Genomic DNA, 71148 nt, shown 5'->3' on the forward strand with positions numbered 1-71148 from the left:
ATTACCACCCCTTTATAAACTATAAACTGCAAAAAAAAAGATAAAGTATTTAAGAGGCTAGGGGTAGGAAAGTTAACCCTAAAACTGATTTTAAACTGACATGGCAGAGCGGTGCAGGTTCCAGGTTAAACTCTCACAGCCCAGGCCCTGCCACCCCCTGGCTGGCCAAGCGGGGGCCTCGGGAAATACCGAGACAGACATGTGAGGGAGGCCTGGGGACTGCAGTCTGTTGTTACCTCAATATGAACTGACAAGGATGAGCAACGACTTAAAAAGGGAAAATCTCAATAATAAATACAGGTGACGTCTAGTGATGCTATTATGCCACGTCAGGTCCACCTCCTGTGCCGGCTCCGATCGGTCCATTAGGGCGGCCGGGCCGTGCAGTGCTGAACACCGCGAGGCTCCCCGCGGCTTCGGCTAGAAGGGAAACAGGGGTGAGTGGGCAGTGCGGGTCGCAGGTGGAGAGGAGGAGCCCCGAGCGCACAGGGCACTGCCGCGGGGGCCTGGGGGCCGGCTCTCCGGAGAAAAGCCGGGTCTCCCCAGTCCAGCCAGGTTCCCAACGGCATAAGCTCGACGGCCCGCAGCAGGCAGGCAGGTACCACGAATGGTCAAAGGCAGTACGGGCCTGTGCCCCCCCGGACATAGAAAATATTTTCACGGGCAAAGAAGACAGAAGCCAAAGCCAACTAGCGTGAAGAACATGGAGGTGGATTGCTGCGCCCGGAGAGGCTTTGAGAGGCAGGGTGCTCCAGGGAAGGTTCTAGCTCCCATCCTCACTCCTCCCGTGGCGTTCCCTCCTCTGTGTGGATGCCGATCACAGTCACGGGATCTCCCCTGCCCCTGACCCGGTTAGGATCCCAGGCTGACCCCATCCGTCAGTCGCTGCCACTCCCAGGGCCGGTCCAGCGGTGGTCACGTGGTCCAACTGGCCCAATCAGACTGCGGGGAACGCCTTCTTTCATCCTTGACGGACAGGCTTCTTCTCCTTCCCGTGGATGTGAACTAGGAAGTCTCCAGTTGGGTCACTGCTGATCATCACCTTGCGACCAGGAGGGAAAGTCAGCAGGGGGATACTTCCACTGTTAGAGGAGGGAAACGTTGAGAGAAGAGTGGGAACAGAGCCAGAACCCTCACGGAGGTCACACACTACCTTGCTTCTCAAAGTCTGACATGGGTCACACCGGGCTCTAGAGGAGAACCCATTCTCTTTCCTCTTCCAGCTCCTAGAGATCCTCCTGCATTCCTCGGCCGGTGGCCCCTTCCGTCTCCATCCTCAAAACCAGTCATGTCTCCTCTCTCCGCCCGGTCTTCCCACAGTCACGCCTCCTTCTGACTATATCCGGGGAAGTGTTTCTGCCTTCAAAGACCCATGTGGTTCTCTTGGACCCAGGCCAATAATGGGTCAGCTCCACGTCTTAACTGAATCACACCTGCTAAGTCCCCCTTTTGCCATGTAAGATGATAAAGTCACGGATTCCGGGACAGCTTTGGGAGGACCTTGTTCTGCCTACCACACTGCCTGGTAACTTTTTCAGGCCCAGAGTCACACTTGGTGGTTGTATATTTCCAAACGGTAGACAGTAGTCAAAAAACTGTCAGGGGGAAAAAAAGAAAGTTTTTTCCAGCAATAAAAAGAAAAAATTAAATGGATACTGCATTGAGCTCTATGTGATGAGAAACAATCTCTCCCTGGATTAAATGACAGACTATTCAAAAGGGTCTACAGGTTCACTTTAACCCAAGGAAGGCTGAGCAAAGCCCAAATTAAACTGTGTACGTTCCAGGAAGTCTTTGGAGAGCTTGCCATGTGAAAGGGAGGTCACAGGTGAGATTATATTTCTTATAACCCCAAGGACACCATCACTTTTATGTCAAGCTGGAAATGAAATAAAATGCTGGCTTCTGAAAATTGTCAGATCAAGGGGAACATCTTGACTGAGCAATGAAAAAATATATAACTCTTCAGTCACCTCCTTGATCCTTTTAACTCCGGGGATGGCGGTACAAAAGCTAACCGGGTCATGGAAATTAATGTACCCAGTCAAAAGGAACGCGTCCGCCCGGGGACGAACAGTGCAGACGCTGGCTACAATTAAAAGCTCTATTCTCTTAGCTTGGCTACTCATAGAGAAGGGGGAAGGGGGAATGGGGAAGGGGGAAGACATCACCCAGAAGAAGCAGTGAGGAATCTTTCTGGCTACATTTAAAAATTACATATATATATATATATATATATATATATAAAATATACACACACACACACACATATATATATACATATATACGGCAACCTGCACAGGGGATTGGACACGGAGCTGGCTCATCATACGGGCATTGCAGCCCCTGCTGGACCAGTTAACCAGTGGTTCAGATTTTGCTCAATGGCTCTAACTTTTTAGGGACCATCCCTCATGCAATTTTTTTTTTAATTCTAAAAGGATTTATGGGCATCTTATTTTAAAAATGCGTTAAAGAGAAAATAATACTACTTCCACTCCATGAACACACACACACCACACACACACACACACACACTCACACACACTCACTCACATACATCCCTCCTCTGATGCTATCTCCCAAGGGTCAGTGGCCTAATCGGGTCCCTCCCAAACCTTGCATCTTGCTTGTGTGCAAACAGATATTCCTACATAGAGAGTTTTCATTTTTCCCTCCTACAAAAACTTTATATACTATGTTCAAAACTCCACAATTTCTTTTTCTTTTTCACTCCAGTCACCCGTCCTTTAGAGCACTTTACATAGATCTAATTCATTCATTTATACTTACTTAAATTGAAATTATGAATATGCCAAATTCTATTTACAGCAAAATAGTGGATGGACACTCAGGTGTGCCTCACTTAGGTTTTGTTTTGCCACTGAAAGATATGTCCCAAGCGTCCTTCATTATTTATTTTTCAGCTCTAACACTTTTCATATCTAAAGGCTATACTCTAACAAATGAGATTTGAGACAAAAATATTTTTTATTTTAAAATACATTGCTCTATTACCAGCCCTGGCCGGTTGGCTCAGCGGTAGAGCGTCGGCCTGGCGTGCGGGGGACCCGGGTTCGATTCCCGGCCAGGGCACACAGGAGAAGCGCCCATTTTCTTCTCCACCCCCCCCCCCTCCTTCCTCTCTGTCTCTCTCTTCCCCTCCCGCAGCCAAGGCTCCATTGGAGCAAAAGATGGCCCGGGCGCTGGGGATGGCTCCTTGGCCTCTGCCCCAGGCGCTAGAGTGGCTCTAGTCGCGGCAGAGCGATGCCCTGGAGGGGCAGAGCATCACCCACTGGTGGTCAGAGCGTCGCCCCTGGTGGGCGTGCCGGGTGGATCCCGGTCAGGCACATGCGGAAGTCTGTCTGTCTTTCCCCGTTTCCAGCTTCGGAAAAATACAAAAAAATAAAATAAAATAAAATACATTGCTCTATTACCTTCCAAAGACAGTAATAATTTATATTCCTACACAACAGATGTGGGCACCTGTTGTCACACTGCCCACTGCACTGTCTGTTACAGCGTTGTTAATTTTTGTCACTTGATGAGAAAATGGTACTTCCCAGTGTTTCACTTGCATTTCTGAGCACTGGTCAGATGACTGATCTCACTGTTAGTTAGTAACTAGGTCAGACTTTCATTCGCAGAGACACTGCGCTCATGGGAAAAAAATGGAGGAGTTGGACTAAGTCGTTAGCAGGAAAACATACAACCACTGCCTGGAACACCATTTCCGCCTGAAGCCAATCAGTGCCTGACACGAATCCACTCTTCGGCCATCGTGTCATGCTTGGCCATTGTGGAAGGACCCCTCAGCCCCAGTTTTAAAGAAGACTCTCAAGAAACTTTCCAAGACATCTAAATTGCAAACAACGGCCACCACCACAGAGGCAGGAGAGATCAATGTCAAGTTCAACACACACTTGTTTTGGACACCTAGGCATTGCCAAACCTGAACAGAGGCCAAGCAGGCAGTGGTGAGTGCCTCCAGCACTGGATGGAGAGGCGTTCTCGGGCTAATCACAACTTAATGTAAAAGAGAGGCTGGGTTGCACTGTGTACCGTGGGCACGAGAATCTAAAGGGACAGACAGCATCCCAGATGGGAACCCTGAGAGTGTCCCTAAGAAGGAAGAGGATAGGACGGGTCCCTGGGGTTCAAAAGTGCAGGAACTCTTGATCTGGGTAGGAAAGATATGACCTCGTCACTCACACCCCTTGTCCCCCGTCCTCGCTGAGGCTGTGGGAACCAGGGATCCAGGAATGGGAATAACGGTCCCCCGCCCCCAATAACCCCAGCCTGTTCTCATCTTCTCCAGAATTCACCCGAATAAAAACGTTGTGGGGAAATAGAGAGGACATTGTGATTTTCCGCACCCTAAATCCACTAGAAATGGCCACGCGGGACTAGTAAGAGAGAATTAAATGATGTTTGAAAATGTGCTGAGAAGAGAAACTGCAGGCGACACGACAGGCATAAAATCTATGGCTCTCTTCAGAGAATTAGCTTTCGAGCCAGAAGGAAAACAAAAAAAAAACAAAAAACACTTTTTATTGCTAAAGCTCAGAATACCTACGCTTCGGCCCCCTGCGGGAACGGTTACATATTTCTCTCCCCGAAAGGAAGCGCAGCTTGGCGGAGGCGCTCGTCACCCCTCCTTTCTCAGGACATCGCCTGACCCCTAGTGGTCACAGGGCCGTCAGCACTTCTTGTATCTGACAGCTTGTCTGGGTTCTCACTTGTTAAAAGCAGCATTTCCTTTGAAAAAAACTGACGTTTGCCAATGACTACAGGAATGGGTCTCCGACTTTTAAGAAAGTCTTAAAAACAAGTAAACTTCAGCGAAATTACCAGAGAGGCCTAAACATCAAAGCACACAAGTAGTCCATTGTCATGTGACAGTGCCACATGCAATTTCTCCTGATTGGAGTTCCTCCCGGGACTGTACACTCAGGTTCCGAAACCCTGAGGCCTGTCCTTGAGAAGGGAGTAAAGAATCGCATCCAAGGTAACCGGGTGTCCACAGGTCCGCACATCCATCCGCGCCCACGTTGCTTGAGGCTTTGTGAGATAGGAGAGCCTGGGAACCAGGATGTTCTCACAGCCCTACAAAGCTCGGTGTCTTTCTGCAGCTGGTGCTGCCTAACTGAGTTTGCAATGCTGGGGAAAGGCAAGGGGAGTTTGCAGCACTGTGAAGCATTTTCGTGCCTCATGTGTTTCATGAAGCATTCGGCAAGGGGTGAGAAGAAGCAGAAAGCCGAGCAGTGGTTTCTGTCTGAACCGCACATGCGTGCACTCTGGAGTCGGCGCCAAACCCCAGCCAGTGCGGTCAGAGCCGGCTCAGGCGGGGCGGGCTGAGACTCCAGCAGGGTCTCAGAAACCGCAGCTGAAGACGTCTAGGGTGGGCAGGGGTTCCGAGTCTACACGCACGCGCGCGTGCACGCCCCCCCCCCCCACACACACACCCTGGCCTCAAGTCCCAGACTGCTCTCAAAAGCAGAATGACCCCATTTCAAAAAGGGCAAAAAGATTTGAACAGACACCCAAACCAAGCAAAATATACAGAGGGCAAATAAGTAAATGAAAGGATATTCAATATTGTTTGTCATTAAGGAATTGAAACACAATAAAATAAAGTACCATTGAACTGTAACCCCAAGTATAAAATATCATAAATAACCATGAGTCCAGACTGATATAAATAAATGATTAAATAAATTAATGGAAAAGAATAGACACATCTCCATGATGAAGAATTTGAAGTAATTGATGTCAATACTCCCTGATTAAGGCAGTAGAGCCCAACCTCCCACTCCCTAAGTTTGGGCGGCACCCCAGGGACAGGAAGGAGAAGGGACGGGTGTCACACAGTGGAGAAACCTGACTGCCGAAAGCAGGTGACTAAGGTCAGGGTCAGCAGACCACATTGAGTGCGTGTACCGTGGGCATGACATGATGAGAACGGCTCTTCACCTCCCCGAAACCCATAAGCCCAGTCTAATCATGAGGAAAACATCAAACAAATCCTGACGGAGGGCCATTCTACCAAACAGCTGACCAGTACTACTCAAATTTGTCAAAGTCATCAAAAACAAGGAAAGCTTACGGGACTGCCGCAGCCAGGGGGCCCCAAAGGGGGGTGACAGCTGAGCTTTATACGGTGTCCTGGATGGAATCCTGGAACAGAAAAAGGACATTAGTCAAAAACTAAGGAAATCTGAATAAAATGCGGACTTTAGTGAATAATGTGACCCATGTTTCATACTAATTTAAGATATTCACAGGAGGGAAAACTGGGTTCAGGGTATATGAGAACTCTCTGTTCTATTTTTTCAATTTTTTAAAAATCCAAAACTATTCTATAATAAAAAGTTCATTCAAAAAAAAAGAAAGAAAAAAAGTCAGATGAGCAACTCATCCTGGTTTGCCAGTACATTGCTAGTCTCAGTACCGAAAGTCTGCCATCCCTGGAAACAGCTCAGTCAGAGCAAAACCAGAAGGCGGGTGGCCCTGTGACACTGGAGCCCAGCACACAGACTCCTGGGAGTACCAGAATGCACTCTGAGGCTACAGCTTTCCCTTTCGGAGGTTTCGGTTATTTGTTGCCTAATTTTCCCGTAACTAACCTAAAAAGAGCAAGGCACAAGACAGTGAACATAGTACTTCTGGGGAACTATCCACAGCGAGGAAAGAAAACTCAGACATCATCAGGGTAACACCTTGACGTTTCTCACACTGAACACCCCGCCCCACGGCGTGACAAACCATGAGTAATTCACAGAAGCAGGACTGTGGAAGCTCCCGGGGGCTCGCACAGCACGCGATCTACATGGTTTCAGCAAGGAATCGCCTACACACACACACACAAGAAGTCAGGTCTGCTATTTGACACTCTGTGAGAAACTGAGGCACGGGTGTCGGGGACCGAAAGCCAACAGGGTCTTTGCCATTTAGATTTTGGGGGCACAGAGGTGTGGGCAACTGGCAGTAAGCTGACAGTCTGCTCAACTCCCCGCCTCACTTGTTCTGTGAAGTTGCTAAAGGCTATTTTTTTCCACACCTTCATGTTAGCTGTGGTGCTGGATTGTTTATACACATCCTATCCCCCGTGTCCCTCCGAAAGACTGGAGGCAATCCTTTGTTTCATGAAGTTAAGATGTTATACATGGTGGGGGCGGCTCTCGGTAGAATTCTTGAGCTGCCTTGGAAATGTGATAAAAAATCTCTTTAATTTACTAATAGTTTCACTTTGCCCTATAAATATAGCAGGTGGGGAGGGGGGGTAAAGAGGGCACTCTGTTCTTGCCATCAGCATTGCAGAGGTCTCCCAATCCCATCCTTTTTCTCTTTAAGCCTATTTTCTAATTGCCACTCAGGACCTGGAATTACTAGTTGCATTGGTTCATGGCACACCGGGTAGCCAGAGATGGCCTGGGACGGTTCACTCGGACAGCTGGCCAGGACACTGCTCTATTGTGCTACAGCATCACAAAAACACTGAAATATCACTGGAAATGTAGCAAAGTAGAGGGAAAAACCGGCATTCCTCAGAACTTCTTTTAGGGCGGTCGCTGTACACAGCTGGAAGGAATGCGAATGCTACTACTCGCTCCTAGATCTTTCTAGATAAACAGAAGCAAAGCTCTTTGTCAGAGGATAGTTGCCCCACTGATGGTATGGTGACAGCTTGTCTAATAAATGTCTGGGGCTGACCTGTGGTGGCGCAGTGGATAAAGCATCGACCTGGAATGCTGAGGTCGCTGGTTGGAAACCCTGGGCTTGCCTGGTCAGGGCACATATGGGAGTTGATGCTTCCTGCTCCCCCCTTCTCTCTCTCTCTCTCTCTCTCTCTCCCTCTCCCTCTCTCTCAAAGTGAATAAATAAAATCTAAATAAAAATAAAAACAAAATAAATGTCTTCTTGGTAGACTTACACACAAATGGATTTAGGGCCTACCTTTCAAACTTACACCATTTATAAATAAAGCAGCTTCGGGAAGCTGATAAACCCTCAGGTTGGAGGATGCAGAAGCAGCCCAATTTCCTCCTACCTTCACAACCCACCCCTGAACCCCCACCCCCCAAGCGGGCATCAAATTCTAGCGGTGACCCTGGGGACTGCCTCCTGTAGGGCGGGTCCCGGAACCTGAGACATCCGGCTGTAGGGAGGCGACTGCGTGTGTGGGACCACTGGGTCCTTCTTTCCTGTCCGTCCCAGGCACAGAACTCCACCCTCCTCCAGTGAAGCCAGAGCGAGTTTCAGCTTTATTTAGGTTGGCGGGGCGGACAATTAGCCTGAGGAAGCATCCACTAGCAGGAGCCAGTCCAGGCCGGGGAGGACCATGGGGTACGGCACAGGGCCCCAGCCGGAAGGATTCTGGGTTTAAATCCTGCTTGAGGCACTTACAAATGATCTCACTTTCAGCAAAATCTTAACCACTGGACCCCCTCCTTGCTCATCTATAAAATAAGGATAATTTTATCCATCAGCTTATTTTCAAGGGCATTTGTAAAACACAGTGGTGTGGCTCCTCGTGGGGGTCTGCATTTTCTCCAAAGCTTGTCAGTGAGACTGTCTCCACACTCCTCACACCTGTGCTAGAATGTCAGCCCACCGATTTCCACTACGGTCCACAGACGGCCTCCCCTTCCTGTGGGAAGGCAAGGAAGCGGCCAGAAGGCAGCACCGTCCGCCCCCTCGTCCGCACGGGGTCTTTGCCTGCCCTGCTCGAGGCCCATCTCCCCACCACAATGGTGGAGCCCCCGACTCTAGCTTTAAAGACTGGACTCTACTGATTTCATCTCCTCTCCCGTGAACAGTGAGCCAGCCCTTACTCATTGGCATTTATTTGTTTATTTATTTATTTACTTACTTATTTTTAGGTGAGAGGAGGGAAGATAGTAAGCAGACTCCTGCATGTGCCCCAACCAGGATCCACCTGGCAACTCCATCTGGGGCTGATTTTCAAGTACCAAGCTATTTTTAGCACCTGAGGCTGATGTTCGAACCAACCGAGCTCTCCTCGGGGCCCAGGGCCACGCTCAAACCAGCTGAGCCACTGGCTGCTGGAAGGGAAGAGGGAGAAAAGGGGGAGACGGAGGGGAAAGAGAAACAGATGGTCACTTTCCTTGTGTGCCCTGACCAGGGATCAAATCCAGGATGTCCATACACTGGGCTGACGCTCTATCCACTAAGACACGGGCCAGGGCACTAATCGGCTTTTAAGCTTGCTTAAATGTCTCCTGTTCAAAAAAAAAGATTCTTCCCCAGCCCCACTCCAGGTTCCACTCTGAATGTCAGACTTCCCCACCACAAACCTCTTGTAAGCTGTGTCCATCCCCCCGCGTCCAGCTGCTCACATTCCACTCCTCTGTCCAGCAGTCTGGCTTCCCTCCCAGCACTCCCCTGAAAGTGCTCTCCAAGCGCTCCGGTCACTCGCCCCGGCCTCCCAGCCTGACCCCTCGGTCACCCCCTTCCCTGCGCGGTGGTGGCCTGGGGTCTAGATCTGCCCGCCCCTCTGAGTGACAGCCTCGGCCTCCTCTCTCTCTCCCCACGCACCGGGCGTGACCCCTCCTCTCGCGGCGGCAGTTCCCTCTGCATGCTGAGGATGCTAAGGCTCTATGGTGAGCCCCACCCCCACCCGGTGGACCCCTCTAGTCAACCCCGCGCGATGTCTCCACTGAGAGAGAATTAGCCGGCGGGGGAGCTCAGCGGTTAACTTGTCCACGGCGCTGTGCTCGTTTCCGGGGGCTGCCTTAGGGAGACGCCGCAGGCGGAGTGGCTGACTTACTGCCCCGCGGGGCTAGAGGCGGACAGCCCACGACGGTCACGGTCTCAGCCTCAGCGGGTCGGGCTTCCTCTGAATCCTCTCTCATTGGCTCACAGAGAGCCACACCGTCATCCCCCTGCGTGTGCACGTCCCTCGCTTTTCTTCGTGTGTCCAAATTTCCTCCTCTTACGAGGACACCAGGCGGAGTAGATTAAGGCCCACCGTAACAGCCTCACTTAACTTCATCATCTCTTTAAATGCCCCATCTCCAAATACAGTCACATTGGGGGGTCCTGGGGGTTAGTACTTCGACACACAGAGTTGGGGAGAGCACAATTCAGCCCGTAACTGGCATCTATTTGGTATGTCAGCTGGAGATGTGTGTGTGAGCCCAAAAGGCTACTTTCGGCATCAGCCTGACCATCGTCTCCATCCTCACACTTGGCCCTGATATTCTGCCTCGGGGCCCTCCCGGGATGCGGGCCTGCCAGGGTCAGCCCACCGCAGGCATACCTCCAAGGTCTGCTCATGCCTCTCCACCCCTCTGCGACGAAGCTGGGCCCAAGCCACCGTCTTCTCACGTCTGGATTATCACTGGGCCTCCTAATCCGTCTCTCCTCCCCAGTCTTGCCCACCACCAGCCCCTTCTCCGTGTGGTGTTAGAGCGAGCCTTGCCTGGCCCCCTCTAAATTTCTTTCGGTTCTTCAAATGCTTTGCTCTCTTCTGTCTGGGGGCCTCTGCATGCACTCTGTTTTTCCTGAGACACCCTCCACCTTTCCCCTGGCAAACTCTTACTTGCTCATGAGTTTTTAGTTCAAACATCACTTCCTCCAGGAAGTTCTCCCTGATCTCCCCCACCAAAGGGGTTGGGGGGGGCCGCCCTTGTATTACACTACGTGATGAATCAGGTATCGCCCCCATAGAGATCGTGAGATCATACTCTTATCGTCTCTAGTGGAGGAGAGACCTAACCCAGGGAACGTGTCTGCTGCTTTTCCCCCAAATGCCAACCACTGTATCTAAAATAGATACTCAAAAAATAGTAAATTTTTTTTAAAAAATGAGTGAATGCAAGCATAGAACATGGCAAAAGTAATGAATCTACTCAGAGAAGAGCTCGGGCCTCGTGTCAGCTCTACCTCTAACCAGCAACCGTGTCTGTAAGGCCAAAATGAAAATAAGGCCGGGCGGGAAGCTCATCTCTCAACGTCACTCTTGATTTGAAACAACTACGATTCTTCATCTGTGATCACAGGTAGAATATATGGAGCTGCACAGCCAAGAAAGAGACCTTTGCGTGTTATGGATTCAGACAGGATGTCAATAGCTTGATGGAAATATAAGAGGCCCAGGGAAGGCCCGCAGAAGACAGAAGTAATAAAAAAGAGTGCTCGCTGACACTAAAAGTCTTCTAAATCAAGCAGACTAAATAAATCACTCCTGACAGCGACCCAAAGAGAAGCCAGGGACTCCTAATGCAGCGTCTCTGGCCTCCCTCTCTGCCATGTGGTTCTCTCCCTGCCTACTACGCGAACCCAGAGACTCTCGGTCTTAGTGTGTGGTGGGGGAGGGGAGGCCCTTAAAACTGAGATGATTAGGGATCAAGTCCCCAGATTTTCTCATAGCTTGAGGAGGTTTCTGTTTCCAACAAGGAAAACACAGTTTCAGTAAAGAAAACTCCTTCCTGGTTTTCAAGAACCAGGAGAGGGGAGAGGCAGGTAAAAAAAATTTAATTAAGAAGTCTCCTCTAGTCCTGACCAGGTGGTGGCGCAGTGGATAGAGCATCAGACTGGGACACTGAAAACCCAGGTTCGAAACCCCGAGGTCGCCAGCTTGAGTGTGGGCTCATCCGGCCTGACCGTGGGGTCGCTGGCTTGAACCTCAAGGTCGCTGGCTTGAAGCCCAAGGTCACTAGCTTGAGCAAGCCCAAGAGTCACTTGCTCTGCTGTAGCCCCCCCACTCCTTGATCAAGGCACATATGAGAAAGCAATCAATGAACAACTAAGGTGCCACAATGAAGAATTGATGCTTTTCATCTCTCTCCCTTCCTGCCTGTCTGTCCCTGTTTCTCTCTCTCACTGGAAAAAAAAAAAAAATTTTAAAAATAGAATTACCATATGACCCAGCAATTCTATTTCTGAATATATACCAAACAGTACTGAAAGCAGGGTCACCCATGTTCATAGCAGCATTATTCAACATAGCCAAAAGGTGGAAGTCACCCAAGTGTCCATGGACAATGAATGAGTGGATAAATAAAATACGGCATAAAAATATAAGGAAATATTATTGGGTCTTAAAAAGAAAGGAAATTCTGACACATGATACAACATGGATGAACCTTCAGGACTAAGTGAGATAAACCAGTGGAGTCACAAAAAGAAATACAGTGTGACTCCACTTACAGGAGTCGTCAGATTGCCAGAGGCAGCGAGCAGCACGGCGGCTGGCAGGGGCCCAGGGGAGTGACGTGGAATTACTGTTTCGTGGCTACAGAGTTTCAGTTTCACAGGACGAAGAGTTCTGTGCGTGGATGGTGATGACGGTAGCACGACACTGAATGTGCTCTATGCCACTGCCGTGCCCACTTAGAAACCGTTAAGACGGTAAACCTGATGTTATATGTGTTTCACCACAATTTATGAATAAGTAAATAAAATATCAATTTTTAGAAATGAACATGCCTGGGTCCCATGTCTGGGGAGTCTGATTGAATTGGGCCAGAGTGCCCCGTAGGCGTGGGGATTTCTGATACCTCCCGGGAGAGTCTAACGTGCAGCCTAGCTTGAGAAGCACTCCTACGGACTGTAGAAACCACTGGTCTGCAGAGAGAGAACGAACCCGAGGCCATAATACCTGCTTCTCATCATTTAAAGTTATGTGAGTGCTGTAAACCTTGCAGAGCCTCATTTTACTGCTTTATGTATAAATTTACATGACAAACCCACTCCATGGTGTGTTGTAAGGATTCACTTAAGTTAGACTATGTGAAAGGATTTATTTTTAATTTTTCCATTGATTTGAAAGAGAGAGGAAGATAGAGAGAGAAGCATCAACTCCTTGTTTTAGTTAGCCGTTCCATCTAGCTATGTACTCATCCATTGCTTCTCATATGTCCCCTAACCAGGGATCAAACCCACGACCTCGGCATGCCAGGATAATGCTTCATCCACTGAGCCACCCAGCCAGGGCCTGGGAAAGGATTTTATGCTTTTATAATCATAAGACATAATTAGGTGACAGAAACTAACAAGCACAAAGATCATTTGCTTTTCTCGCTGACATCTAGAGCCCTTTATTCAACTCCCAAAGTGGAATGAACCCCTCCTCCCCTCCCTCAAAAGTCTCATAAAACCTTGTTAGCACGTTTTGGGTAGCTCCAATCCTGTATCTAAGTGCCCTGTGCTTCTGTCTGACTTTGCGGACCATGGCCCCCAAAGGCAGGCCACGACTGGTCATCGGCACGGGCCTCACGGAGCCCAGCACCCAGTGGGCGCTCAGTCAACACTTGCTGAATTGGGTCGAACTGCATACTTCACAGCGTGTAAACCTCAGGTGTTTGGTGCATTTCAAACAATATGCCCCGGTCACCAGCAGATCCATTACTGCAGACAAGCTTTATTTCCATAAATAATGAGTTGAACACGCACAGAGCAAGAATGGTGGCCCGGGAAACAGAGATGTGGGATACATATCTAGGGTCACAAAGGTCCTACTGTTCCCAACATTGGAGCCACTCAGCCACATTCTTCCACTTTGGTGCAAATATTGGTACTGTTATTATAAATGAGAAGGGTTAGCCGGTGTGAGCCCAGAATAACCCCACATTTTTATAGAATGCAAAGGCATTTTTCTTTGGAGTTTTAAGAGATATTAAAGCAATGAGATGGGCCAGCACTCCCAACACACAAGACCATCCGCCTACCACTGAACTGTGAAAAGGGAGAGACAGGACTCCCGGCCCCTGCCCATCACTGTCACCCCACTCCTAAGCAGGGAGAGACAGGACTCCCGGCCCCTGCCCATCACTGTCACCCCACTCCTAAGCAGGGAGAGACAGGACTCCCTGCCCCTGCCCATCACTGTCACCCCACTCCTAAGCAGGGAGAGACAGGACTCCCTGCCCCTGCCCATCACTGTCACCCCACTCCTAAGCAGGGCACCGGTCCCAAAATACAGGCAGCTCAAAAAGGGTAACCTTGACATACAATACACAAAGGTGTTGTGTAATTTCATTTGGCCTTCCATAAACTCCAGCCAGGAATATTAATTTGGGAAGAGATAAGGGTAAAGAAAACTTACTGGGGTTTTTGTTTGTTTGTTTGTTTGAATGCAGGTCCTTTATTTTCTTATTTACATTCCCACAACAACTTTATCAGAGGGTACTATGTTCATTTACAAATAACATAGGAGAACCACTGACTTCAAGTGACTTCAGCCACTAGGATTTCTTTCTCTCCCATACAAACCCCTGGAGGCAGGAGTTGCCTCACGGGCTCTGGGACCCTCTTGTCCATTCCTTTCTGTCTATTGCAGGGGTCGGGGCCCTATGGATCACGAGCCAGATGTGGCTCTTTTGATGGCTGCATCTGGCTCTCAGACAAATCTTTAATAAAAAAATAATAACCTTAAAAATATAAAACATTCTCATGTATTACAGTCCATTCATTTCCTACCGCTCATGTTCATGGTTGCAGGTGGCTGGAACCAATCACAGCTGTCCTCCAGGAGAACACCAAATTTTTATTGGATAATGCGTAACATACACAGGTTGTTGTGAGGTCAGGAAGTAAACTTCCCTCCTTTTCATCAAGTAGTCAGCTAGCTAATTGCAGAAACTCTTTTGAGGAAGAAGATGGCTAAAAGAAAAAAAGAATAGGAGTATCATACTTTTCAGCAGGAATGGACAGAGGAATTTACCTTTGTAGAGAGAGCAGGTTCTGCAGTGTGTCTAATATGCAAGGATAAAATTGCATTGATGAAATGGTCAAATATAAAGTGGCACTTCGACACACACCATACTACATTTGCATCAAAATATCCAGCGGGGGACAGCAGGAAGAAAGCATGTCAAGAGCTACTGGCTACTGTGCAGAGTGCAAGCTAGTCAGCAGCAACTCCATGTTTGGACCCAACAAGGTGACTGGAATTCAGCTAGCTTTGCTGGTGCTTTAGCAATTGTGAGAAACGGAAAGCCATTCACAGATGGGGAGTATGCCAAAACATTCATGCTTGATGTTGCCAGTGAACTTTTTTTTTTTTTTTTTTAGACAAATGTTCTTTTTTTTTTATTTTATTTTATTTTATTTATTTTTTTTTTATTTATTCATTTTAGAGAGGAGAGGGAGAGACAGAGAGAGAGAGAGAGAGAGAGAGAGGAGAGAGGGAGAGAGAGAAGGGGGGAGGAGCTGGAAGCATCAACTCCCATATGTGCCTTGACCAGGCAAGCCCAGGGTTTTGAACCAGCGACCTCAGCATTTCCAGGTCGACGCTTTATCCACTGCGCCACCACAGGTCGCCAGTGAACTTTTTGACAACTTTTCAGATAAAGACAAGATAATCAAACAAATAAAGACATGCCTCTGTTAGCAAGAACTGTTCACGATCGTACCATCATGATGGCAAATCAAATTGAGGCAACACAAATGAAGGACATAAATGCAGCACCATTCTTTTCTCTTGCTTTGGATGAGTCAACAGACATAAGCCATTTATCCCAGTTCAGCGTGATTGCAAGGTATGCTGTCGGTGACACACTACGTGAGGAAAGTCTTGCTGTTTTGCCTATGAAAGAGACAACAAGAGGGGAGGATTTATTCAAGTCTTTCACTGAGTTCGCTAAAGAAAAAAATCTACTGATGGATAAATTTATTTCGGTGTGCACTGATGGTGCTCTGTGCATGGTGGGGAAAAACAGAGGATTCATAGCGCTTCTTCATAAACATGAAAAGAGACCCATCCTAAGTTTTCACTGCATCCTATATCAGGAGGCGCTTTGTGCTCAGATGTGTGGTGAACCTGATGTCACTGGTCATTCGGGTGGGTAACTTTATTGTTGCCCGAGTTTTAAATGATTGCCAGTTGAAAACACTGCTGGATGAAGTTGGGAATAATTATCCTGTTTCTGATAGCAATATGTGTTGGTTGTCAAGAGAGAAGGTGCTCAGCCGTTTCACGGCTTGTTTGAGTGAAATCCGGACTTTTCTTGAAATGAAAAACGTCAAGCATCCTGAGTTAGCTAACACTGAGTGGCTCCTGAAGTTCTATTATCTCAGGGACATGACTGAACATCTGAACCAGCTCAATGTGAAAGTGCAAGCCATTGGAAATACAGTCTTATCCCTTCAACAAGCAGTGTTTGCATTTGAAAACAAGCTGGAACTCTTCATAGCCGACATTGAAACAGGTCGTTGACTACACTTTGAAAAACTGGGAGAGTTTAAAGATGCATGCGCAGCAAGTGACCCTGCTCAACATCTTGATCTCCAGCAGCTAGCGGGCTTCACATCTAATCTCCTGCAGTCATTCAAAGTGCGCTTTGGAGAATTTCATGAGCGCACTTGTCTTTTTAAGCTCATCACCCATCCACACGAGTGTGCAGTGGACAGTGCCGACCTGAGTTACATCCCCGGTGTCTCCATCAGAGATTTTGAGCTACAAGCTGCTGACCTGAAGGCCTCAGACATGTGGGTGAATAAGTTCAAGTCACTGAATGAAGATTTGGAAAGACTTGCACAACAGCAAGCAGAGTTGGCGAGCAAACAAGTGGGGAGAAATGAAAAACTTCAACCTACAGACCAGCTGATTGTCAAAACTTAGAACGTGCTTCCCATCACATACCACACACTGCAGCGTGTGAGTATTGCTGTACTGACAATGTTTGGCTCTACGTATGCGTGTGAGCAGTCTTTCTCACATCTAAAGAACGTTTAGAGTTAGACCAACCTCCGATCACGTTTAATGGATGGAAGTCTCAACACCTGCATGAAGCTTAACCTCACCACATATCAACTAGACTACAAAGCCATCAGCAAAACCATGCAGAACCAGAAGCCACATTAATAATAAGAAGTACTTTATTCATCATTGGTTAGCAACAGCATAACAACGTTATTAAGAAGAATTCAGAGACTTATTATACTCTAAAAGTGTTGGTCTTACATAAAATGCACACATTTACTTGTATTTAGTGTTAAACATATTGTATGGCTCTCACAGAATTACATTTTAAAATATGTGGCGTTCATGGCTCTCTCAGCCAAAAAGTTTCCCGACCCCTGGTCTATTGCTTCTCGGCCACAGGATGGAGGCTCTATCCCCAGACATCATGGCGGGGGAGGTCCAGGCCAAGAAGAAGGGGGAGGGGCCATGCCTACTGCATGTTCCCCTTCTTTCAATCGAAAAAACAGCAAATGTTTTCCTGGAAGGGCACTCCCACGGACTTCCCACTTAGGGCCAGGAGAGGCCTGGCTCTCGTGCCAGTGACTTAGAGGGAGGTTTTCAGGAAAACTTTGAAGGAAGCACAGAAAGCAGAGGGCTTCGGAGAAAGGAAGCGAGGCACAGGTGTGGGCTCCACCTCAACCCCCCTAGAGCCATCCCGTGCTGACAAGAGAGGCTCTGGCTGCCGAGTCCCTGTGTCAGTCGGTGGTGGCGGGCTGCTTAGCATGCGGGGCATCACCTCTGAGCCCCTTCACTAGAAGGCTGCTCCTTGGGCTGAAAGCAACGCACAGCAGCTGGGGCACCATGACGTCACCCCAGTAGAGGAGAGCCCGACAGCCCACTGACAGCATCTTCTACCATCTTATGGTCCCAAGCTGGGTTGCAGGTTGTCTCTTAGTATAATGGATGTTTGGACAGTAAATATTTGTGTGTGTGTGTGTGTGTGTGTGTGTGTGATTCGACCTTTTAGTGAGATGTAAATAACTGTCGGTAGCCAGTCAACGGCGTCTTCTAGAACAACCCCTGAGACAGGCTTCTGACTTGTTAAAGCAGGGGTCCCCAAACTTTTTACACAGGGGGCCAGTTCACTGTGCCTCAGACCGTTGGAGGGTCAGACTATAAAAAAAACTATGAACAAATCCCTATGCACACTGCACATATCTTATTTTAAAGTAAAAAAACAAAAACGGGAACAAATACAATATTTAAAATAAAGAACAAGTAAATTTAAATCAACCAACTGACCAGTATTTCAATGGGAACTATGCTCCCCTCACTGACCACCAATGAAAGAGGTGCCCCTTCTGGAAGTGCGGTGGGGGCCGGATAAACGGCCTCAGGGGGCTGCATGCAGCCCACAGGCCGTAGTTTGGGGACCCCTGTGTTAAAGAGAGAAATCTTTATTACCCCCCCCATTCTTGATGCCTCCTTCAATGTGAAAAGAATCCCACTGGTGCAAACTGTAGTACTCAAACTTCTTGGTCTCAGGGCCCCTTTAAATTCTTAAAAATTATTGAGGATTGCAAGAGCTTTTGTTTATCTGTGTGATATGTATGGCTATGTACCGCATTAGAAGTTAAAAATGATACATTTAAAAATATGTATGTATTAATTTACTTAAAATAACAATAGATCCAGTAACTACTAACATACATAACTTATTTTTATCCAAAAAATATTGTATTTTCCAAAATTTTTAACAAGTAAGAGTTTAATTGGTATATAGTCTTACAACCTCAACCTCTGGCCTAACAGAAGACTGCTGGATTCTCAGCGCTGCTTCTGCATTCAGTTTGTTTGCAATCATTGTTTTAGTTGAAGAATATTAAGAAAATCCAGCCCTGGTCAGTTGGTTCAGTGGATAGAGCATCAGCCCAGTGTATGGATGTCCCCAGTCAGGGCACACAGGAAAAGTACCATCTATTTCTCTTTCCCTCCCTCTTCTCCTTCTCACCCTCTTCCCCTCCTGCAGCCAGTAGCTCAATTGGTTTGAGTATTGGCCTCAGGCACTGAGGATAGCTCAGTTGGCCCCAACGCATCAGCCTCGGGTGCTAAAATTAGCTCAATTGATTCAAGCATCGGCCCCAGATGGGGGTTGCCAGGTGGGTCCCAGGTAGGGCACATGTGGTAGTCTGTCTCACTATTTTCCCTCCTCTCTAAGGAGAGGAGAGGAGAGGGGACAGGAGGGGAAGGGAGGGGAGGGGAGGGGAAGGGGGAAAAGAGAAAGGGGGAAGGGAAAGGAGGAAGGGAGAAGGGAAGAGGAAAGGGAGAAGGGAAGAGAAGGAAAGGGAAGAGAAGGGAAGGGAAGGGAGGGAAGAGAAGAGAAGGGAAGGGAAGAGAAGGGAAGGGAAGGGACAAAAAGGGAAGAAAAGGGAGAAGGGAAAGGGAAGGGAGAAGGGAAGGGGAAGGGGAAAGGAAAGGAATCCAGCCACAGAACTATATGATTGGAAAAGGGAGAAGTATTTTAATATTTTCAGATAATTGCGGATATTCTGTTTTGATACCACACCAAAACTCAACAAGTGGCACGTCCTACAGGTTAATTGCAATGTGGAATATAAAATGATATCAGTGACCTTTTCAAACTCTGTTACATTAAACTCTCTGACCTATCTTGAAGCTTGAACGGCTCTTTGTAACACCATGCCTTGAACACTTATGAAGTTTTGGTTCACTGGGTCAAGCAGATCTTCTAAATGTTGCCTCGCTTCATTATATCCAAAACCACATTCATTAATATCACCATCAGCATCATCAGAAACACCTTCCCGTTTTTGGAAAGCTCTCAAGCTTAGGGTGGTGGATACAAGTTTTCTAAAATTCCAACTTTTTGCTTGTAAAGGCAGATTTTATCATCAGCGACAAACACTGTCAGTTACCTGGGAGTGACAGCCCCTTTGTTAGAGAGCCTGTTTGCCGGACGTCCAGGTCTGAATAACTGCGGTTGGTTGGTCAGTCGTGACCAGCAAGTAAAATGGTGCTCTGGTGGGAAAACCCAGTTCCGCTCGCAGCTCCCACAGCAGCCCGCGCGCTCTTCCTCTGGACGCCGCTGGGCGCCAGGACGCGGCCGCAGTGCACTCAACGGTCGGCAGAATACAATTAACAACGCTCATCAAAGACATTCTAAAATGAAACTCTGGGTTTTCTTCCTTTTTTTTATTTTTCCTGAGTGTGTGGCAGAAAAGAATACAACACTTGCTGGTACCGTTTTTTGTGTTTCTGCCCTGATTCATGCTAAGGCACAAGCAGTTCCACGCCTCTTCGTCTTGGTACTCTCAAATGCAAAATGTTGACACAGGGAGAAAGGCAAACTGTCATCTCAGCATTGTTGTGAAAGTCCGTGTGACCCTGCTGAGCCCCGGAGCGGTCCGGAGTGTTCTGAGGACTGTGCTTTGAGGACCTCTGTGCCAGAAGGCACTGCCACACTCCCTTGGGCTCCCTGCCTGCCAAAGCGCTTACAGAGGCCCTGCGTGCTCACCTGCTTCTCAGTCTCAACCATCAGAATTCATTCCAGAGGCCCTGCGTGCTCACCTGCTTCTCAGTCTCAACCATCAGAATTCATTCCAGAGGCCCTGCGTGCTCACCTGCTTCTCAGTCTCAACCATCAGAATTCATTCCAGAGGCCCTGCGTGCTCACCTGCTTCTCAGTCTCAACCATCAGAATTCATTCCAGAGGCCCTGCGTGCTCACCTGCTTCTCAGTCTCAACCATCAGAATTCATTCTTCCCTCCCAGGGAGTGGACTAGGGTTTCCGCCAGTACTGAAAACCTTCCCGTTGATTACTATTTACAAAAACCTTGTTCAGAGCCTTTCTGTCACTCAGTTTGCCTCTGTAGGTAACAAGCTGCTTACAGCAGTGACCCTGGACCAAAAGGAGACATCTGAGCCAACCTTAAACAACCAAAGGCTCTTCCCTGGGAAAGTGACACAGGTCTCATTAAATCCTGTCCCCTAAACAGTAGATATTTGCCTTAGACTTGCTCAACCTACTGGACTACTTGGCATTATGCCCCCGTGTTCTGGACTCAGCATCAGAATTTGGCTTTGACCGTCCAGCCCCGTGACCAGCAGTCATGGCAGAACTGCTGGCCAAAGTGCACTGCCTCCCAGGCCGGAGTGAAAGACCTGTTAGAAAATCAAACGTTCTTCCCTCAAATCCAAACCTTGAGCTGAGCGGCTCTGAGGCTGGACATGATCACTTATCCAAAGACACTGTCTGGTAGCCCCTGCCACCTGCTTCCTAGTTCTAGCGGAGACCACCTTTCACCCATTTTTATCCTGTTCTCCGAGCTGACTCATATCCTACCAATACAGCCCCTTTTGCTAAAATCAGCCAGTCTGTTTCTGCTGCTTGTACCCAATGACTCTAATGGATGTAGCCCCCAACGACTAATTGCAAACTCTACTCTAGGAAGCATAAAGTGCTTACAACGGCTCAAGTTGCAATTTTGCAGGCTTGAAAGTGTCAGGATCCATCAGGCACTCGTTCTGTGTGATTGAGGCCCAGGCTGGGACTCGTGCATCTTTTCATGGCTGCAGCATTCATTTCCACACTGCCTACTGTCTGTCAAGCCTCGGCGGGGGCTCTTGCCACAGCCATTTCCTAGGGAAGCCACAATATTTCCCGAGCCCCTAAGATATAATCTTTCAATTATTATTTGATAGAGGAAAAACTGTTTGTTGGATTTTTGTATCATGCTTTTAGCACCGGATATGCTTGGACACATTTGTGCTTTAGTGCCATGGTTGACTGAAGCCACATAAATCCACTAGGTTATTTAAATAACACAGGAAGTTTTCCAAGATGGCTATAAAGTAGGTGGAAACTTACGTTTACCTCCTCCTAGCACCGAACCAGATTTACAGCTAAATAATAGAGCTCTCAGCCTGAGTGGCGAACTGAAGGCTAGCTGAACAGGAGTATGATACCCAAGGGTTTGTACAATAGAAGCCACACCGAGACCGGTAAGAAGGGCGGAGACGCCGAGAGGGCTGGCGCAGGCACCCAGGTGCAGCAGCTGAGAAGTTGGAGGGATATCTCTCAACTGCAAAAGCGCCCCTAAGGAGTGTGGGGCTGGGACCCACACTCTCAACTCCAGGCTGGAACCCCAAAGTCAGAGCACCAGAGCCGGAAAGAGCAGCCTGCACAGCAGCTGGCAGTTTAAATCAGTAGGGACTCGGTCCACCGGGAAGAGGAGGGAGTCTGCTAGAATCCCAGGTGCTCTGCTGACCAGGGGTGGGGGGTGGGGTGGGGGGGGCCGCAACACACAGAAGCACGCTCTCGTCAGCATGCCGCACCGCCTCAGGCACCATCTTCCAGGGCTGGGCACGCCTATTCTTACAGCACCAGCCTGGGAGTGCACTAACCCAGACTAACCCAGTCCTCCAAACATGGTGACACCACCCTGCCAGGCTGGAGGCAGAAAGGACCGTTGGCTGCCCCCAACAGCGACCTTTGGTGTGCTCCTCTGCAGAAACTCCAGGCAGACAGACAGACACTGGGCTGTGAGGTTTTGGAATGGGGGCCACTCTTGCCCCCACCTGCAGGCCCAACCAGCACCACCCACACGGAGGCTGTTTTGTTCCACCTTCCCGGGTCCCGGTGCCTCCCCGGCTGGGCTCAGCCCTGTGGAGGAAGGGGCCGCTGCGCAGGGCTGGGACCACTGGAGCGTGTCTCCCTCCGCGGCTCCGGGACAGGGCTCGAGTGGGCAGAGGGGGGCGCAGGACTCGCTCTCCTCCCGCAGGCTCAGCGGGCGCCACCCCGACGGGGAGACCGTCTTGGTCACTCTTCCTAAGTCCCGGTGGCCCCAGCCTGCCGAGCCGGCTCCTGCAGAGGGGATGGCGGGCCGCACCTGCCTGAGCCTGCGCGGCACTTTTTCTGCGGGAGCTGCAGTTGGGGACCCTGGCAGAGACTGAGTGGTGCGGCTCTGGAGGAGGGGCCACATTCTCCCCAGTGAGTGCCTGACCATGCTGCCCCCAAGTAGGGGACCCACGAGCCTCATCAGCCCCCCGACCCCAGTCACCCCCGCTTACTGAGCTGGGGCCGCGTGGAAGGGGCGGTGCGGCATGGCCAGCGTGGGCATACTCTACAGTCCTTCTTCAAAAGGCTCTGGAGGAGCCCTGGCCGGTTGGCTCAGCGGTAGAGCGTCAGCCTGGCGTGCCGGGGACCCGGGTTCAACTCCCAGCCAGGGCACATAGGAGAAGTGCCCATTTGCTTCTCCACCCCCCCCCTTCCTCTCTGTCTCTCTCTTCCCCCTCCCGCAGCCAAGGCTCCATTGGAGCAAAGATGGCCCGGGCGCTGGGGATGGCTCCTTGGCCTCTGCCCCAGGCGCTAGAGTGGCTCCGCTCTCGGCAGAGCGACGCTCCGGAGGGGCAGAGCATCGCCCCCTGGTGGCAGAGCACCCCCCCCTGGTGGGCGTGCCGGGTGGATCCTGTTCGGGCGCATGCGGGAGTCTGTCTGTCTCTCCCCGTTTCCAGCTTCAGAAAAATATTTACAAAAAAAAAAAAAAAAAAAAAGCTCTGGAGGAAGTCCAGACAAGCTCAGGTGGGTGGAGGAGTCGCCGACAGGTGGGTGCAAACCTCAGAAAGTCCTGGCCCTTTTACGGTCTGCCCCCATCTCAGAGCTGCCAGAGGCCACACCTTGTACACAGCTTGGCCCCTCCCATGCACACCAGGCCCATTCAAGACTCAACGGCAAGGGGGGGGCGGGGGCACATAAACCACACAAGAAACATTTCTGAAGCACCTCAGTCAGGTGACCCAGAAGACTGCACTACTAAAACCCACAAGGCACCTACTTCAGAAAGCCCTCCCTCGTTACAAGCTTGGGAGTCACAGCAGATCTACCTAATACAAAGAGTCAAACACAAAAAGGCAGACAAAATGGACAGACAAATGAATCTGCCCCAAATGAAAGAAGAAGAGAAAGCCCCAGAAAAAGAATTAAGTGAAATGGAAGCAACCAAAATACCAGATGCAGAACATAAAACAGTGGTTCTAAGGATGCTCAAGGACCTTAGGGGAAGAATGGGTGATCTCGGTGAGAACTTGAAGAGCAAGTAAGCACTAAGAAGGACATAGAAACAATGAAAAAAGAACTAGTCAGAAATGAAGAATCCAGTATCTGAAATGAAGAATGCATTAGAAAGAATCAACAGCAGGTTAGTTAATGCAGAGGATCAAATCAGTGATTGAGAGGACAAGATTACAGTAAGCACCTCAGCAGAGCAACAAAAAGAAAAGAGAATTTAAACAAATGAGGAAAGTCTGAGGGACCCCTGGGGACGACATCAAGCATGACAGTATCTGCATCGTGGGGGTACCAGAAAGAGAAAAAAGTGGGCAAGGGATTGAGAACATGTTTGAAGAAAATAATGGCTGAAAACTTTCCTAACCTGATGAAGAAAAAAGGCACACAAGTTCAGGAAGCACAGAGAGTCCCAATCAAGATGAACCCAAAAAGGCCCACACCAAGAAACATCATAATTAAATGGCAAAGGTTAAAAACAGAGACTCTCAAAATCAGCAAGAGAAAGACAGTTACTTACCTACAAGGGAGCTCCCATAGTCTGTCAGCTGATTGCTTAATAAAAATACTTCAAGCCAGAAGAGATTGGCCTGAAATAATCAAAGTGATGAAAAACAAAAAAAACTACAATCCAGACTAATTTATGCACCAAGTTTCTTTAAAATTGAAGGTGAAATAAAGATCTTCCCAGAAGCTCCCCCCACCAAAAAAAAAAAAACAACGCTAAAAGAGTTCATTACCACCAAACCAGTATTGCAAGCAATGGTCAAGGCCTTCTTTAAGAGCAGGAAGAAGAAAAATAGAGAGAACAATACAGTTATAAAGAATAGAACGGCAATAAATAAGTACCTATTCATAATCACTTTAAATATGAATGCTCCAATCTAAAGACATTGGGTGCGTGAATGGATAAGAAAATATGACCCAAATATAGCTGTCTACAAGACACCCTCTTCAGAAGAAAAGATACACACAGGCTGAATGGGAAGGGACAAAAAAATATGTATTTATATATTCCATGGAAGTGGAAATGGAAAAAAGAAAAGCTGGGGTAACAATACTTTATATCCAACAAAATAGACCTCAAAACAAAGCTCATGACAAGAAACAAAGAAGAGCCTGACCTGTGGTGGCGCAGTAGATAAAGCGTCGACCTGGAAATGCTGAGGTCGCCGGTTCAAAACCCTGGGCTTGCCTGGTCAAGGCACATATGGGAGTTGATGCTTCCTGCTCCTCCCTACCTTCTCTCTCTCTGTCTCTCTCTCTCTTCTATCTCTCTCCTTTCTAAAAATGAATAAATAAAATTAAAAAAAAAAACAAAGGAGGACATAACAATACTAAAGGGATTGAGCCAACAAGAGGATCTGACCTTTGTGAACATATATGCACCTGAATATGTGAACATATATGCACCTGAATATGTGAACATATATGCACCTGAATATGTAAAGATAATGTTGGACATTAAGGGAGAGATTGATAGCAATACGGTCAGAGTTGCGGATTGTAACACCCCAGTGTAATCAATAGATATATCTTCCAGACTAAAGATCAACAAGGCAACAGTGACCTTAAATGACTCACTGAACCAGGTGGATTTAATTGATATTTATAGAAATTCATCCCAAAGCAGCAGGATATACACTCTCTTCAAGTCCACATGGAACACTCTCTAAAATAGACCACATGCTAAGACACAAGAAAAGCCTTAAATAATTCAAGAAGATGGAAATCATATCAACTATCTTCTCTGACCACAATGACATAAAACTAGAAATCAATTACAATAATAATTTTAAAAATCCTCAAAAACACTCAGACACATGGAGGCTGACTAACATGTTATTAAACATGAATTCCTAAGATTGTGGGAACTGTTCTTTCTCCCACTTACTAATAACATGTGTTTATTAAATCAATGTCTATATCTGCGTAAGAATTTGGCTGAAGACTTGCTTTGAATATAAACTAGTTAACAGTGAAATTGTCAAGAACTATCCATTGCCACTTACCTCTGAGATTGGGGGCTACTGACACGTACCAGAAAGAATCCGCTTGTGAATGACTATTATGTGTTGAACTGCGTCCTTGAAAATGTTGTGTATTGAAGTCCTAACCCCTAGGACCTCAGAATGGGACCTGATTTTGAAATAGGATCTTCACAAAGGTAATCAAGTTAAAATGAAATCATTCGACTGGGCTGTAATCCATTATGACTGGTGTTCTTTCCAAATTTGAAGACAGGCACAGACACAGGGAGAGAGCCATGTGAAAAAAAGACAGAGATCAGGGTGGTGTGTCTCTAAGACAGGAAACACAAAGCTTGCCAGCAACCTACTGGGAGCTGGGGCGGAGGCATGAACAGCTTCTGTCTCTTAGCTCTCGGGAGGAACCAGCCCTGTCCATACCTTGATCTTGGACTGCTGGGCTACAGGACTGTGAGAGCATGGTGAGACTGTGGTTTAAGTCACCCCATGTGTGGCACCTTTTTATAGCAGCCCTGGCAATGACCAGTCCTAGGTCACTTTGTTAAAAGGTCTCAATAATTGTTTGGATTGGTGAATCCAGTTTAACAAGGGTTACAGATAGCTACTGTGTAATTCCTGAAACATCCAATTGCTTTAAATTATACTCCTGTTAAAAAATCTACCCAACAAACAATAACAGAATGATGGTTGGCACTACCTACATCTATATACTTCCTGCCAGCACTCTCTAGACCGTCTACCAGAGACATACCTGCAATCCAAGTTATGTTTATTGGCTCCTTACAACAAGGGGGAGGCACATTGAAGGAGCCACGGGGTCTCAGTGAGCGGCTGTTAGAAAGGACTCAGATGGCATGGCCCCCGGGTAACTGGCCGACAGGTGGCATTAGTGCCAACTCCCCCTTTCATGGACCCATGAGATAACAGAGGAGTGCCTCTCCCCATCAAGGAGTCAAAAGAGCCTAATCTAGGTTTGTGAAGTTCCCCACGAAGAACTTGGCTTCTTCAACAAATAAATGGTAGAGAAAAATAAAAGGGAAGAGAAACTTTTACAGACTCAAGAATTTTTATGGGACCTATTAACTAAATGCAGTCTGTGGACGCTGTTTAAATTTTGATTTGAAAAACAAAAACCTATAAAACGACATTTTTGTAGTTATTTGGGGAAACTGAATACCAGAAACTGTCTTTTACATGATATGAAAAAAAATATGACAGTTAATTTTGTTGGGTGTGATCATGTTATTGCAGTTATATTAAGGAAACAAGTCCTTCTCTGTTCAAGATACATCCTGCAGTATTTATGGATAAAATGAGATCATATCTGGAATTTGTTTTAAAATATTTCAGAAAAAAATTTTAAAAAGGAATTAAATGAAATGAAAAAGGCTGAATATTGATATGATGGGTGATAGGTACTTGGGAATTTATCATACTGTTTTCTCTACTATTGTATAGGTTTTAGTATCTCCATAATAAAATGTTTTTAAAAAGTATAATAAAAAGGAAAACAATCTATCTTTAGTTTTGTTATCACTGCCATGGCAAAGGTCGAGTGGTACATACATAAGTCAAAATTTATCAAATGGTACACGTTAAATATGTGTGGGTGATAGTATTTCAATTAAACCTCAATTAAGTTGTTTGATAAAACAGTCTGTTAGAGAACCACTCAAACTTGGCAGCCCAGCACAGATGAGAAGTTTTCACATACATGATCTCAACTGATGAGGAAGGCAGTGTTATAACTCTTGTTGCGACAAACGAAATTCTTCCTGGCTTAAGGAACAAAATGAAGAGAGGATTGTTGCTAAGTCTAGTATTAATTTCCCCCTCCTTCCAAGCTACTAAGTTATCCTGTGACTATTTCATGAATGCTGGCAGAGGGCACGACACTCCTGGACCTACCCGTGGCACAACAAGCAGCATGAGCATCAGCATATTTTCCCTGGTCCCTTGACCCCGAGTCCTTCAGAGGTGGCACAGTATGACTCAGATGGATGCTCTGCACACAGTAGGATTGCATCACGGCTGAGGAACACTGAGCTTGGGAAATCCGTCACTTTTCTAGCAAGCAATAAGAAAACCTGCCCTTTATCCTGGAGGCAGACATCACTTCATCTCTCAAGATGGTTTGCTGTGAACGTAACTATGAAAAATGGCCTAATAAAAGTGGTCAGGGCCTTGTGTTCTTAGCACACCCAGCATGATGTGTAGGAGTGAGAGGGACCCAGGGAGGATGATCTCCATCAACAATTATCAGATAATGTAACTGATAAACTCCAGAGATGATAGATAGCTTCAGGCACGGCTGGATCAAGCAGCTCACATGATGCATTTATGCCCCTCTCCATCTCTCAGCAAATTTTCCACTATGCTGGCATTACTCTCAGAATGATTTGTATATGGTATAACTACATCCCATCAGCCTAGTTTGGGTAACCCCTTTCCTTGATCTGTGGCAAGGGGGTAGACTGCTTTTAATCGGCCAAGGTCAGAAAAGCTTTGCACATGGGGCAGGTTAGGTAGTACAGAAAGTGCCACATGTAAAGAAACACCATTCGTTCCAGATACCACGGCTCTGTATATGAACGACAACGATTTCCAACAGAAGGAAGACAAGCGTCCTGAGGAAGGTGCTGGATGGTGGCCCCGGCCACGGTCATGTGTGCACCCCCAAGCTGTGAGATGGCCTCAGTCCAACCCAAACCACACAGAGCAGCCCCCCAAACTGACACTGAGAAGCATTTATCAGGAGTGGGAATGGTTGCTGGGCAGACGAAACAGCAGACGCCCACTACAGTACAGGCCAGTACTGCTATTCCAATTTTCTAGGCGGGGACACTGAGGCTCTGCATTTAAGGAGCCCTCCCAAGTCTCATAAACCACAGGAAGGGACAGATTCGAATCGAGAAGTATCGGATTCCCGACCATGCCCAGTTTCCATTCAACTATCCCAATTCCTAACCTTGAATGGGTCAAGTCTCAGCTTATTTATTTGGTGTTCAAATTCCTCCAATAAAGGCTCCCATTCTACCCACCTAATCTCAACTCGCATCATCAGAACGGAACCTGCCCTCATCCATTCCTGTTAGGAACCCGGGCCCCTTCAATCACTCTATCGGAAATAACCTTTCTCCCCAAAACTCAAAGCCTTGTGCTTTCTTAAACTCCACGTTCTGGCCACAAAGACAAAAAAAAAGATTTTACATTTGTTTAAAGTCATCCCAACTCACCATGCAATTTCCCCAACGGGGCTTCAGTGCTCAGACGCCAAAGGTCATGACTTCCCCTGTAAGACACAGTGGCCAACTTTGGGAGCGCCTGGCCAGCCCCGAACTCCTCTTCTCAGAATCCTCTCCACCTGCCGCCAGCGAGGGAGGAGCAGTAGAAGCCAGACTGCAGGGCGTGAGGGTAGCCTGGCCGCAGCTGGCTGGGCTGGGAATGGTCAGCTCACCTAAGCTGAGCCAATCAGCGTCCCTCTCCTGAGACCTGGGCCTGAGCCTGAGACCTGGGCCTCTCACCCCTGGGGGTGGCTGGAGTAGAGAGAGCCATACACTGAAGGTGTGCTGCGGACTACATTTGTCCATGTGCCCCGGGGCGATGGCAGCCATGAGAGCCCGTTTGCAGGAAGAGGAGGAACAGAAAGACTGTGAGAAAGATCCGGGGGCAGGGCTCGGGAGCCCCGCCTCCTCCGGACGAGCCTCTGGACAGGCCTGAGTCGCGTTCCACCTTGTGCAAGCCGGGGAGCCCAGGCTGACCTCGCCCTGGGCCGGGGCAGGTCTCACCGTGAGCCGGCCCTGCGTCTACTCCTGGTGACTGCGCCCATAAGGGAACCCGTGTACGCGCCATCACTCATTGCAGGCCCTCCAGCCTCTCCTTTGCCAGGGTTAGTTCTGTTTGTCCTCTAGAGATGGCGAAAGGGGTGCTGGGGGGGGGGGAGGGGGGAGGCCAGGGAACGGTGACCGGAGGAAGAGGCCCTGTGACCTACACCCGTGTTTTTAACCACTGGTCCACGGACCTTCCAGCTGGTCTGCGAAAGCGTCAACCCCCTGATGCTGTAGGAAGGTGACAGACCCAGTGATCTTAGTCAAATTCGCTTATGCTCAGGGTGATCTCTGCCTTAGCGAGCCCCGAAATGATTCTCCTACTTTCACGGGCCCCCGAGTGTAAAAGGGTTGAAAACCGCTGAGCCCTAGGCAGGGCCTCAGGAAGGCAGGCGGCCGAGATGGCGGACGGAGGGACAGAACCAGGCCGGGCCAGTGCGGGCTGCGGCGGTGAGACCCCCTCCCTGAGTCCTAGCCAGCAAACAGGAGCAAGCGCGGGCCACTCACCCGGTCCCAGCAAAGGGAAGAAGCGGAGGAGGGAGACCCGGGGAGCAGGACCCCGGCCCGGGCTTTCCTCTCTACTCTGAACTCCTGTGGCGCAGCCCGTGAAACAAATGATTAAAATCACCTGCTTCCCGTTAGGGAGGCCGAGTCTCTCAGACTCCAAGACAGCCTCTCGTGGGACTTTTAACCCGACAGGACTGATATTGATGGCCTCAAGGTCCTGTCAGTCCTGCTGGCTCTCAGCGGCTCCCGCTCTGTGTTGGGTCCTGCAAGGATGAGGCCACCTAGGGGCTCTATCTAGATCAGGTTTAGTGACGTGGGGACAATGGGGACAGTATCCGGGATTCTCTCTTCCCTCTACCTCTCTTCATTCTTCACGGAGGACCAAATGTTGTCTGTCTCGCCCAGGGAGACCTCTCGGAATACACAGTCCTGGGAGAACTGCGTGGCAGATCCACCCGTAAGGCGATGTCAATGGCTCATTCAGGAGGAGGAGGAGAGCGGGGGTCCACTTTGGGGTGGGACATAAAGGGGAGAGGCCAGACGACTCCGGAAGGGAAGCAGAAGGGTCCAGAGCTCTATGACAGATAATGGTCACCAGTCCCAGTCTCTGGACTGTTTTCTCTAACCCCCTTCTTTGATGGTCACACTCCTGTCCTTCCTTCGAGACTCAACGCAAACAGTGTCCCCTTTTCTTGCTTTCTTCCTCATAGTCGACCGTCCAGGAAGCCCGGGTTTCACCCTCCTCTCTTTTCCAGACTCTACCATGGCTTTTCTCACACTTGTTCGATTTTCAAAAGGATTTCTGGCAGGACAGACAGGCTGATAAGCACACAGATACCGGAATTAAAATCACCTGGGTCCAAATCCTGGTTCTGCCACATATCTTCTGTTTGACCTCCAAGATCCTTACTTTTTTCATCTATAAAATGAGATAATACAACATGACTCGTAGGATTTGTGTAAGGACTAAGCGTGCTTTAAAAGGTGTCAGGTATGTAGAAAGCACAGTGTTCAGGGTAAGCTATCATAAATATGATTCCCCTGCTGGGCTACTGTCTCCCCAACAAGTCGAGTCTGGATCTGATTTAATCCTTGGTCTCTGAATGTGACGCTATTGTTTGAACAAATCTTTACATTGGGTCAGCTGACAGATGGCCACGAAGGAGCCCTTGGCTCACAGCTCCACCCTCAGCTCTGCCCCAGGGCAGACTGTCCGCTTGTCCCAGGGAGCCCCCCAGCCTGTCTGGTCCCTGCCCTCCAGGGTCTCCCACGCTCTCCTCGCACCCCGAGTTGCTGTTGTGAGAGTACCAGTTTCGGCACGTAACCTCCCAGACCCCGAGACTTGGCTGAAGCTCCGTAACTTTCCACGGAGCGCGAGGACCGCCCCCTCTGGCTGGCTTACCTTTTCCTGTGCCATTCATTTTGGCACCAACCCTATAGCTAATAAATCCCACTCTAACATAACCCTGGAAAGCCAAGGACAACACTTTTTTTTTAATTACACAAGAAACACATGAATAGATTATTTCAAAAAGAAAGGGAGGCCCTGGCCAGTTGGCTCAGTGGTAGAGCGTCGGCCTGGTGTGCAGGAGTCCCGGGTTTGATTCCCGGCCAGGGCACACAGGAGAAGCGCCCATCTGCTTCTCCACCCCTCCCCCTCTCCTTCCTCTCTGTCTCTCTCTTCCTCTCCCGCAGCCAATGTTCCACTGGAGCAAAGTTTGCCCGGGCTCTGAGGATGGCTCTGTGGCCTCTGCCTCAGGCGCTAGAATGGCTCTGATTGTGGCAGAGCGACGGCCCAAAATGGGCAGAGCATCGCCCCTGGTGAGCGTGCCGGGTGGATCCCGGTCAGGCGCATGCGGGAGTCTGTCTGACTGCTTCCCTGTTTCCAGCTTCAGAAAAATACAAAAAAAAAAAAGAAAGGGAAAAAAAAGAAAAGATGAAAAAAATAGAGAGATACAGAAAATACAAAGCAAAAGCTCTCCATGTTCATTCATACTCGCCTGCCCCGCCCCCGCCCCGGGAAGCCATCACTGACATCCGAGCACTGGCTCCTCCCAGACCTGCCTACGCCCTTTAAGCACATAAAGTCATAGTTTTATATCAGTTATTTTTGTATAAACGCGTCTTGGCTGCAGCTTGCTTTTATCCTAGAGCAGCTGGTTTTCCAAGTCGCAGAAGGTTCGGTAGGATGGCGTACGTAGTTCACTTTCCTGTTGATGGACACGAACGGATATTGCTTCCAAACTAAACAACGATTTCATTTTAGCACAGCTTCCATCACAGGAAATTATCTTTTTAAAAATAAGAATTAAAATCAGAACAAGTAATAAAAACATAATTCTGGACATTTTGGTGTTCCGTTTTATTTATATATATATTATATATATATATATATATAATATATATATATATGGCTCTATACAAGAATAATCATAAAAATTGTATTCCTAGATTTGTTTCCATATATTTAAGTAGCATTATAATCAAAATAATTTAAGAGGGAAAATAAGAGGGTCTACGATTTGCAATTCTTCTTTTTACAGACATTCTTTTTGGCCTTGGACAAGTGTATTAGTTATATTGTGCTGTGTAACAAATCAGCCCCAAACCTAGTAGCTTGAAACAACAACATTTATTATCTCACAGTTCCTGTGTGTCAGCTTAACTCTGTTGTGGTCACTGGGTCCTCTGGCTCAGGGTCTCACAAGTGCAATGCAATCGTCAGCCAGGCCTGGGGTCTTTGCAGGCTATCGGCCAAAGACATTAGTTCCTTGTGGTGCGCAGCATCACAGGGCTACTCCCAACGTGGCAGCCGGCTTCACCCACAGAGAAGGCCGGGAGACAGACAGAGAGAAGGACAGAAGTCTTAGTCTTTTTGTAATCTAATCTTGGAAGTAACCTCCTATCACCCTGTGGCCATATTCTGTTTATTTATAATGAGTTGGTAGGTCCAGCTCTCATCTGAAGGAAGGGGATTCCCCAGGGGAAGGACACCAGGAGGAGGTATCATTGGCACCACCTTAAAGACTACTTACCACAAGGCCCTGGCTGGTTGGCTCAGCGGCAGAGCATTGGCCTGGTGTGTGGAAGTCCCAGGTTCAATTCCCGCCCAGGGCACACAGGAGAAGCGCCCATCTGCTTCTCCACCTTTCCCCCTCTCCTTCTTCTCTGTCTCTCTCTTCCCCTCCCACAGCCAAGGCTCCATTGGAGCAAAGTTGGCCCAGGCACTGAGGATGGCTCCATGGCCTCCGCCTCAGGTGCTAGAATGGCTCCGGTTGCAACAGAGCAACACCCCAGATGGGCAGAGCATCGCCCCCCTGGTGGGCATGCCTGGTGGATCCTGGTCAGGCACATGCGGGAGTCTGTCTGAATGCCTCCCCACTTCTGGCTTTGAAAAAATACAGGGAAAAAAAATAATAAGTCTACTTACCACAAGCATCTTGGCCTCTCTGTACTTCAGTTTTTTCATCTGTAAACATGTACCTTATAGGAGACATCGTGAACATTAGAAGGAAAATATGTAAAGTGCTTAGAACAGTACCTGCCAGAGGGTGAACAACAAAGAAATATTCACTAAGTAGGGTACAAAAATACTGCAGATGCCTATAACTCCTCTGTGCAAGACACAGTACTAAGTTCATGGTGCTTGTTCAAGACATACTTGCATTAAAAGACCTATAATTATTCAAAAGAAGTTTGAGCATGTGGAAATTACCCCAGAAACAAAAGTACTTTATAAAGATAAAAGTTCCCACCATAAGTATCAAAGGACTTCACAGTCACCTCCAAATTTCCCATAAGCTTTCCCCTTATTAGAAATTTCCACGCAGCAAGCTCCAGTGCATCCTGAGTCATCTCTAACCCTAAACAGGAAAAGCCAACCACACTTTGCTCTGAAAATACACACCATTAGCCAGATCGCAGAAGTTGCCCAATTTGCAAAACCACACAATTCGTAAGTTACAGAGAAAAGAGCGAGAACTTGTCTGTCTAGCTGGAGCCCTTCTCATCTGGCTCAGAAGTTGAGGTGAGAATTAGCAGCTCACCTGTGAGGTTTTGTGTTTTGTTTTGTTTTGTTTTAAACAAGATTCACCCTGATATTCTAAGGAAAGAAAGGATCCTTGGGTAGTGCAGAGTGGGAGGTGGGTTCAGGAGAGGTGTCGTGCCTTGTAATGTCCCTTTTGTCCCATCCAGGATGCAGTGGGCGGGGGAAGCAGGCCAACCTGTCACACAGCAGATGTGGTCCATGAGTCACGAATCGGGAGATAACAAAAGGCGGGATCCCGCCTCCCCTCCTGCCCGGGTCACGAAGTCACCCATCAAACTGAACACAAGCCCAGCAACAGCAGCAACGCTCCAGGGCAGACAAACCTCACCACGGGGCGCGCAGGCCCTCCTGACAGAGGGTGCGCTAGCTCACAGTGTCCAACGTGAAAGGGACGCTGTCCTTCTTGAATCAAAAGTCCCAAGGAAAGAGGAAGAAGGAAGAAGGACTGGAAAGGCCAGCCCAACAGTGTGCAGAGGTCACTAATGTGTGTCACCCAGCAGGCCTGTCCTCTCCCATCCCACCTACCCTCGGCAACTGCCAAAGGACATTTATTATTATTATTATTATTATCCTGGTCAACTTAATCGGGAGTGGCATGATGTAGAAGAAACAAGAAGACATTTCTCCATACCATGGGACGCATCTGCGAGGGTAAGAGTGGATGGGTTAGGTGTGATTTTGGAAAAATAAATTCTGCAGAGAATTGCTTTTCCTGTTCTTTGTTTCAACACCTCTAAAACCAAATGACCTTTTGAACAACCGGGGCCTCGCTGGTTGGAAGACTGAAAGCCCACGTCAACACAGCAAGGGTGGGCACCCCGATTCCCCAAGGAGAGCCAGTGAGCCCTGGGAATTGGGGACACCCGCCCTGAGAGGCCAGAGGTGGGAGGAAAGAAAATAAGTCCTGGTAATACATTCCACTGGGTGGGTGTTAAATTAAAAGTGGAAAATATTTTATTTTCTCCAATAAAAGTGAAACTCTGGCTGATTTTTCTCTTCTGTTGTCACTGTTGTGTTCTTTATGATATTAAAAGGTGCAAATGGAATAGAGTATGATTTCTTTTTTTTCCCCTCTGAAGACCAGCTAAGGAAAGAATTTATGTATAGTGTGACCACAAAATTCAGTGCTTTATTACAGACTGTGCGACTGTTCTCTATGTTGAGTGTGTGTATCTTAACTCCTTAACCAGGACTATAAGTAGGACTCAGGCATAACTAAGAGGGAGATAGACTAGTAGTTGAAAAGGAGGGCTCCGGAGCTTTTCCCAAACATTATGAGCTGTGTGATCCTGAGCACATTAATTTCTCTGTGTCTCAGTTTAAACTATAAAAATGGAGGTGAGAACAATGGTACCCATCATGTGCAGTTGTTGCAAAGTCCTTAGAATGAACCATCCATGCCTGGCACATAGTGGACACTCAATAAACAGTAGTTATTATTATTTTGTATTCCCCTTTCCAAACTCTGCTGCAGCCATGTTCGAGTGCTTTTCAAAACCCACAGTGGTTACCCCACGTCACTGCGGTAAAAGTCTGATCAGGTCTACTGAGGTTCCGATGCACGACCCCCAATCCTCAAGTCCAGTGCATCCTCCCAACCCCCGAGTCCAACGCACCCCGCAGTGCATTCATTCTCTCCCTGTGCGCCAGCTCCTGCTACACCGCCTGCACCCCCACCCCACCTATTCATCTGAAACCCCCTCCCAAGTGTCCCGTCATCTGCATTGCTCCCTTCCTAGAAGGGAAACTGGATGGGAACCATTCTCCGAACCCCAACAATGGTCAGCGCACCACAAATGCTCGGGAAACCTCTACTGAAGGGTTGAATGACATCGCATCTATTAATTTTTTTTCAAGACCTAGACCACATGCCACCAATTCCATGCATGTAGTCCTTCTAAGAAATTAAAATTAAACTTAATTTCTTCCGGGCTCTCATAGCAGAGTTCTTAAACAGATGTCAATCATGGATAATCAATATTAATATTAAACATTCACTAATATGTATGTTTTAACAACAGCTAATGTTTAAGCAGGGCTTATGATGGGCCAGGTTCTTGGCATATATCGAACTCATTTAATCCTCACTATCCCAGCCATAAGACAGGTACTGTTTTCATTCTACTTTTACAGATGAGGAAATCAAGGCACAGAATTGAAAGAAATCCAAAGTCACACGGACGGTAGCAGAGGCCACTGTCTCTTGTTTCCTGTCACTAACCTTCCAACAAAGAATCATCTGAATCCACCAAAGTAGCCCCTCCCTCCAATTCCAGTGTCAGTGGCTCAAAGTATGCAGAAAAGCAGTCTAACTGGAGCACAAGGAATACCCTAAATTAACGTGGGGCTCACTCTGCAAGGTGAGTGCCTGCACCTCGCATCCAAGCCTTTAACTCTGGCTGGAACCGCACATGAGGACCCAGGGCGTGTTATACTGGAGGACCACCCGTTGTCACCCTGGGGCCTCACGACCCAGCCCACAAGCCAGAGGCGCTCAATTCAACGAAGCCTTCGCCTTTCCGCAGGTAAAGGAATAGAGTTGACCTCCTCCCCACCGTGGGGAGCAGGACCAAGGAGTGGCCCAAACCTCCTCTTAAAACAGCCCAATACCACGTCCCGTGCCCACTGTCCTGACCCCGTGTTCCAGACGCCTACCCTGCGCGCTGGTGACTCAACCCGGGGAAGAGAAACCTCTCGGTTTTTTCCGACCTGTCCAAGGGCGCCCGCGTCCCGTCCCGCCCATCACCCCTGCCTCCGCCCGCCCGAAGTTGTCTTTCTGGTTTCAGCCCAGGGGACGCGTTGGCGTGACTCCAGGAGGTGTGGCCAGAAGACTTTGGCGGCGCCTTCCCGAAGGGTGGGCCCCCCTCCCCAACCCCCAACCCGGAAAAGCGGCGCCCGCGCGGCCGCGGAGTGGAGAGCGCGCTCCTGGGCGCGGGCCGGCCGCAGCCCGAGCGGGAGGCGCCACGCCAGGCGGTCCCCTGCACGGCCAGCTGGGGCCGGGCGGAGCCGGCGCCCCGTCGCAGGGTGGCTCTGCCAGTCCCCGCGCGCCGGGGCGGCCGCACACGTGTCCAGGCGTCACGTCCGCGCGCGCCCCCGGGGCTGACGTCAGCGGCCGCTCCAAAGGCCGTGTGCCGGGGTGTGCGCCGCGCTCGGGTCGGGGCCGCGACGCCGCGGGGCGCAGGGGCTGGGCGCGAGGGGTCCGGCGCGCGGGCGGCCGTGGCGATCGTCAGCGCGGCCCGGCCCCGAGTCTGCCCGGCGCCCGCCGTCTCCGTTGCCCTGTCCCGTGCTGGCGCGGTGGCGTTGACCGGGAGCCCGCCGCCCGGGGGGGCGCTCACCGCCTTGACCCCGGCGACCCGGCGGTAGGCAGGCGCCCACCGTTCCATGGTCGGTTCGGAGCGCGATGAGCCGCCCGTCCTCCACCGGCCCCAGCGCTAACAAACCCTGCAGCAAGCAGCAGCCGCCGCAGCCCCAGCACGCTCCGTCCCCGGCTGCGCCCCCGGCCGCCGCCACCATCTCGGCTGCGGGCCCCGGCTCGTCCGCGGTCCCCGCCGCCGCGGCGGTGATCTCGGGCCCCGGCGGCGGCGGCGGCGGCGGGGCTGGCCCGGTGTCCCCGCAGCACCACGAGCTGACCTCGCTCTTCGAGTGCCCGGTCTGCTTTGACTATGTCCTGCCTCCCATCCTGCAGTGCCAGGCCGGGCACCTGGTGTGTAACCAATGCCGCCAGAAGTTGAGCTGCTGCCCGACGTGCAGGGGCGCCCTGACGCCCAGTATCAGGAACCTTGCTATGGAGAAGGTGGCCTCGGCAGTCCTGTTTCCCTGCAAGGTAAGCCCGGCGCCACCTGCGCACCTCTGCGTGGCGATCTCCCGGAACTCCTGTGCCCTCCAGCCCACTCGCCGGCGCTGAGAGGCAGGTGACATCTCTGTGATTATTACTCTTTGTTTTCATATTTACACTTTGTCCACCCTCTCCCATACCCCACCTGTCCACTTCGGGAGTAGCTGTGGGCTGACAGTTGACCCAGCACTGACCCCAGACTAGTTGGCACGCGATCGTTGTTAGAACACATCACAGCTCTTCCTTGCAGCGCCCGTGTGCTCCGCAGCTGTGTGCTCGGGTGTGCGGGCCGGGCCGGGCCGCACGAGCAGAACTTGGACCGGGAAGCTGTCTGTGGGGGGTTGAGGAGGGAGGACATGGGCGAGCTACACTCACCCTTCACCAGCTCTCACTCCGCTTGGCAGGATGGGTACGGATTCCTCCTGCACCCCGCCTGCCATGGCGTGCCCCTGACACGTGGGAGCCCTTGGGAGCGTAGCTAACAAGGGGTGGAGGGGCCCTACAGCCTCTTTCCCTTCTGCACTGGAGAGCGTGTGTGTGTGTGTGTGTGTACACACTTTTCTTATTATTTTTCTTGCTAAGTGAGGTGAATACAAAAGTTGATCAGGAATTTAACAGGAAGGGCAGGAGCTATTACAGTTCTTTAAAGTCCATCAGTGTTTTTAAAGTTAGTTTAAAAAGTTATCAATGCTCTTGCAAAAGAAATGCAGATCACTAAGAGAAGAAAAGTCAAGTGCAAGACCAAGGTCCCTCACCACCTTCTCCCACTGTTAAGGTCGGGTGGTCAGTGTGTATCTAACCACGTGTATATATATACATTTGTTGCTGAATTTAGAATCATAGTGTGTCAAGCTGTTTTATATACACGCACACATAGGCATAACTTTTTTTTGCCCCCCAAAATGGCTTCTGCAACTTGCTCCTTTAAATTCGTATTATCACAACATATTTTTTAATGGCTAAAACATAGTTCTCCTTCGCTGCATATTAAGTGGCTGCATAGTTTTGCATTGTGTGGCCATATTGTGACTGCAGTTTGCCTACATGTCTCACTTAGAAGTCTTAAGGAGCGGTGTCAGAGCTGTACCTGTCTCTGTTACTTCATCGTAACCCAGAGCTGTGCCGTGAAGTCCACTTTCTAAACTTAGAAATGGAAGTAGTGTCATTAATACTTTTGAGTTTTGCTGCTGTTGTTTCTGTAGAAGTAGGTGCCCTGCCTCTTGAGCCGCGCCAGCTGTCTTGCGTTTATCCTGGGTGCTGCTTGTTTTTATAGGACAAGCGCTTATTTTTAAATTAAAAATAATCCGCCGAGAATTGAAGCCTGGGACTCAAGTCAGTAAAATGAGTGATTTAATTTGGTCGGCGCCCTACCACCGATCAAGTTTAAAATAGCGTATTCAAATAAGGGTTTGAATTCGTGTTTGGACTGTGGGTTTTCTGTCAGCCCTCAAAAATTACTCTGCCTGCAGCCTCTCCATCAGCATGCTCCCTAATTCACCCAGCCCAAAGGCTGTTTCTCATGAGGTATAGACAATGTCTTTCTGTCCTTTTCTTAGGATCATGAAGAAGGTGGTAGGTAGCCTAGTGAGCAGAGAAGGCTTGGTGATAGTGGACATGAGAGTGGCTCTTTGATGGTGGAGGAGATCTATTGTGGGGGGGGGGGGGTACCACGGGATTTCTGAGGAGCCGCCTTCTCAGCCCTCACTCTCTCCCAACCTTTAATGGCCAATGGGAGAAATGGCGTTAGGTGAATTACAGCTCACAGATGGGCCTTTGATACCAGTCAGTATTCCCTCATTTATTTTCAAAAAGCAATCTTATAAGATCATGGTTTTGCTCCCAAGAGAAAGTGAAAGAAACTGCTGTAACATCTATAGGAGGTGCGAAGTTTCACTTCCGGGACCTAGGATTCTGGTTCCTGTTGAAGTATATGTTCTTTCTAATGTCTAACATGCTAGTGAAATCTTTCTGGAAGAGTAGTTCTCTGTGGAATCAGGGGTACCCGGCCTTTCTCTGTACATCATTGATTTTGCAAGCTGTAAAAAACAGGGTCAACCATTCCCCTCCAGAGCAGGGGCCAAGCTTAGACAGCGATCTTGCTGGCACTCACACGTGTGCGCGCGTGGGTGAGATGTGTAATGTGTATCATGCCTCAACTTCGGTGGACCAGCAATCCGAGCTGTTGACAGGGCAGCTCAGCCAGTTCGTGTGGAGAAACTGAACTTGGATGTGTGTAGAGGCCCAACAAGCAGCCCAGACGTGCTGCTGGTTGCAGAGGGTGAGAGCAGGGAGTAGTGAGGCCTATGCCAGACGTCAGCAAAACAGGTCTGTGTCCCCAGCCCTCTGGCCTGCACTTGCTGCTAGAAATCAAAGGGACGGCCTGGTCACTGTCCCTCCCTTAGAACCTCTCTCATGGGCTGGCTGATATGAGAAAACCAATGTTGAGTGAAGTCCAGAGCCCAGGTCTCACGAGCTGCCTGGAGCTGCCATGGTTTGTCTGGGAGCACATCGTGGGGCCCTGATTCCCTCGTGTTTTTTAGTGGATTGGACTGCCCAACTTCCAAGGCCCCGTAGCGTCTAGCATTCCATGAAATGAAGAGAGGTTTTGTGGAATGCTTCTCGTGTGCCAGCTGCTTTGTATGGGTCAGCTTTTATTAGTTTGCCCTTTTTTCAGATGCGAAAAACTCGTGCTTATCGAGAGGTTAAGTGTTCAGTGACTTGTCAAGATCACACAGCCAGTGAGTGGGCCAGCCTGTGAACCGGCGCCGCCCGGCACCCCTCCTTTGTACTGCTCGCTAGGGAGGGATTCTGAACCTGGGTTTGTTTCCAAGGCTCCAGATCATAACTCAAGGATGACACCAGTCACAAAACCATCTGGTTGGATGAGCTCACCCAATGGGCCTCTGCTTGGGAACATCCTGGAAAGACAGCATACACGCTCACAATAAAATTCATTGGCGGGGATTTTACAGGGCATGGGGTAGGAATATCGGGGTGGGGTGAGGAATAACCTACAAACCTAATATTTTGGGGGATTCCATTACATTTCTGCACTGTCCATGCTTCAGTTGGCACACAAAAAAAGAATGTGTTGGCCCTGGCCGGTTGGCTCAGCGGTAGAGCATCGGCCTGGCGTGCGGGGGACCTGGGTTCGATTCCCGGCCAGGGCACATAGGAGAAGCGCCCATTTGCTTCTCCACCCCCCCCCTTCCTCTCTGTCTCTCTCTTCCCCTCCCGCAGCCAAGGCTCCATTGGAGCAAAGATGGCCCGGGCGCTGGGGATGGCTCCTTGGCCTCTGCCCCAGGCGCTAGAGTGGCTCTGGTCGCGGCAGAGCAATGCCCCGGAGGGGCAGAGCATCGCCCCCTGGTGGGCAGAGCGTCCGTCCCTGGTGGGCATGCCGGGTGGATCCCAGTCGGGCGCATGCGGGAGTCTGTCTGACTCTCCCCGTTTCCAGCTTCAGAAAAAAAAAAAGAATGTGTTGCAAAGTAGCTTCCTTACATAGGTGTGGGCCCTCATGCTGCCGGCGCCTTTGACAGAGGGCACCCACCCCATGCATTATTAGCTCAGGTCTACTCTTGAAAAAAGGATCTCTATCAGAGTATGGCTCTCTGCCACGTGAGGCACTTTTAGTTCATTCTATGGCTTGTTCCGCGCCTGAGAAGCTTGGACATCCTGTTCCCCATATCTCAGACCCGCCCCTCCGGGCACACGGCTGTAGGAGAAGTGAAGGTTGACACGTCTGTGCCCCTGCTCAACATTTTATTTTAATACCAGCGGAGGCTTTCTCTCCACAACTGTGGGCAGTGCTAAAACCACTCCAGCCCATTGAACACGATGATATTTTTTCTTTCCACTTTGTTTCTTTATTTCCTCTAAAAGTTTCTAGTAGTGTATCTTTAAATAATTATTGAACTGGAAAGCCTCAGTCAGCAAGTCTTTCCTGTGTATGGGCTGTGACGTGTTGTTTTTGTCCCTTTAAAAAAAAAAGGCAAGTTAGAAAACCCCAGTTGAAAGTCAAAAGCTCCCAGTGTGGACACATCAAGTCCAGTGGCTACCTTGTCAATAACAAGAGACAGTCAGCAGAGCCGTGGCCTGGGGGGGGGGGGCTGGGGACAGGAGGGATGGTCAGGAGCTGGCACACATGCCACCTCCAGTGGGCAGCTTTCACTAGCGCTCGGTGGTTGGTGGGGGTGCGTCGTGTGTGCAGCCATGCCAGACCTTTGGAATTTTTTAAAGAAAAGCCCAAAGAGTCTGGAGTTTGTTTAGTATTAAAAAATCCCAATTTTTTTTTTTTTAAACATGCCCAAATTCACATGTAAAGCCAGCCCTGTCTGCAGACCACATGCCAGCTGGCCGTGTGCAAGCCCTCGTCTGGCTTTCTCCTGGAAAGCGTTCACTGAGCCTTATCTGCGTGGACTTTGGAGCTCGGACAGGTCCGAGCAGTGTGTGGTGGCATAGCTTATTTCCATGGCAGCTTCATTTTGCCCAGACATTATTCCATCCCGGCCACCGGGAGCCCTGAACGCTGAGCCAGCGGCGCTGGGTCTGGCTCTGTGCCGGCCCGTTTCTTGTTTCTTTCTCGGCACCCTGTGTTCATCCTTAAGAGCAGGGGATGGGCTGAGTGATGACGCCGAGGACCTCTTTCAGAGCCTGGTTCGTGGGACCAGGGAGGACAGCGCCTGCTGGGAGGTAGAACTGGGTTCTCATCCTGGCTTCGTGTGACCTCGGTCTGGTCATGTGCTCCCCGAGCCTGTTTGCTCACCCACGAACGAGAATGGAGATGATACCGAGCTGGTGGCTGGGTGCTCTGAGGTCACATTAAAAGGGGAGCAGAGGGCTTCTGCTTCACCGCATCGGAGAGAAGACGGCTGGCACCGGGGTGTTGCTCGGTGAGGGTGACTGATGATCTAGAAGTCAGAAGGGCTAAGGCAGTTTGCCAAAACCATGTCAGAGATCTCTTAACCTCAGAAATCCCCCGAAGACAAAATAACTTCCATGGAAACTGTCGCTGGCCCTCTCTGCGGGCCACAGCCGACCAGGCCGGCTCACACTGGGGTCCTCGTACAGTGACAGTGGGGCTTCAGGCTTTAAAGCACCAGACGGAAGTGACAGCCTGTTAGTGTAACGTGAAGAACGAGCCTCACTAGAACGCTGTATAGGAGCACTGAAGTTGAGTGCCAATTCCCAGTGTCCTCGGCCAGAGATCGTCCGCAGGTCACCGTGGCCTGGAACCGGAGCAGGCTGTGGTTACGCCCAGTTGGTCACCGGTCCAGCCAGAGTGAGCGCGAAGCAGGAGGCACCGCGGGTCCGGCCCGTGGAGCCCCCCTCCGGCAGCCCGGGCCACCAGGCGAGTGGCACAGGGCGTGACGGGACGCGGGGTGTCAGGATGCGATCGCACTCGGGACAGGAAGGCCTGAGACGGAAAACGAGGAGGCTCCACACTTCTCCTGCTCCGGGGTGTCCTTGCAGTGAACCTCGGAGTGCGTTTCCTCAGACTTCCGAGAGGTACCGAACCTCCGCCAGCGGAACTTCGTGGGCGGCACCCCAGGCCCCCGCATCCTCCGCTGCTTCTTCCGAGCTGGGAAACCGCTGTTCTATGTCCACCTGGGTGGAGATTTTACGGAATGATTTTTAGACCCTGTAGTGTCTAGGAGATAAGTTTTCAGCCACAGACACCACAGAGGGGAATGGAAGACTCACCTGGCGTGACCTGTGTGGGCGTGGGCCCTGCGTGAAAACCTGGAACCAACACAGCGGGCGGCGTTTTTGGGTCACTGCTCCCCGCAGGCTGCTAGTTGTGAGGTCAGGCCTTACCTACTTGCGCCTCCTGGTCCAAATTCCGCTGTGACCGGTGGGTGACCTCTCCTCAAGCTTCAGTGGCTTGTCGGTAAAATGGGGTGATGATGGGGTTGTTGTGAGAATCCAACTTGGGAATAATTGGTGCACAGTGCCTAGCGCAGCTCCAGCGCAGAGCAACGCAGTGACAGACGGGCGCGATTCGCAGTGACGTGCGGCGACAGCCAGTGTCTGGGGTCGGGTCCAGGCGTGCACTTTAAAAACAGAAAAAAAGGAGCCGTTTTTATTTTCTCCCCCAGGGTCTCCCGCTGGGCTTCTCTTCCCCACACCCAACATGTCGGGTTCTCACAGAGCTGGGGACGTTGGCCTTGGTTTTTCATTGATGAGACTTTTTTTCTTTTCTTTAATGCTTTTCAAAGGGAAAGCCTGGTTAGATTAAGCAGCATTTTTTAACGTGTGTATTTTTTTTTACACATTATAAAAATAGGTTGTTAAGAGTGACCATTATTTTAAAATGTAGAACATAGAAAGTAATATAAAAGTATAATCCCCCTAGAAATAACCACTGTGCTAGCGTGTGTAGGTCCTTGACAGCTTACCTTGACATCAATGGAATTTTTTGTTTCAAAAAAAAAAATACCAAAAAAGCACCCTGGCCAGTTGGCTTAGCAGTAGAGTGTCAGCCTGGCATGTGGATGTCCTGGGTTTGATTCCTGGTCAGGGCACACAGGAGAAGCGCCCATCTGCTTCTCCACCCTTTCACCCCCCCTACTCTCCTCCCCCGCCCTGCCCCAGCAGCCATGGCTTAATTGGCTCCAGTGAGTTGTCCCTGGACCCTGAGGATGGCTCCTTGGAGCCTCTACCTCAGATGCTAAAAATAGCTCGGTTGCCAAGCAACCACCCCAGATGGGCAGAGCATCACTCCATAGGGGGAAGGGGACTTGCCCAGTGGATCCCATGTTGGGCCAAGCACATGTGGGAGTCTGTCTCTCTGCCTCCCCTGCTCTCAATTTTAAAAATAAAGCAGGTAAGATGGAGAATCCACACTACTTCCTGACCCATTTTTACAGCCAGCACATCATGGCTGCTTCTCCACATCAACAGTCTTTAAGGTCATGTTTGATGGCTGCATGGTATCACCATTTTATAGTAGTGCCAAAGTTACTTAGTGAAGCTTTTGTCTGTGGTCATATAAGTCATTGTTTTCTTATCGTGATTTAAAAAAAAATGCATTGCTATAACTGAATCCTTGTATATAAGAAAATAATTATTTCCTAATGATACCATATTTCCCCATGTATAAGATGCTCCCATGTATAAGACACACCTTAATTTTGGGGCCTGAAATTTGAAAAGAAAATGTTTTACACAAAGTTATTGAACTCAAGTTCATTATAAAATTCATATAACTCCTCATCCATGTGAAAAAGCGGAAAATGCAATTAAAAAATCTATAACCACTGTATAAGATGCACCTGGTTTTTAGACCCCACATTTTTCAAAAAAAAGGTACATCTTATACATGAGGAGATATGGTAAATTCCTAGAAGTTGAATGGTAGGGCCAAAGGACATATGCAGCAACTAAAAGCTTTTGACAGCAGCCTGGCCAGGCGGTGGCGCAGTGGATAGAGCGTCGGACTGGGACGTGGAGGACCGAGGATCGAAACCCCGAGGTCACCGGCTTGAGTGCAGGCTCGCCTGGTTTGAGCAAGGCTCACCAGCTTCAGCCCAAGGTTGCTGGCTTGAGCAAGGGGTCACTCGCTCTGCTGTAGCCCCCTGGGCAAGGCAAATATGAGAAAGCAACCAATGAACAACTAAGGAGCCACAACGAAGAATTGATGCTTCTCATCTCTCTCCGTTCCTGTTCGTCTGTCCCTCTCTTTGTCTCCGTCACAAAAAGAGAGAGAGAGAGAGAGACAGCTTTTGACAGCAGAGCCAAATTATTACTTTCTCACTTGGAATCGTTTGCAATGGCGTGCCTGTTTCTCCCCAGCACTGCCAACACTGGGTGTTATCCTTTTGTTTTTCTTCATGCTGCTGCCCGCTTTCTCTCTTTGATACACCTTCAGGGCCAGAGGTAAGTCCTGATTGCCCACTACCTTTTCGTCCTACCCACCCTGGCGGCCCCCGCAGTCCCAAACCCTCCCCTCCTAACAGCCCATGAGCCTTGCCAGCCGTTGCTTCTCCTCCCACCTGGTCCTGTGACACGGAGCCTGGCGGAGCAGCGGCCTTTCTGCAGTGGTGGCAGCCGAGAAGCCCGGCCCCTCCCGCTGCCGTGGCGGAGTCCGGGCTGCACTATGAAAGATGAGCGCCAGCCTGCCCACAAAGAAGGGGAGGTGGAAGTCTGAAGAGGTTCTGTGGGGAGGCTGGTGCCGTTGCCAATAGAGAACATTGCTTTACCTCGTCTAAACTAGGTGTACTATCTCCTGTTACCCTTCTAACTACTTTTTTTGTGTGTGTGTGTGTATTTTTCTGAAGTTGGAAACAGGGAGGCAGTCAGACAGACTCCCGCATGCGCCCAGCTGGGATCCACCCGGCATGCCCACCAGGGGGCGATGCTCTGCCCATCTGGGGCGTTGCTCTGTTGCAACCAGGGCCATTCTAGAGCCTGAGGCATAGGCCACAGAGCCATCCTCAGCGCCCGGGCAAACTTTTGCTCCAATGGAGCCTCGGGAGGGGAGAAGAGGGGAGGGGAAGAGAGAGACAGAGAGGAAGGAGAGGGGGAGGGGTGGAGAAGCAGATGGGCGCTTGTCCTGTGTGCCCTGGCCGGGAATCAAACCCGGGACTCCTGCACACCAGGCCGACGCTCTACCACTGAGCCAACTGGCCAGGGCCCCCTCCTAACTACTTTTAAAGGAAGCAGGGCACAGTTAGTGTCCCCCTCTAAGAGGTTTTCCCAAAGTCACACACAGCTTGTGAGTGTGGGGAGCAGGACCTCCAGCCTGGGCCTGTCACTCACACGTCCCACAGCCGGTGCCAGCCTCCAGCCTTTGGGGGTTGCCCATCACCCTGCCCAGGAACAGCAGTCGCTCTCTACCCCAGACTCCCACGGTGGCTCTCGGAGGGGTGGCCATGGTACCAGAAGGGCCTTCTTTATTAGGGTTGCCAGGTAAAATACAGGATTCCCAGGTCAGTTTGAATTTCAGATAAACATATAATTTTCCGGTGTAAGTATAACCCAAACATCGCCTGGGACATCCTGTGCGTCCTGTCTTTTCACTCGCTGAGTCTGGCGACCCTACCCCTGAGGTCTTCCTGGTGAGTGCGCTTGCTCTAGGCAAGAAATAAAGGTTGTTGGGGCTGTAGCCCTGATTGACAGGCTCTCCAGGGCGTTCAGGTGATAATGCAGGTGACAAAGCTTGGCACAGAAGAGTGAGGGTGTGTTGGAAAGAGTGGGTGATATGGCAGCAAGCCTTGGACCAGCGCTTACTTTAAGGTGCTTTTGTTTGCTGGGCCCTAGATCCTGAGGGGACCTTACAAAACTGGTTCTCCAAGACAAGACGGTGTGTGAGTGCCTGCTAACTCCGGCTCTGGTCAGATGAGAACCACACTTGGTCAAAAGTCAACTTTTGTTTAAAGTTTTGAAGATTAAAAATAAACCCCTGCCAGCCCAGGGAGTCTTTGTAAGGTTAAATGCACTCCCCCATTCCCAGAAAAGCAGGATGTTCTCAGATTACTGGGTAGTGTTTCCACCAAGATACCTCTAGTGAGAAAGCCTTCTGCAGCAGTGGGGTTTGTCAACTTTCTCAGGCAAAAGGAGGACTCGTTGAGCCTAAGATTTTAATTAGAATTTAAATAGGTAGTTTGTAAAGTTAAATGTCAGTGTTTTCTCAGTCTCTTCATTGTTGGACGGTTCTGGCTTCGAGTGACACTGTCTTCTCCAGTCATTACCTGGGAAACATCCCTGTGCTGTTGGTTGGTGAGTCTCCCTTCGCACTATCTCGTAGTGCAGGGGAGGAATTGACCATTTGATTTAAGTGAAAACTTGCTAAGACTCTGTAGGGCCGGTATTCACGGGCACCATCAAAGCCGCCTGGCCAACGCAAGTTCAGGTTTGATTCCGATCGATCGTAAAGAAACAATTGAGCCAAAAGCTGGTGGTCCATTTTCCTTTCATCTTAGCTCGCACCCGGCAAGTGAGTAAATACACACAGCGGGAAACACTTCCCTTTCCATTCAGGGCTCCCAAAGCCACTGACTCATCCGAGTTTTCCTAGACTCAAAGGCTCCCACCTCTTTGCCTCCATGTTGGCTGCCTCCTCTCCTGCACGTGGCCTTTCTCTCTCCCCTGGAACAATGCGGTCTCTCTAAAATGGCCTCCTAGCTCCTCCTTTTTAAAACTTTTCCACCCCCGGGACAACCCCTTCCTCCAGCACACATTAGCATAACCAAGCCCATCCCAAGCAAGAAGGGCATTAATATTATCACCTGGGCAATGGGCAGCACCATCTTTAACAAAAAGAGTGAACAAAACTAGAAAATACAGATTTTACAACTCATTTGCCCGACAGACTCTTATAGGAAGGATGCTAGCAAGATGCAGGTTGAGTATTATAATTAATTCACAAGAAGAAATTTCACTTTCTCCTGTTGCCCATGTCTGAACTCCTCCATTGTTAATACTAGTCAAGAGATGAGTCATGGAGAGTGTTGTAGATGCACTCAGAGGTGACATGGGAGGCTCAACTCAAGGTCACAGGGGACACGGGGTAGGTGAGTTCCAATTATAGCGACTCCACCACTGGTTGTAAACACTCTGAGCAAGAGGAACAGGCAGCCCTCAAAAGGACTACAGCACCTTTGTTTCCGGTGTATGTAAAATGTACGAAAAGCTATAAACACTCCCACCTGGAGTCGTTTATGTAAATAAAATATGTGAACTGCCTTTTGTCAAAAATTACAGAAACAAACCTTTAGTGACAAGTCTAGAATAAATCTTGACATGATCTCAATCAAGGTCTACTGAAATTTTTTTTTAATTTTTCACAGTAAGGTTTTTAATTAAAGCGAAATCAACATGGTGGAGAGCAATTATCTTTTGGCAATAAACCTCACATTCATTTACCAACAAATAGTGGGTGGGTGGGAAGCACGCAATAAATCAGTAAATCAATGAACAAAATTAATAGGCCTATAAGTTAACTGGAAAACAGCCTGCGATCACCCGGTGATATTCCGGGGACAGAGAAACATTTTTAGTTATAAAGAAGCTAGCTTGAAATGCTAGATGTCCTTTAAAAAGGTGATAAAATTTACAGTTTCACAGTAGGTTGAATTGTAAGTTTAACCATGAGTTGAGTCTATACTATATACTAGGTTTAGCTACAGCTCTCATTTGACCAAGTCTAAAGAATGTTGAGAATCTCGACACTACAGCCAGTATAGTCCCCTGGCTATCTGCTTATCCTGCAGAAGTTACACTACCAGGAATTGCTCCTTCCAGTGCAACGCTGATAACCGATTCCATTTCTGAGTCCACTGCCCCAGTGCTACAGGGACTGGGGGGGGGGGGGGTAAGTTTCATTCCTGGAGCTCCTTTTTCAGATGTGGTCGGGAACCGGAAACCTTGGACCTTGCACTACAGGGGTTGTTGGCTGGAAACTGTACTCCGGGGCCACAGGCTTGTCAGGTGCCCCCAAGCCTTTACAAGAATCAGAGGGGCAAGGAGAAGGCTTTGGCTTCCGTGGTGTCAAAGAAGTAAAAAAAGTATTGTTTATTATAACCATTGATGTCTTCATTGTGAAATTTTAATTGGTTCACTCAAATGAGTCCCAAAAAGCCTCTCGTAAAAGAAAACCTTAGTTGTGTGTGTAAATGTACATATTCACATACATATATATGTACATATATGTATATTGGTGTGTATATATATATATATGTGTGTGTGTGTGTGTGTGTAAATATATAAAAATAAATGTAGTTGAAAACTATTTTTCTTTAAAAAAACAACAAACAATATAATGGCCTGACCAGTGGTGTCGCAATGGATAGAGCATCAACCTGGGACACTGAGGTTCCAGGTTCAAAACCCTAAGGTCACTGGCTTGAGCGCAGGTTCACCAGCGTGAGTGCAAGGTTGCTGGCTTGAGTGTGGGATCGTCAGCATGATCCCAAGGTCGCTGGCTTGAGCAAGGGGTTACTGGTTCAGCTTGAGCCCCCTCCCCACCCGTCAAGACACCTATGAGAAGCAATCAATACAAGTGACACAACTACAAGCTGATGCTTCTCATCTCTCTTCCTTCCCGCTTTCTCTTTCTGAAAAAGAAAAGAAAGGAAAAAACTATTGTGATAAAACTTAATTCATTCAATCAAATTCTGCAAAAGGAATCTCTAGCCCAATAAAGGATAAATATGCTAATTCTATCCCTGGATTCTTTAACATTTTTATTCTGACATGATTCTAGACTTACACATCACTTGCAATAACAGCACAAAAAAATCCCCATATACCTTTTTGCCAGATTCACCAATTGTTCCCTTTTTTTTTCTTTTTACTTTTTGTTTGTTTGTTTGTTTGTTTGTTTTTGCTGAAGCTGGAAACAGTGAGAGACAGACAGACTCCCGCATGTGCCTGACCGGGATCCACTCGGCATGCCCACCAGGGGGCGATGCTCTGCCCACCAGGGGGCGATGCTCTGCCCCTCCGGGGCATCGCTCTGTTGCGACCAGAGCCACTCTAGTGCCTGGGGCAGAGGCCAAGGAGCCATCCCCAGCGCCTGGGCCATCTTTGCTCCAATGGAGCCTCGGCTGTGGGAGGGGAAGAGAGAGACAGAGAGGAAGGAGAGGGGGAGTGGTGGAGAAGCATATGGGCGCTTCTCCTGTGTGCCCTGGCTGGGAATCGAACCCGGGACTTCTGCACACCAGGCCGACGCTCTACCACTGAGCCAACTGGCCAGGGCCCAATTGTTCCCTTTTTTACCTCATTTGCTTTTTCATTTGTGCTCACTCTGTTCAAACACATATACAGTATTTTTGAACCATTTGAATGAAAAATGCAGGCGTTCCTGCCCCTTTGCTCCTAAATACCTCACTGTATTTCTCCTAAAAACATTTTCTTATGGGCTCTGGCTGGTTGGCTCAGCAGTAAGTAGAGTGTCAGCAGGGCCTGTGGATGTCCCTGGTTCGATTCCCCATGAGGGCACACAGGAGAAGCGACCATCTGTTTCTCCACCCTTCCCCTTCTTCTTCCTCCTCTCACTCTCTCTCTTCCTCTCCCACTGCCATGGCTCGAATGGGTGGAGCAAGTTGGCCCTGGGCTCTGAGGATTGCTCCATGGCCTCCGCCTCAGGCACTGAAATGGCTCAGTTTCCAAGCAACGAAGCAGTGGCCCCAGATGGGCAGAGCATCACCCTGTAGTGGGCATGCCGGGTGGATCTCAGTCAGGCGCATGAGGGAGTCTGTCTCTGCCTCCCCACCTCTCACTTCACTAAAAAACAAACAAACAAACAAAAAACTTATGTGTGTAAGTAGAGTACAACTATCAAAATCAAGAAATTTGACATGCGGTGGGTTCTGTTATCTAACCCACCACATGCAAATTTCAGCCCTTCTCAGGTCCTGTGTCTCCCGCTTCGGGGCACACATCCCGTTGCCGTGGCTGTCACGGTGCGTGTTGTGACCCTCACAGCTTCCTTAGGTGGAAGGAAGGACTGGTTGGCTTCTGCTTACTCCAAGGTCGTCTCTTGGATTGAATTCAAAAGTTTATGAGCATCAACAACAAAATATGGACTGTTTACTTCGTTTTCCTTGAGGCATTCTCACTTGCGCTGGCAGATATTCTGCTGATCAATGTCACTGTTTCCGAGGAGGGAAACAGGCGGAGCAGATGGCCTCGTGCCCAGGAGGGACAGGCGTCTGCCCCATCCTCCTGGCTCCTAGGGCCGCCCCATAGTCGACTGTTGGGTGGAGTTCAGCAAATCATTCTTGAATTTCATGGACTTGCATTTAATTAAATAGGTTAACTGTTCTAAACCAGTCACAGAATCTGTGACCTTCATTCAACTAGCACCTGGCTAAGAAGGGTTATTATTCTGTCTTCCACAAACAAATAGAAGGCGACTGTGTTTACTGAATAAATAACAGGTGTCCAGTGTTTGACTATATTTCTGATGTACAGGGTCCTGTTTTTATGTAAAGGGGCTTCTGTGCCCAAACCCTGCCTAAATTCCAACAAATACAACCTTCAGACACTGAGCCCAGGAAAAGGATTAGCTCTGTGTTCTGACTTCTGCAAAGACGTAACAATGGGCACCTTGCCTTTCTTGGCAGAACGTTTGCACAAGACTTTTGACACATTGTAATGCAAAAAGTTTCTCAAGAGAAGTCAGAAATACTGTTTCAACATTTCTTTCTCATTCTGCTGGGCCATCCTCCTCCCCACATGGGGCATTCTTCTTTAGCTTTGGGCTTCTGTGTGCGGCCTTGTCTCCCCACCCCCCACCCCCACAGAGGTTTACTTAGGCTTATTCCCATCTCAGCAGCAGACATTCCCCGTGGAGAAATCTGGTTTACAGCTGGGGCCCGTCCCAGCACCCGCAGGCAGCCCTCTGCGCACCAGCCCCAATCTTCCCGGGCACCAAAGCAGGCATCTAAGAACCAGGCGTCAGGACCGATGAAAGCCGGCGTCCTTTGAACCCTTCTCGTCGGAGGGGCAAGCTTTAGCCAGAGTGCGGAAGGTGAAACCTCTGGCCAGACGCGGCGAGGCTGGGAGGGCCTAATTACCGGTTCCTTATTTGTGAGGTGCGCTGCCCCGTCCCCAAGGGAGAGGCCCTCAGGGCTGTTTTTCTCCGCTGCAGACCAAGAAAGGAGCTAATTTGAGAACCTGCTTCTAAAAGCAGTGCCTCTCTCCACCCTGGTTTTTGTGTCTGTTGGGTTGGCGGCTGGGGAATCAAGGCAAATGTAAATTAGTTTCTTTTTCTCAAAATATTTTTTGTTTGACTCCCAAGCTGTCCTGGGTAGCCGAAGAGAACCAGAGAGGTGGTGCGGACACAGGGCTCCGCCCTGGTGTGGCCACGGGTGACCCCATCGCCTTGATGAGTCCGACTAGCACAGGCAGCGCCCGCTCCCTGGCCCACCTCCACGCTTTGCTAACGCCAGGGCCTACCTGTGTGTGGGGCTGGCATTCCTGGCTGTCCCGGGCGGGGCCTGGGGGCGGGGCCAGGGGCGGGGCCAGGCAGTGACCAGCCGGACAGGCCTCCCCGCGGGGCCCCTCCTCACAGCTGTAATCGTGGCTGCCCAGCCCGGTTCTGTCATCCGTTGATATCTGGGGCGATTTTGCCCCCACAGGAGACATTGGACCATGCCTGTGACTTTCCTGGTTGTCCTCACTGGCAGGAGGGGGAAGGGGGGTGAGTTGCTACTGGCCTCTAGTGTGCAGAGGTCGGGGCGCCCTGGACAGCCCACAGTGCGCAGAGCGGTCTTCTCCACCGTGAGCATAAACTAAGGAGCCAAGTCCTTGCTTTCTCCGTCAGCTTTGCTTCGCTCATCCTGCGCCTGAGCCCGAGGGAACTACTCCATCCACAGACATTTTGTCCCCAAGGAAGCATTACTTAGCCCTCCTCACCCATCCCCACTTTTAGAAGAGTACCATGCCCCCCTCCCACCCACCCCCATTCTTCCTCTGCATGGTTGTCTCTTCGTTTCTCCTGTATTTGAGTTCTTTAGTGTGGCAGGCCCCTCCCAACAGGAAACATCACAGGGCGGGATCTAGAAGAGCTGTTCAATCTTGAGAACCCCTCGAGCTGGTCGGGAGAGCTCTACCCCAGGGGCCAGGGCAGTTGGTCCAGGGAACTCTACCCCAGGGGCCAGGGCAGTTCGGGTTTGTTGCTCAGAGGCACCACTGAGGCAGTTTTCCATACAGTCTCTGGGGAGGGGGGCCACAGACCCTGAAGCCCTCCCCCCTACACCCATCCCCTGGACGGGAACCCCTAACACTACTGTGTTCTGGAATGTCATTCCAGGACAATGCTGAGACTGTTAGAAGGGTGAAGTGTGAATGCACTCATATGTATATGTGTGTTTGAATGCGTGCATGTTTAAAGTTTAGATCTTTTCTTTTTAAACTCACCTCTAATGCAGTCGTCATAAACGTGGCACGGTGGTTCTAAAGACACACCCTCACCCGTGATGGAAAAGCTAAGGAATAGATACGGCATTCAAGTTCAGCTTATTTAGAAAAAGAGTAAGCACCTAACACTAAAAATAGTTCAGTTAGCCCTGGCTGGTTGGCTCAGTGGTAGAGCGTCAGCTAGGCATGTGGAAGTCCCAGGTTCGATTTCCGGCCAGGGCACACAGGAGAAGCGCCCATCTGCTTCTCCACCCCTCCCCCTCTCCTTGCTCTCTATCTCTCTCTTCCCCTCCCGCAGCCGAGGCTCCATTGGAGCAAAGTTGGCCAGGGGCTGAGGATGGCTCCCTGGCCTCCTCCTCAGGCGCTAGAATGGGCCCAGTTGCAATGGAACAACACTCCAGATGGGCAGAACATCGCCCCCTGGTGGACTTGCCGGGTGGATCCCTGTCAGTTGCATGCAGAAGTCTGTCTCTCTGCCTCCCTGCTTCTCACTTCAGAAAAATACAAAAAGAAAAATATCAATAGCTAAATGAATGGAGGCTGTAGCAAGATTTTTTTCCCTTAAGGTCATTTTCCACACAAATGCTAAACAATGCCTTTCTATTTGCATAATTCGGGGAGGGACCCCGTTTCCTGTATTTGGGTTGAAGGAAGAGTGGGTGACTTGTAAGGCATACCAGGTAACTCAGAATATGGATATTCTTACAAGTGCAAGGTGATAAATATCTGTTGCACACGGAGGTGGTGGACATGACATGGGTGGTTCGGGGCTTCCAGTCGGGGAAGATGCACAGAGCGTCTTCTGTACCCCCGTTGCCCAAGTTTATCTCGTTCCTGGAAGTGCCCCTGGGCAGCTGTTTCATTGAGGGCTTGTTTCAGCCAGAGAATCGCCAGGACTGGGTCAACTGTTGCTATTTTTACTGTGTGTGTGTGTGTGTGTGTGTGTGTGTGTGTGTGTTGCACACTCGGAGCAGAAGTGCCCCGCCCTTCACGCACAGAGCGTCAGGAGAAAGGCTCTCTGCTCCCAGCTGCTCCCTAGATTTAAAACACAGTTAAGAGGAGTTTGTTTTTGTTTTTTTTTCCTTTTTTTGTACTCTCTGAAGCTGGAAACAGGGAGAGACAGTCAGACAGACTCCCTCATGCGCCCGACCGGGATCCACCCGGCACGCCCACCAGGGGCGACGCATCGCCCTGCTGCGACCAGAGCCATCCCCAGCGCCCGGGCCATCCTTGCTCCTATGGAGCCTTGGCTGCGGGAGGGGAAGAGAGAGACAGAGAGGAAGGAGGGGGCGGGGGTGGAGAAGCAAATGGGCGCTTCCCCTATGTGCCCTGGTGAGGAATCGAACCCGGGTCCCCCGCACGCCAGGCCGACGCTCCACCGCTGAGCCAACCGGCCAGGGCCAAGAGGAGTTTGTTTATTTGGGCCTTATACCTGTTAGGAACGGGAAATGTGACTCTAGATGGCTAAGTAAACCTGTTTCTCCTTCGCATTAAATTTTTTACACCCATGCTTTTAAAACTAGTCCATGGTTAAAACGATGAATAAGCAGATCCTCTGGGCAGAGTCAACAACAGGGAAATCTCCGCCACTTTCTGTTGAGGATGATCATGACCCACGTTAGGAGTGGGGGAGGGCTGGGCTGGGTTTGTTTCTTGAAGCCACTCTTCTTCCTTATTAGGGAGGAGGGAGCTGGCCGGCTCCTTGCCTCTGCTCAGCGCCTGCCTGCTTGGGGTCTTGTATGGAAAAGGTGCTCCGCCTCTGCTGGAGGCTGATGATCAACTCAGCTGTAGAAATTAGAATGTGACCTACTTAAAGTGTATAAGGGCTGATTCCCTAAGGCCGGGTCGGGAGAAGCAAAGACAGCTGTGGGATTTGGTTAGTTTTTGTTTTGTTTAGCAGCTGAACACCTCATCCCAGAAAAGTGGCCTGGCCCCAGCCCCGTGAGACGCCTTTGTGACTCAGATAGGGGGGGTCAGCCAGACCGTTCACCTGCATGCTCCCTCGCTCGAGGGGGGCTCAGGCCTGCTCCGGCTTCCCCCAAACGGTGATGCGGGTCTTCTCGTCCCTGACGAGACAACAGCGTAGTGCTCTGGGCAGGTTTCTGCTTGTGGGCTGACTCTCCCTCTGTGAGCTAGGAACGAACACAGTCATCCCCATGAAGGTCGGGAGCAAGCATCTGGTTCCTTTCTGTGTGGGCTCTTCCTCTGACAGCTGTGATTTCCCCCCCCCCCAGGCATGCCATCCTCAGTGCAGGGGAGAAAGCGGCTTGGCTGGTACCCCAGGACGGCCCGATTTTACGGGCAGACCAACCACGTCGGGAAGCTTGTGTAGGACAAGCACCGGCTGCAGGGCCAGCTTGAGTCCCCCTTCCTCCTGGGCCCGTCCAGAGGACCGGGCGCAGCTGGCCGTGTGCGGTTGGACTTGAAGAGGGGTCTGGGGACAGGTCACAGGGCTTTGAGGGAGGTATGAGGCCCTTTTCCCTCTAACCTCCCCCGGCTGGTTAAAGAGGGGTCTGGGGACAGGTCACAGGGCTTTGAGGGAGGTATGAGGCCCTTCTCCCTCTAACCTCCCCCGGCTGGAGCCGCAGGGACCTGCAGTCTCCGGGTTCGTTAGCAGCTCTTGGATGGGACTTCCTTCCACCCAGGAGGTGTGTGCAGAGCCCTCAGGGGGAGCTTGAAAAAGCCGAGGAGCTGAGGTGATGTTCCTGTCACCACGGGAGTGGTCCCCAGCCGCCTTGTGCTCCAAGCCTGTCACTCCAGCAGGCAAGAGCAGAGAGCCAAAGGGCAGCCTTCCCCACAGCCTGCCCCCCACCTGCCAGTCCCCAGTGTCAGCCAGGAAGAAGGGGAGAAGACAAAAAAAAAAGAGAGAGAGAGAGAGAGAATTATACTATTTTCAGATTTTTTTTTAGGGTGGAAACTAGTCTGGAGCTAACATATTCTTTGTCCAGTCCTACCCCTGAGCAGTTTTAAATTCTTTAAAACTTTCTTCAGTGAGGAGGCAGACCAGCTTTCCTAGGCCTGGCTCAGTGGTTTTGTTTGAGGTGCTTACAGGAAGCACGCTAAGTGCCCGTGTTGGTCACGTTGGATCGGGGAGTTTGGAGTGCACACGCTCCTGCTGCAGGCTCCACCCCAGCTTGGAGTGTGACCGTCCTCTTCCTGAGAGTGAGTGGGAACTGAGACTTTCACTCTTATACACACAGCTGCCCCCCCACCCCCCCACACCCCAGCCAAGGTAGTTGAGCTAAGACTACCGTTTAAGCCCGGGAAACCTGAGCAGGTGAGCGCCCCGAGAGGCGGGCAGCAGCGGTGCTTTCGAGAAGGCCCGTGGGCTCAGCGTGTCTCTTTCTGTCCTCACAGTACGCCACCACGGGCTGCTCCCTGACCCTGCACCACACGGAGAAGCCCGAGCACGAGGACGTCTGCGAATACCGCCCCTACTCCTGCCCGTGCCCCGGCGCCTCCTGCAAGTGGCAGGGCTCCCTGGAGGCCGTGATGTCCCACCTCATGCACGCCCACAAGAGCATCACCACCCTCCAGGGAGAGGACATCGTCTTCCTGGCCACGGACATCAACCTGCCGGGCGCCGTCGACTGGGTGATGATGCAGTCCTGCTTCGGCCACCACTTCATGCTGGTGCTGGAGAAGCAGGAGAAGTACGAGGGCCACCAGCAGTTCTTCGCCATCGTCCTGCTCATCGGCACCCGCAAGCAGGCCGAGAACTTCGCCTACAGGCTGGAGCTGAACGGCAACCGGCGGAGGCTGACCTGGGAGGCCACGCCGCGCTCCATCCACGACGGCGTGGCCGCGGCCATCATGAACAGCGACTGCCTGGTCTTTGACACGGCCATAGCACACCTTTTTGCAGACAATGGGAACCTGGGAATCAACGTGACCATTTCAACGTGTTGTCCGTGAGGCACCGCGAAACCCTTTGTGCGCTGTGCTCCACGGTCAGTAAAGGTTTTTACAGATGTTGTATTCGCTGCGTCTTGGCCAGTCAGGCCCCCCCCCCCCCGGGGCCCCGTGTTCTGTTTGAACAGCCTCCCATCTGACGTCGGCCCAGCAGGGTTCATCGCACGGGGATGAATGCTGTGGGCCTGCTGGTCCTTCGGGGGCTGTTCTGTAACTTGATTACTAAATATCACTTCCTGAACAGCCCTCGACAGGTGGCGCAGGGCTCTGGGAGACCAGTCTGTCAGGGAATCGGAGGCTTCTTCCTGTCCCACCCCCCACCCTCTGTCGGTCCCTCCAAATTGGCCGAAAGCACAGTGACAGTCAGATGATTCCCTTCATCTTGCGTTGAGGGGGTAGGGATTGTTTTTAATGCATTTTCAACAGTGTTTCTCAAACTGGAAGGCTAACCAACACGCAGAGGGTCCCCCGGACCACTCGTCTTCAACGGGCCGGTTGGGAGAGCCCGGGAATTGAACACTGTCCTCGGGTCATTGTTTTCTCAACAGTCCAGTTTCAGAATCACTGGGTTAGCTTGTGGGGAAAGGACCCAGATTTTAAAGGTGCTTTAAGATCGCCCCTCTACTGCTCCTGTTTGTCTTCCCATAGCTTCACCCCTCCCAGCCCCCCACCCCCAAGTTAAAAGTAAACCTACCGCCCCACCCACCCCCCGCCCCAGGAGCTCACTCCTAAGACTTGGTGTCTCCCGTGTTTCTGTGTTGGACTGCCCAGGAAGGCGAGTCGCACGGCCCCTGGCAGTTCCCACGGACCTGGGTGTTGCTCCCCAATGGCCCAGACGCCCTGTTTACACGAGCCCCCCTCGGAGGCCCTCCCTGGCGGGGTTGGCAGGCAGGACGAGATCAGCGGAGTTGGAAAAGCTTTACAACCAAGTGTCATATACCTGCTATTTAAAGGAATGTGTTTGGTTTTTTTCTTCTTTTTTTTTTTTTTTTTTTTTTTTGCCACATTCACTTTAGTTTTTTAATAAATATTTTCCAAAAACGAATGTTGTACTTCATGTTCCAGACTGAATACTGGGTGTTTGTTGGGCACTTCCCCCGTGTGCGGGTGCAGCGACACGCCCCTCTGCCTCGAGCTGGGGCTGCTCCCACAGGAGGGAGCGGTCATCTGTCCGCGGTCAGGGCGCGGGGCTCGCTGCTCCACACCGTGGGCTGTCGTTGGGGTTACAGGCCTCCCTTGGAGCTGTCACGTGTCTGAGTGCCAGCGTTTGTGCAAACGGAGTATCTCAAGCTTTACGGAATCAGAAGGAAGCGCTGTGCCTGGAGCTCATGTAGCAGGGTAGAGCCGGGTGACCGGCTCTCTCATCCCAACCCTAAACTCTCAGAAGAATTCAGAATGCTAGCCCTGCGTGCCCAGCGAGGGTTGAGGACTGCTCACCTTAGCGGCCCAGTGGCACTGGAGTGGTTTTTGTTCCTTAGGGTGGAGACGCAAGGTTGAGTTGTTAGCCGGGATAGACTGGGCAGTTCAGGAATGGCCAAAGTAACTTATCTTCCAGGATAGTCTTCAAATAAAAGTGAAAAGTGGAGCCCTGAACAAAAGAAGGTGCTTAAAACGTCTCCGGTAAATGATAGGAAATGACAGCTCTGGTCGCCACGTCAGTCACATTTCAAGCCAGGATCTAGAAGGACCGTGGGGGTGAAAGTAGGGTCCAGCAGCAGGTGGGTCTTGACCGTCGGGAGCAGGAGCTGACCAGGTGTAGCTGTCCAGTGCCGGCGTGGCCCCGGGCCACGTGTTCTGTGCATAAACGCCCGTCGGTCACCGCCTCATGGGCATATCTAACATTCTTGTTATATGTGAAGGGGAAACGAGGACCAGATTGGTCAACCAGGTACCAGAGGGCAAAGCGAGAGTCACAAGTGGAATCAAGTTATTCCGAAGCACAAAGGTTTGCTCTTTAGCCCCAAGAGGCCGTCACGGGCCAGCAACCTCACAGCGTCCGGGCCTTCAGGCTCCTGACTCCAGATTCAAACACGGTTCTAACTTAGCAAAGGAAAAGAACGTTTTAGGCAACAAAACTCTGAACTCTTACTTCCCAAAGTTATTTAGCTCCCTTAGATCTCTGTCACTTGGAAATCTGTAAACTTAGCATCTACTCTGACTTTTTTAAAAAACTAAGCACTTTCTGCCAGAAAACACACACACACACACACACACACACAAACCCAGGTCATACATTACCTGTTTTAGGAGGAAGTGAAAACAGCAAAAAAAGGATCATGTAAACTAAATGTGTTTTTATATAGTTCCAATCTCAACTGCAGTTTAAAACAACATGGACATTTGTCAAACTCATCACATGATCCACTTACCTACCATTTTTGTGTGTGTGTGTGTGTGCGTGTGACACAGAGACAGACTCGGAGTGACAGATAGGGACAGATTGACACAGAGACAGACTCGGAGTGACAGATGGGGACAGACAGACAGGAAAGGGGAGAGATGAGAAGCATCAAGTCTTTGTTGTGGCACCTTAGTTGTTCATTGATTGCTTTCTCATATGTGCCTTGGCAGGGGTGGTCTATAGCATAGCAAGTGACCCCTTGCTCAAGCCTACAACCTTTGGGCTCAAGCCAGTAATCCCATCTTCAAGCCAGATGACCCCGTGCTCAAGCCAACGGCCTCTGGGTTTCGAACCTGGGTCCTCAGCATCCCAGTCCGACACTCTATCTACTGTGCCACCGCCTGGTCAGGCACATACCATCTATTTTTAAAAACAATTTTTTTTTTCTTCCTGCCCTAGTTCTACCTTCTAGTTGTGTAGAAATCATTGTGTGCCTTATGATGCCTGAGCCATTCTAAGGAAAAATATTCTCAAAATACCTTGGGAAAAAACAGTCATTAATTCTGGCTGGCCGGAACCAGGATGTATGTATGCTACATTGGTATTTGAATTGTTCTATATTTAAACAATAAAAAAAATTTTTTTAAACCAGCCAGCTTTGAAATCAGGTGTTCCCAACCTTTCTGTGATGAGGAACTGGTCTTGGTCTCCCTGACTCCTGACGATTTTACAGAGTAAGAGGATGGAGTCCCCACAGGGAACTGTCCACGGCAAGTGAGGGGAAAACGGAGGCGGGGTCACTGAGCTGCTAACCTCACCCAGTAGAGCCTGAAACTCCACCACCAGATTCAAACGGAGGGCCGGGCCTTGCGTCTCTGTCTTAGCAGCAGGAGGATGCAAGTCCCTCGCTCACAATACCACCCCGAGGGAATCTTCCTGGTCCCTAACTTCAGGTTCCGGGGACTTGCGAGGTAGGCAGCAAGCAGTGTGACGTTCCAGTTTATCAGTTGACCACTCTGGTCCCAAATTTTCTAACCACATTTGAAGGTTTATTTTCTAATTCTTTTTTTTTTACTCTAGTATTAATATCTGCAAGGCAGTCAAGCTGTTTAAAAAGTGAAGCTGCCTGACCTGTGGTGACACAGTGGATAAAGCATCGACCTGGAAATGCTGAGGTCGCCGGTTCGAAACCCTGGGCTTGCCTGGTCAAGGCACATATGGGAGTTGATGCTTCCTGCTCCTCCCCCCTTCTCTCTTCTCTCTAAAAATGAACTTAAAAAAAAGAATCTGTTATAATAAATGAAGCACAAAACACACACACACCATTAAAAAAAAAAAAGTGAAGCTATGTAAATCCTTTCTCGGACGAGGTGGGTCTGGGATCGCTGCGACCTAGCGTGTGTCAGCAGGTGAGTCCTCTCCGCAGCGGCCTCTCCGAGTCCCACGGTTCCGAGCCAGGCATGGTGCCTGGGCATCGAGACCAGGTTTGCTTTGCAGTTCTGGCTGGAGAGGCCTGGCCTTGACCCTCCCTGGCTCGTGCAGCCTGTGCTTGACGTAAGATGATCATTTCAGTGACCCGTGCTGGCCTGGAGGACAGGCGTCAAGAGTTCTTAAGGGATAGGAAGTCTAGCTCTCTCTGTTGTTAAACCTCCTGCTTCTTGCTACTAGTTTGAAGCTGAAATGTTTGTATATATTTGTGAATACTTTTTCATTTGTCTTGGGAGTTCCTAAAGGACAGGACAGGGGAAGAGGTTAGACCCTGTTGACACCAACACCGGCCACCGTACCATCATTTTACAGAACGAAGAATGAATGAATGAATGAATGAATGAATGAATGCACTTATGAATTAATAAGACCTTCAGAGGGAAAACCACTGGCCCCAAGGCACACAGTTGATTAGACTTTTTGGTGATGATGACATGGGTTCTTCTGTAATGAGTAAAGGGAACAAAAATATAAGAAACTATTAAAACTACAAGCTGACATTTTATGATCCTCAAGGCGAATAAAGGAGATTTGCTCCCTCCCAGTCTTTTTTTTTTTTAATTTTTTTTTTTTTTTTTTTGTATTTTTCCGAAGCTGGAAATGGGGAGAGACAGTCAGACAGACTCCCGCATGCGCCCGACCAGGATCCACCCGGCACGCCCACCAGGGGGCGATGCTCTGCCCCTCTGGGGCGTCGCTCTGTTGCGACCAGAGCTACTCTAGCGCCTGAGGCAGAGGCCAAGGAGCCATCCCCAGCGCCTGGGCCATCTTTGCTCCAATGGAGCCTTGGCTGCAGGAGGGGAAGAGAGAGACAGAGAGGAAGGAGAGGGGGAGGGGTGGAGAAGCAGATGGGCGCTTCTCCTGTGTGCCCTGTCCGGGAATCGAACCCAGGACCCCTTGCACGCCAGGCCGACGCTCTACCACTGAGCCAACCGGCCAGGGCCCTCCCTCCCAGTCTTGACTCCATCGAGTCCCCAGCTCCCCGGCCACCGCTGGGCCCGGGCGGCTGGCAGCACTCCCGACTGGTGGTCTCCCTCCTGCCCCGCTCCCATCCATGCTGCACACAGGCAGTCAGAAGGCTCTTCCTAAATGGGAAAGAGCTCTTAATGCTGTTTGGGTTTGTCTCTGTATCCCTGGTACTGGGCACTTAATTAATGCCTGATTGAATAAATTAACTACCATTAGTCTGATAATAGCATCGAAGCCAACAATTATTATTATTATTATTATTATTATTAAGTGAGAGGCAAGAAGGCAGAGACAGACTCCTGCCCTGCAAGCCCCTTACCAGGCGATGCTCTGCCTGTCTGGGCTAATGCACCATTATTCAGCAACCAAACTATCTTAAGTGCCTGAGGCAAGGCCATGGAGCCATCCTCAGCACCAGGGGCCAACTTACTCGAACCAATCGAGCCATGGCTGCAGGAGAAGAAGAGAGAGAGATATAGCGAAAAGGGGAGAGGGGGAAGGGTGGAGAAGCAGATGGGTGCTTCTCCTGTGTGCCCTGACTGGGAATCAAACCCACACACTGGGCCGACACTACCACTGAGCCAATCAGCCAGGGTCCAAAGCCAACAATTTAAGAGTATTTTTTTCCACCAGCACTCACTGGGGAATTTGCTTCAGGTGTGCAGGGAACAGAGCTGGGTGAAAACCTGATACTTGGAGGTGGGAAAAAAGAAACAAAGGGTTTCTCTGCCTGGGTCATGCTCTAGGCACGGGCAGAGATGCTGGCCTGAATGCCCTGAGCCCTGACATTACTTAGATCATCATGTTGCCTGACATTTAGCTAGATCAAAGGCAGACTCAGCTCTGTGTTTGCTGATACTTGCAGAGGGCGCACGGGTCAAGGTTCCTTTGAACTGCAGGGAACGGGATCACAAGAGGAGATCAGCTTACGAAGGCCACCAAGATAACAGCAGGTACCATTTGTTGGGCACCTATTGGTGCAAAGTGCTCTGTCTGTACTAACCCATTGAATCCTCCTCATAACCCAAGGAAATACGGGTTTATTGGCCTCAATTTGGAGTAGAGAAAATTAAAGTTCAGAGAGATTATGTAACCTGCCTAAACTCACACAGCAGGTGTGAGCTGAGACTATGAACGCAGAGCAGAGTCCATGCCCCTTGACCATGTCACATGGTGCCTCATTCTTGGCGTTTGGCTTGCCCCGATTTTGACCACCAACAGAAATAGCTGCTCCTTGGTCACCAGGATGGACAGGATATAGGGATACAGGACAGAACCGCTGTGCTTGAGACCTGCGTCCTCTCCTGTCACAGCGTGTTAGAAAGGGACTGAAGCCTGGAGGTCACTCACCAGCAGCGTCAGCAGCGCCTGAGAGCTTGTTAGGAATGTCGCATCTCAGGCCACACCCCAGACCCACTGGAATCAGAACCTGCATTTGAACATAACCCCAGGTGATCTGAATGCAGTTCCATTTGGAGAAGCACCAGTGGCGACCAGGGGTTTTCAACCCCCTCACTCCCTTAGAAATAAATGCCCAGGGAGCTTTAAAGCTACCAGACCCGAGTTCAAAGCCCCGGCAGCAGGGGCGGAGCTTGGGTTCTTTTTGAAGCCTGCGCAGGTGGGTCCAACATGCCGCAAGTGTCGAGGACCACCCACCTAGCCCAAGCCCACCGCCTCCCGTCTTTCCTTTGTCCCGCGTCTGGTGCTGCAGTCAACACCAGTGACTCAGCCCGTGTAACGGAAGGAGTGCGGGCTTGAGAGATTAAACAGGTCGAGATTTGGATCCTGACGCCACCACCTATTAGCAGTGAAGCGTCAGGCAAATCACTAGCCTCAGCGGACCTCTGTTTCTACACTTATAAACAGGGAGGTAACACCCACCGTAGAGGGGCCCCGTGAGAATTAGATACACAGAACGCAGAAGGAAAACACGCGCACAGCAGAGCCCTGCCCGTGTCAGGCCACGTGGGGCAGCAGGGGGCTGAGGGGCAAGGCTCGAGGCCTCGCGATCCTTTTCCCCATTATATGTATTTTCCACCATGGAGCCAATGGGTCGCCATCACTTTTGTTAGTACTATGATGAAGAGGTGTGGGAAAGAGTGGTTGAAAGCAAGTTCTACAGGAAAGGAAGTCAAAGGAGTCTTCTTTCCATGTGCTTTCCACTGGCCCCCAAGCCCCTGGCCCCCCAAGGCCGTGCCCCTAGACCCCTCCTGCTGCCCCTGCTCCCCAAGCCCGTGCGGCTAGACCCCTCCACTTCGCTCCGGTCCAGCCTGCTGCCCTGACTCTAGAACCATCTCTTACCAGTGATCGAAGGTGTATAATCAATGAGTTAATTTTTTTTTTTTTGTATTTTTCTGAAGTTCCAAACGGGGAGGCAATCAGACAGACTCCCCGCATGCACCCGACCGGGATCCACCCTGCACGCCCACCAGGGGGTGATGCTCTGCCCATCTGGGGCGTCGCTCTGTTGCAACCAGAGCCATTCTAGTGCCTGAGGCAGAGGCCACAGAGCCCGTCCCCAGCGCCTGTGGCCAACTTTGCTCCAGTGGAGCCTCGGCTGCGGGAGGGGAAGAGAGAGACAGAGAGGAAGGAGAGGGGGAGGGGTGGAGAAGCAGATGGGCGCGTCCCTGTGTGCCCTGGCCGGGAATCGAACCGGGACTCCCACACGCCAGGCCGACGCTCTACCACTTGAGCCAACCGGCCAGGGCCAATGAGTTAATATTTTTAAAAATACAAACAGAAAACACTTACCATACTGCATTTTGATCTGTATTTTCTAGAACAGCACAATTAGCATGGGCAGAAATAGCCCCTTTGGAGAAATGCCTTTACTATGACTGAAACTCTGTAAGGTAACACAATATGTGACTTTGCATTCTTAGCTTTGAAAGTCCAGGACTTTTTTTTTGTTTTTTTGTTTGTTTTTTTTTTTTCATTTTTCTGAAGCTGGAAACAGGGAGAGACAGTCAGTCAGACAGACTCCCGCATGCGCCCGACCGGGATCCACCCGGCACGCCCACCAGGGGCGACGCTCTGCCCACCAGGGGGCGATGCTCTGCCCATCCTGGGCGTCGCCATGTTGCGACCAGAGCCACTCTAGCGCCTGGGGCAGAGGCCACAGAGCCATCCCCAGCGCCCGGGCCATCTTTGCTCCAATGGAGCCTTGGCTGCGGGAGGGGAAGAGAGAGACAGAGAGGAAGGTGCGGCGGAGGGGTGGAGAAGCAAATGGGCGCTTCTCCTGTGTGCCCTGGCCGGGAATCGAACCCGGGTCCTCCGCACGCTAGGCCGACGCTCTACCGCTGAGCCAACCGGCCAGGGCTGAAAGTCCAGGACTTTTTTAAAGGTATGGAAAGGAATGAGGTTTTCTTACTCTCCTTTTAGCTTTTTTTTTTTTTTTTTTTTTAACATTTTTGTGTTAAAATATACGTAACATTAAAATTGCCATTTTACTGGCTTGAGCGTAGGCTCATAGACGTGTGACCCCATGGTCACTAGCTTGAGCCCAAAGGTTGCTGGCTTGAAGCCCAAGGTCTCTGGCTTGAGCCAAGATCACTGGCTTGAGCAAGGGGTCACTAGGTCTGCTGTAGCCTCCCGGTCAAGGCACATATGAGAAAGCAATCAATGAACAACTAAGGAGCCGCAACAAAGAATTAATGCTTCTCATCTCTCTCCCTTCCTACCTGTCTGTCCCCATCTGTCCCTCTCTCTCTGTCTCTGTCAAAAAAAAAGTGCCATTTTAACCATTTTTAAGTGTACAGTTCAGTGGTATTGAGTACATTTACATAGCTGTGCATCCTTTTAAGTTTTATTCTTCCTCCCTTTTCTTCCTCACACGCCCACCTGTATGTGCATGCAGTATAGTCATAATTTCATGGTTCAGAAACATTTCACATTTAAATTTAGAAGTGTAAAAGGGTCCCAGGGGACATGCATTTTCCTCTCAGTGGGAGGAAACTTATTTGATGAGTGACAATTATGTGTCAGATACTTTCACACTTTATTCACCACAACCCTGTAAAGGAGAGAGGTGGTGTTACATTCTTAACAGACGAGGAAACTGAGGCTGAAGGAGGTACAGTAGCACATGCACATCAAGGGAGAGAAAGGACTAGCATTCACTCTTTTTTTGGTGAGAAGAAGGGAGATAGTGAGGCAGACTCCCGCATGCACCCCAACCGGGATCTATCTGGCAACCCCATCTGGGGCTGATTCTTGAGTACCAAGCTATTTTTAGAGCCTGAGGTTTAATGCACTCCAACAAAACCATCCTCAGCACCCAGGGCCGCACTCAAACCAATCAAGCCACTAGCTACAGGAGGGGAACAGAGAGAGAAGGGGGCAGGGAGGAGGGTAAAACAGATGGGCACTTCTCCTGTGTGCCCTGACTGGGAATCAAACCCATGCTGTCCATATGCCAGGTTGACACTCTATCCACTGAGCCACTGGCCAGGGCTTTTTTTTTTTTTTTTTTTTCTCAAGAAAAATTTTTCTTATTATGGAATGGATGAGCTATTGTTATAAAAAAATTTAATTTAAAAAACCATTCATAAACACCTCTCCCAGAAATAATCACTGATACATTTTGAGGTCTTGTCCAGTTCCTTCCATATGCAGCATATTTACTTTCATGGGATTCCACTGAAACTGGGACATGCCTAATCCAGCAGTAGCACAGTGGATAGAGCGTTGGACTGGGACCCAGAGGACCCAGGTTTGAAACCCTTAGGTCACCGGCTTGAACGCAGGTTTATCCAGCTTGAGTGTGGGGTCACTGGCTTGAGCATGAGATCATAGACACAACCCCAAGGTCACTGGCTTGAGCAAGGGGGCTCAGCTGGAGACCCCTGGTCAAGGTGCGTATGCGAAAGCAACCAATGAGCAACTAACGTGCCACAACTACGAGTTGATGCTTCTCATCTCTCTCCCTTCTGTCTGTCCCTGTCCATCTGTCCTGTCTGTCTAGCTCTCTCTCTCCTTCACTTAAAAAAAAAGAAACTGTGACGGGGGATGACATAGAGACATGACCAAATTGTTATGTGTTTTTTTTCTGTGTATGTCTATATGTTGCTTGAAACTGTAACAAAAAAATTATTCACATATTAGTTTGTATTGTAAAGGAATAGAGAATAACTGGAAGTAAAACACAGAAAAAGAATGCACTGATCAAAAAGAGAGAATTGTCAACCCTAGTAACACTGAAAATCCAAGAGTCAAAGATTGACTCATAGCCAGAACTCGTTTGGGTGGAGGATAAGGCACCAGCTGATGGGTATGTTTCCACTGTGGAATCGGGTATGTCGAGCTTTCCAAGAGGGATGCCAGGAAACCTCCCGACCACCCAGTCTGCTCCCGGTCGGTACCGGGGTCTCATTCTGTGCCCGTCATACAACTTCCAGAATATAACATAACTACCCATGTTGGTCGCTTACAGGGTGAGAATGTTCTGGGTACACTAATAAATGTTCCAACTCTCCAACCATTGTGGATGTTTCTGCTCATTAAATTAATTAATTTTCAAATATGTCTGCATTCTGAGAGCTCTTTTGCTCTGTTGGCATCGCCAAATTATGTCAATCAGGACACGGTCAATTTGAACTTCCAAATCTTTTCAGTCTGGACTCCAGATGATGTCACAGATCAACTGAGTGCCATTTGCTGGAGTCCATTCTAGGATGGGGAGTAACAGGACTGCAGGAGACAGCCCTGGTCCTACACATTGTCCCATATGTGCCAGAAGATGTCGTCACTAACACCACTGTCAACACTGCTGATGTTGTGCATTGGGACAGGGCCGATCTTGGGCCTTTTAACAGCAGTGCGACGTATCGGGGTGGGCAGACTCGGTGGAGGCGGACTCAGCCACAGACATGGCGGAGAAACCGCATCCAGCAGGCAGAGCACAGGATCCGGCTCCCACAGTAACGGAAGATGCTACCGGCTTCGGCAACCATCAGCCTCAGCTAGTGCTGGGGCTGCACAAGGTCTGAGCAGAGCAATAGTCAAAAGGAGCCCAAGAGTGAGCGACTGGCAGGGATCCAGGGAGCTGTGGACCTCCGGGGAGTTCCTCCGCCGGCACCAGTACCATATTCCTGGTCACTCGGCTCGGTTCGTTCATTCATTCATTCAGAACTATGTATTTACCACATACCTCTTGGGAGGCACTCCTCCGTGAGACTCTCATGCTCCTACATCCCTTGCTGGGTATCGTCATGGATACCTGGGCCATTTCTCAGGGCTGTGTTGTCAGCAAGCAAGCTTGACAAATGAGATAGTCTCCATTCGGGACAAAAGGCAGGCTTCCTATAAAAGTCACCGGTTCCCCAAGCTCTGTGTTTCTCACCTGCAGCCTCCATCGGGCCCAAACCCTGCCTCCCATGTGAGAACGAGGCGAAGGAACCCGGACGCCAGCCCGCGATGCTCCCAGTGCTGCTGTCCCTGGGAACGGTAACGCCCTTTGTTTCTGACCCTGGCCCCTGGAGTCCTGTCTCCCGCCCGCACCCGCGGAACAGTGACAGGCTAACTCACTAGCTTGTCAGCGGCGGGTGGGACAATATTCCCCACCTGACAGTGCCTGGTGTGTGTGTCAGGTCTCACACTGGGTCCCGAGGATAAAGCCGTGCATGCGAATAGGCAAGGTGCCGCTTCTCTGGGTACGTGCAACACACAAACAACAAGCAGAAGAGATAACAGCGGCGAGCAGGACCTGCTTTGCAGAGATGGGAGGGGCTGACGTGCCGGAGGGGGTCGGAGAAGGCGGGGGGGGGGGGGGGGCACACCCATGTCACACCACCTGGAGGCAGGAGGAGAGGGGGTCGGAGAAGGCCAGGGGGGCACACCCGTGTCACACCACCTGGAGGCAGGAGGAGAGGGGGTCGGAGAAGGCCAGGGAGGCACACCCGTGGCACACCCCCTGGAGGGAGGAGGAGAGGGGGTCAGAGAAGGCCAGGGGGGGGCATGCCCGTGTCACACCACCTGGAGGGAGGAGGAGAGGGGGTCGGAGAAGGCCAGGGGGGGGCACGCCCGTGTCACACCACCTGGAGGGAGGAGGAGAGGGGGTCGGAGAAGGCCAGGGAGGCACACCCGTGGCACACCCCCTGGAGGGAGGAGGAGAGGGGGTCAGAGAAGGCCAGGGGGGGGCACGCCCGTGTCACACCACCTGGAGGCAGGAGGAGAGGGGGTCGGAGAAGGCCAGGGAGGCACACCCGTGGCACACCCCCTGGAGGGAGGAGGAGAGGGGGTCAGAGAAGGCCAGGGGGGGCATGCCCGTGTCACACCACCTGGAGGGAGGAGGAGAGGGGGTCGGAGAAGGCCAGGGGGGGGCACGCCCGTGTCACACCACCTGGAGGGAGGAGGAGAGGGGGTCGGAGAAGGCCAGGGGGGGGCACGCCCGTGTCACACCACCTGGAGGGAGGAGGAGAGGGGGTCGGAGAAGGCCGGGGGGGGCACGCCCGTGTCACACCACCTGGAGGGAGGAGGAGAGGGGGTCGGAGAAGGCCAGGGGGGGGGGGTACACCCGTGTCACACCACCTGGAGGGAGGAGGAGAGGGGGTCGGAGAAGGCCAGGGGGGGGCACACCCGTGTCACACCACCTGGAGGGAGGAGGAGAGGGGGTCGGAGAAGGCCAGGGGGGGGGCACACCCGTGTCACACCACCTGGAGGGAGGAGGAGAGGGGGTCGGAGAAGGCCAGGGGGGCACACCCGTGTCACACCACCTGGAGGCAGGAGGAGAGGGGGTCGGAGAAGGCCAGGGGGGGGCACACCCGTGTCACACCACCTGGAGGCAGGAGGAGAGGGGGTCGGAGAAGGCCAGGGGGGCACGCCCGTGTCACACCACCTGGAGGGAGGAGGAGAGCCGCCAGCCAGCGCAGGAGGCCCGAGGCGGAGCGGCCAGCGCGGCCAGAGCACAGCGCGCACGGGGCGAGGGGTGCGGGAGGTCGGTAAGGACCCAGACCCTTGCCCGGTGAGCCTGGGGTCCGGTTTCCTTCCAGGGGCAACGCGAAGCCTCCGGGGAATGTTAAGGAGAACCGTCAATAATCTGGTTTAATGTTTAAAACCAGCTCTAGCTGCTCAGTAGAGACAAACGATGGTTTGGGGCCAGAACGGAAGCAGGTAGGAAGTGACTGCACGAGTCCGAGTCCGGGCTGGAGATAGGGAGGGCGTGGCCTAGGATGGGGGGGCGGGGGCCTGTGGTGGGCGGGGCCTAGGATGGGCGGCGGGGCCTGTGGTGGGCGTGGCCTAGGATGGGCGGGTCTGTGGTGGGCGTGGCCTATGATAGGGTGGGCGTGCCCAATGATGGGCGTGGCCTAGGATGGGCAGCCGCAGAGCTACAGAGAAGTGGGAAGGTTTGAGCTCGTGTTTAAAGGGGGTCTCGTCAGGAGTTGCTGGAGAATTGGATAGGAGGCCGCGCGGGGTGGTGATGACAGGGATAAGAAGAAAGGGAGAACCAGAGGGGACCCTCCTAGGTGTTTATCCTGAGCAACTAGGTCAGTTCCGTCTATGGACGGAAAGAGACTGGAGAACACGTCGGTTCAGGGGAGATATCCAGAGACCCAGGGTTAAAGGCTGCAACCAAACCGCTGTTTTATGAGCCCGGCGTTCTGAGCAGAGGCCAGCCCTGGGTGTCCCTGGGTGGGG

At 50.5% G+C, this 71148-nt stretch overlaps 1 protein-coding gene and 1 long non-coding RNA gene across 2 annotated transcripts; one reads left to right on the top strand and one right to left on the bottom strand.

Moving 5' to 3' along the window:
• Positions 1-32679: 32679 nt before the first annotated feature.
• LOC136379765 (uncharacterized) lies at positions 32680-36854 on the bottom strand. The gene is made up of 3 exons (XR_010746795.1): positions 36761-36854; positions 33488-33540; positions 32680-32873 (listed from the first exon to the last, which is right to left on the bottom strand). It is a non-coding gene; the product is annotated as an uncharacterized lncRNA (long non-coding RNA).
• A 364-nt stretch (positions 36855-37218) lies between these two features.
• SIAH2 (siah E3 ubiquitin protein ligase 2) lies at positions 37219-58772 on the top strand. Its single transcript, XM_066347309.1, has 2 exons — positions 37219-37928; positions 57162-58772. The coding sequence occupies exons 1-2, from the start codon at positions 37506-37508 to the stop codon at positions 57717-57719; spliced, it is 981 nt and encodes a 326-aa protein (XP_066203406.1). The 5' UTR covers positions 37219-37505; the 3' UTR covers positions 57720-58772.
• The last annotated feature ends 12376 nt before the right edge of the window (positions 58773-71148 follow it).

Source organism: Saccopteryx leptura, chromosome 8 (genome assembly GCF_036850995.1).
Source record: "Saccopteryx leptura isolate mSacLep1 chromosome 8, mSacLep1_pri_phased_curated, whole genome shotgun sequence".
NCBI classification, from domain to species: Eukaryota; Metazoa; Chordata; class Mammalia; order Chiroptera; family Emballonuridae; genus Saccopteryx; species Saccopteryx leptura.

Coding starts and splice junctions, on each gene's coding strand:
- SIAH2 (XM_066347309.1), top strand. CDS start 37,506: ATGAGCCGCCCGTCCTCCACCGGCCCCAGCGCTAACAAACCCTGCAGC. Junction 37,929..57,161: donor CAGTCCTGTTTCCCTGCAAG/GTAAGCCCGGCG, acceptor CTGTCCTCACAG/TACGCCACCACGGGCTGCTC.